Genomic DNA, 72,089 nt, shown 5'->3' with positions numbered 1-72,089 from the left:
GATAACATAGTAGATAAATTAATAGAAGACATAGATAATTTGAGTGAAGAACAATACTTAGAAAAATATAAAACTTATGAATTAGGATTACATAGACTAAATGATGAGGAACTGAAGCAATTAATATTAAAAATAGGATTAGAACATATTTTAGGAGAAAAAGAATATAACAATATGTTAATAGAAGTAGAATGTATGCCTGTAGAAGAAACTAGTTCAACAGGAACTTCAGGAATCCATACTGAACCAAGAGTAGGTAGAACCGATCAACAAAATATAAGACCAACTAGAGAACATTATGCAGAAAATAGTAGAACTTATGATTATGAAGAAACTAGACCTAGAAGAAATAGAATACCTTATTCAGGAATAGAACATGTAAACTTAGCAGGAAATATATTAAACATAGATCATGTAGACCCACAAGATTGGGAAAAAACAATAGAAAGATGTGATCTTAAAAATCCATTTCTAAGAAAGTCTTGTGCTTCCTCTTCACTAGGATATATATGTCCTTACCATCACATGGAGTTTGTCTCCTTCATGTTTGCTTTATGTCCAAAATGAACATCATATAGAGTCATTCTCCTATCACCCTAAGTATGCCATATCTCATTATCTTAAGCAATGGGGAAGTATAGGATTAGGTTATAGTACAGGATGTGTACATGCGGCAATCATGTTAGATTTTAGTAATACAACTGATATGTTAGATTATTTTGAACATACTTTAGATGGAATGGTATTTGATTTCTTTCAAGCATGGAAAGTAAAAAATCCACAACAACATCAAGCAGCAAAAGAAACTTTTAATATAGATACTTTTGTTAAACTTATTAAGTATGAGTTTCTAGATCATAATAGGTTAGATGGTAGAAACGAACAAGAACAAATTAGAGCAATAAGAAATTTAGAGCAATTACAAATTTGTGATTTGCAATACATAGGAGAATATACTACAGATTTCTTTAAATATTTAGGAAGAACAGGTAGGATTAATGACATAAATTTATTAAATACATATATGACTAAAATTAAAGGACCAATAGGAGAAAAAATATGGAGAGAATGGCAAAACCACCCTAGAAAAGATGATATAGCAATAGGACCTAGAACACAACATGTGTATGATATATTAAGAGAAGAATGTAGACAACTAAAAGCAAAGAGACAAATTAGAAAACAATTTTACATGAGCTGTAAGAATATAGATTTACCTAAGCAATATGGTTGTCATAGGAAAGATAAGTATAATAAGAAAATTAAACCATATAGAAAGAGCTATAGGAAGAAGTATAGATCATATAAGCAACATAAGACCTTTGACATACAACCTTCAAGAACCTTTAGGAAGAGAAAATACATTCCTAAGCACTTTAGGCAAAGAACCAATAAACCTTGGATTAGAAAATACAAAGCACCAAAAGATAAGAGTACTTGTAAATGTTATTTTTGTGGTGAAGTAGGACACATTAGACCTAAATGTCCTAAGTTAGGAAAACAACCTAGAGAAAAAGTACAATTAATTGAGCAATTTAAATTAGAAGAAGATGAAGACTTAGAGTCAATATATAGCTTAGACAACTTAAGTGATAGTGAAAGCATTTATAGCATAAATAGCATAGATATGTTATCCGAATCAGAATTAGAGTCAGATTACTCTAATAATTCAGATAGTGAACTAGATGCAAATATATGTATGTTTGAGGAAGAACAAGAAGAATTTCAATATGTTAATTTAGGTTGGCCTCAAGAATGTAGTAAATGTAAGAAAGTAGTAGCTGAAAAATATTATACAAGCAAGATAATATTTTGTAAACCTTGTTATACTAATGAAACATTAGAGCTAGATTCAATAGAGGACGAAGAAATTAATATGCAAAACATTGGAGAAAATCAGAAAACTAGTTCTTTAATAACTATTAATTGTGAGTTAGAACTATCTAAAGAACATAAGATTCAAACAGTAGGTATGATAGATACAGGTAGCACTAAGAGTGTCATAAAGGAAGAGTTAGTACCAACACAATTTAGGCAAAAACTAGTTAAACCAGTTAGAGTATCACAATTCGATACTAGAACTGTATACTTAACACATTGTATGACTAATATACCTATAAAGATAGAAAGACAATTATTTACCTTACCTTTAACATTTATATCACCTGTAGGATCTTATCAATTTATCTTAGGATTAAACTTTCTTAAAAGCTTACAAGGATTTTTGTATATACCTCCGGATATAACTTTCTTTAAGAAAGGTATAACTACAACTGATCAAAGTAATTTGATAGAAGCTTATAATAGCATTAGCATAGAAGAGTCAAGAGAAAATAGCTTTAGAGAAGAAGAAAATCTAGATAACAATGTCGATGAGCAGAATAGTATAGAATATGATGAATCAATCTTTGAACTTGAGTATCCAAACATAGGAGAAGTAGCTCTAGTAGAACTGAAACAAATAGGTAGACCTAAAACATTAGAAGAATTATTACAATTAGCAGAACATACTCGAATCATAGGAGAAGATCCCCAACTACATTGGAATAAAAATAAGATTTTAGCAAAATTAGATATAATTAACCCAGATTTAACTATTAAAACAGCAGATATGCCTTGTAATTTATTGGATAAACAAGAATTTGAGCAGCAAATAAAAGAGTTATTAAACCTTAAAGTAATTAGACCTTCTAAATCTAGACATAGGTCAGCAGCCTTTGTAGTTCGAAAGCATTCCGAACTAAAAAGAGGTAAAGCTAGAATAGTTTATAATTATAGGAGACTCAATGACAATACTTATGAAGATAGTTATAAATTACCTAATAAAGATGAGTTAATAAATAAGATTCAAGAGAGTAAATACTTTAGTAAATTTGATTGTAAATCAGGTTTTTGGCAAATTAGATTAGCTGAAGAATCAATAGAATGGACAGCCTTCACTTGTCCAGAAGGACACTTTGAATGGTTAGTCATGCCATTTGGATTGAAAAATGCACCTTCTATTTTTCAAAGAAAAATGGATCAACTTTTGAAGAAGTATGATAGTTTTTGTAGTGTATATGTAGATGATATACTTATACATAGCAAAAATAGAAATGAACATAGAAAACACTTAGAAATAATTTTGCAAGAGTTTATAGATAATGGTATCATTATTAGTAAAAATAAAATAGACTTAGAAAAACAAGATATAGAGTTTTTAGGAATATATATTAAGTCAGGAACTATTCAATTGCAGGAACATATAGCTAAGAAGGTTACAGAATTTCCAGATCGATTAGAGGATAAAAAGCAGTTACAAGCATTTTTAGGATTATTAAATTATGCTAGAAGTTTCATCCCAGATTTAGGAAGAAAAATAGCAGTTTTACATAGTAAGACTAGCAAAACGGGTCAGAAATACTTTAATACAGAAGATATTAAGTTAGTTCAACAAATTAAACAAGAAATTACACAACTTAAACCTTTAGCACTACCATTAGATAGTAGTTACAAAATAGTAGAAACAGATGCATCAGCATTAGGTTGGGCAGGAATTTTATATCAGAAAAAGTTTAAAGAATTACCAAAGTCTGATGAGCAAATTTGTAGATATGCATCAGGTAAATTTAGTGACATACAATCTCGATTACCAGCCACAGATTTAGAAATATTAGGCATAATTAATTCTTTAGAAGCATTTTCTTTATTCTTACATAATGAAATATTTACAATTAGAACTGATTGTCAAAATATTGTTTCTCATTATAATAAAATCACTACTAATAAACAAGCAGCTAGAAGATGGGTCAATTTTATAGATTGTATTACAGGAAATGGATTTAGGCCACAATTTGAGCATATAAAAGGAGCTGATAATACACTTGCAGATATCTTATCTCGGCTTCTTCTTTGACAGGTATGGACTTTTTCAGGCCTTCATCTTCTAGTACTCAAAGAGCAGAAAGTGGTGTGCCACCTCAAAGTGGTAATACACTAAGCATGACAGCAAGATCAGCAAATATTAGTTACAACTTTAATGGCTACACTGTGCAAGAAATTAGAAATCCACTCTTTAGATATAAAAGTACAGCATCATTATCGACTAGACAACAAGTTCTATTAGATAATTTTTGGAATATTAGAATAAATGCTATGGACATGAGAAGAGGTCAAGAAAAATTAATTAGAGCACTTGAGCAGGAATTTTCAGCCAATAATTGTGATCTTGCTAGATATCAAGAAGAGTATCCTAAGTCAAGAGCACAATATGCTAGACTTCAGACACAATATAATCACCTTAAAGCACAGCATGATAATTTGAATGCATTGTATTATAATTTGCAAAATGAGCATGATACAGTAGTTGATCATTTTCGTACACTGAATATAAATTATCAGAAAACAGTTGAGTTTATTAAGCAAGAAGAAGAAAGTAGTTGGCCTGCATCTCTGTTAGAAAGAGAAACAAAAAATCCCTACTTTTTACAAGCCCTAGCAAAAGAAAGGTTTTCGTATTTACCTCATGATTGTAAAGATAAAATCTTCAAGTTACAGCATGATAAGCATCTTTCCCTTCAAGTAGCTATCCAGAATTGTCTCTTTAATCTTATATCTCATCCTCAACCTGGTATAGGAGTCATTTGTCATGATACATTTTCTCACCCTGAAGAAAAAGCACGATTTTATATTCTATTAGCTACTATTAATATGAGAGACTTTGGTGAAATGTACATTGAGCATGATAATCGTAGAGTTAGAGTTACTCCAGGTTTTCTAATGGAACATGGAGTGTTAAAAAGTCTTTATGTCCAAAATGAACATCATATAGAGTCATTCTCCTATCACCCTAAGTATGCCATATCTCATTATCTTAAGCAATGGGGAAGTATAGGATTAGGTTATAGTACTATCCGATTAGAAATAATTAGCATTCCTTCATATCCCCGTAGAACCAGTCTATATCATGATAAAGCCAGACACCTAGTCATCATATCACTTCGTAATTATATAGAGCCACCTCCTTTACCAACAATTGATGTGGCACCAACAGTGGAGGATATTCACAAATTTCGTGCAGCCCAGCTTGTAGTAGATGATTTCTTTGATGATACAAATCTGCAATTAATCTACCAAGCCAATGCTTTAAATATCTACACCAGAGAACACCTGGATGGAGTACCACGACCAGGAGAGCTGTACACTGTTGATATGAGCACAACCACTAAAGAAGTGTATGATTTATTGTATAAAGAAGAGCAGGAGAGCCAACAAGTGAGAGAAAGTGATGCTGATTATTGGGATAATCTCGATGATGAAGAACTCCACAACATTGAAAACATGATGGAAGCTTGACGATCATCTCACTACATCAATAGAAGATAAGATTCAAGCATGAAGATATAGCTTTACACTTTTCAAGAAGTTCATTTCTCAAGCAAGAAGATCAAGATGAACAGCTCAACATAGTTTTCTCAGCAACTGGCAAGAAGAAACGAAGCAGCCATCCAAGAGGCAAGAGGCAAGAAAAAGCCAAAATAACATTCAGCTTGAGACAAGCAAGGAATTCCTCAAAAAGATAAGGACATCGATGTCTTTTCACAGCAAAGAGTTGTGTAACCGGGCAACTTTCGCTCGTACTGGGGCAAATGGGAAATATCCCTATATTGAAATAGGGAGAGGCTGTAATGAGAACCAAGTTGCCGAAATGGAAACTACCGAAATAGAAATAGCCCAAAGTAGGCCAAGTAGTAGCCTAAATGGCTAAATGTAATAATATACGACAACAGAAAACGAAGTGGTTGAGGTTTGTTTGGAGTGTTGGATTACTTGGGAGGTAATGCACGTCTGATTGGTTTAACTGAAGATCAAAGATACGGTGTGTGTGCGTCAAACAGGTCAGAAAGGGACGCATGGAAGAAGACCAAGACCAGGACGATGACGATGACGTCTCACTAAGATTTTTCTAGCAACTGATTCTTAATATTGGAAACCTCTCAAAGCATTGAAAGCAAAGCCTAGACAATGGTTCATGCTCTTTTACAAACAGCTCCACTTCTCCTCGAGTGTTCTCCTCATGTCTCTTCCTGTAGGTACATATCTCACTGCCATTGATATTTCAGTCTATGATTTCTTCAAATGTTGCCTCAATTTGTTTCACATTTTCTTTTAAATTTCCTGAAAAGAAACTGATATTTTTGCTAAATTATTCTCATTTGCTTTGCTGGGTGTGTTTTTCACTTATGAATTATGATCTTATTGCAATTTCTCATAAATGACTTGGGTTTTCATGGAATTTCGTTATGCTCCACTTCCTGGTGCTTGAAGGTAATTCAATGAAAGTGGGAAATAAGAAGTGATTTTCTGGGTTTTGGGTATTAGATACATATGGGGTTTGTTAGAAATGATAAGGACTGTAATGGATATACTGTTTTTGCTTTTATCTATTTGTACATTGTAAAATGCAAATGGTGGAGGAGCAAACTACAGTTGATATCTGAGTGAACCAACTTTGAAATGTTTAAGACGCTAACTTTAGAGTTAGATGTACACGATAGCTAAAATACAATTTGCATATGATACTTGGTGCAAACCTTACCATTGCAGATGACATTGTGCTTCTATGTAATTCGAAAATAGTGGATCTCTGTGCTGTCAGATTCATAAGAAAGTACCAATTAAATATGGTCTGGTTTAGTGCAGTTTACAAAATAGTGTTGTTCATTTTCTTTTGTTGGCCTGCTTTACAGGGGAAAGCCTGGGAAAATAGTGATGAAGTGCTGTGCAGAGCAATCTATGAGCAACAAGCCAGTGACCAAACATGTATTATCTGGGTTTGCCGCATCTTTAGTACTTCTCTCTCAAATAAACCAGGTAAGTAGAATCGATCTCTCCTAGTGTTATTAAAGGGTGCTAGATTTGGATGTAAATATTCTGACACACAGGATTCTCCTTTAGCAATTAACCCAAAAAAAAAGAAAAAGAAAGCAGTATTCTGTTCTGGAAGTGAAAGAAGATTTATATTGGTTGCATGTTATAAGCTCCCAGACAGAAGTATTCTTTTAAAAATTTGGTAAATTACTAAATTTGATTGCATTCCTTTATGTAAAAAGCTTAAAATGAGTTGTATGATCATTTCCTTGGGTTCCATATAATAAGCTCCCAGCCAGAAGTACATAGAATCGTGGCCGTTAAGTCTGGCTAAACTTACACCAGGAATAACTGTGTACAGTAGATTTAGCTGTGGATTCATGGATGGAGTTTTTGAAATTAGTCCACATTAGATTCCTGTACGGTAGTGATAAAAAAAGATTAGATACTTGTTCCATTGCAGGAGCTAGAGGGTACCTAATGCCTTTTACTGCTTTTGAGCAGGCTGTTGCATCAGAAGTTTACTTTCAAAGAAATACTTATGAGCTTGCAAATGCTGCTGAGAAGACAGTGACTCTTCCTCTTGATAAGGATTCTGATGAAGGAGCTGGGAGGCTAATGATGATGAGAGGCATGACAGCAAACAATTTTGACCCCATTAGATATTCTGGTAGGTGGTATGAAGTTGCTTCACTTAAACGTGGATTTGCTGGGAAAGGTCAGGAAGACTGTCATTGCACCCAGGTAAATGGAAATGGTATGTCTAGTTGTGAACTGAGAAATGTGATGTTGAAATCTTGTTTTTGGAAATAATTTTGATATGCAGAGGAATTTACATTCTCCTGTTTTTTGTACCGGACATGACTGCAGTTCCAATTCGTTCAACTCACCTATGAGTAGACCTTCAAGTTGCGAGAATCTCTTTCTTATCTTATTCTTATGGGTTATTATCACAAATGGTACCTGAACTTATCCTCTATTTTATCGATGGTACCTGAACTTCAATTTTGATCACAACCAGTACCTGAATTTTTCGATTTCATTTTAAATGGTACCTAAGGCCACCTTCGATCACTATTCCGGCCAAAAAAGCCAAATCTAAAAAAACAAAAAACAAAAAAACAAGTTCAAGGCAAGTCTATTACCAAAAAATCATTACTATATATGATTGCTGATACGCTTAAAGTAAGCATATAATTTAACCCTACAAAATGTAGTTGTCAGTATAGAATAAGTAGGGATCGTTCTAGCCGGGGATTGAGGGTACACTTGTAATTGCAAAAACAAATAACGAATTAATAAAAGTATAAAGTATAATATTTACAAAAATAAAACAAAGAATAGAAATATATACAAGTAAATACAAATAAGGGGGGTTTAGGATTATAAAATCAAAAACAAAAATAAATAAAATAAAGAAAGTGTAAAAACATATATACAAGGGTGGAAACCAAGGAATAAAGATCAAAACCACAATCATATGCAAGAAATCCAATCACAATTCTTATAGTTGATTTTCTATGTCATGAGAAAGAAGTTGACCATGTGAAACGTTAGAAAGCAAACGATTTCCCATATTTTACTTTCCTTGAATAATTAATCTAAGTGAAAGCACCTAAATCAATCTTATTGAACATGCAATCATAGTTTAGAAAGCTAGCTAATCAATAACACATTCAACGCATTAAGAACAAAGAAAATATGTCAACCAAAGTGCACAACCTAGTTATGAATAAGTTCACCTATTTGCAATCCTCCTTAATTGATTTCTACTTTTGTCCAAAGCCTTTACTACTTAAATCTAGCTCCAATTACATGCATATATCCTAAGTTGGCCACCAAAGAACACAAACATGCAAAAGTTTTCTGTAATCCAAAATCAATCAAGCAATCTCACATAAGCAACATATAAATCAACATATAAAAATCACAATTTTATTTCAAAACATATAAACTGGCTTTAAACTTTGCCCTTAACGTCATGTTAACTAGAATTCATAACTCTACAAATCAAACAAAGGAAAACAAAAGAAAATAAGAAATACACCGTGAAAGATGGATGACATGGCCTTGAGACGAAGAACTCGAAGATCCTTGAAAGCAAGCATTCTTCTTGGGACGACACAAGGATGGATGGTGGCTAGGATCTTGATGTATGGCATGACTTCTCCTCCTCCTTGGTTGAGACGCAGAGCTTCTGAAGACTAGAGAATGGAGAGAATTTTTCTAATGTTTATTTTCTAATGGAGAGAGATGTGTTGTGTTGTGGTGGTGGTGTTGGTTGTGTTGATGGTGTAAAACGTCTAGAGAGGAGGCTATATATAAGGGAAGGCAAGGCTTCATGAATTTAATTTTCAAAGAATTTTCTGGTTGCACCACACTGCTTCGACCAATCACGTAGCGCCACGTCAGCTCTGTTGTGTCATCCAACCAATCAAAAAGCTCCAAAATCAATCCCTAATATATTGTTGCCAAATTTCCCATGATTTAATCTGATTTTATTCACAATTTTCGGCCAAATATCTAGGCATGAACCTAGACAATGTATCTGGACTCATTTTGGACATTTTCTCCCTTAAATCTCTCCATGGCTTTATCCTTAACATCCTCCCCTTGATTTTCTCTTGATTTTCACATTAAAATTGCAGATTTTATTCTCTAATTTCAGCCAACATATCTTGAGGGAATTAAGGAATGAATCTGGACTTGTTTTGAGCCTTTTCTTGTTGCACAATCCCTTGATATTCTCAACGTAATCTCCTTGATTTTCACATTATCTCCATCATTTCCCATGCAAAAATCAGATTTAATCTCCCATAATATCTCCCACGTCATCTTCAAGCCATGTGGTCTCCTAATGCCTTCAGGTTTCCTAGCCTCATCAGGATTCCTGCGTTGACTGGGATTCCTAGTTGGACCAGGAAAACTCCATTTGTTCATTTCAGCTCCATTCCCTCCATGAGACCTAAAAATAGAAACATTTATTAAAATTCCTAAAAATAGAAACTTTCCTAACCAAGAAGGATTTATTAAAGGAAATAACTAAGTAAATATGAGGAAATAATAGTTAAAACGTCGCATTAAAATGCTCATATCAATTGCAACCCTCGAAATCATCAAAAATCATCACTATGATCACCTCCCATGCCGTTTTTAGTTGGAATAGTGATCGGAGGTGGCTCTAGGTACCATTTAAAATGAAATCGAAAAGTTCGGGTACTGGTTGTGATCAAAATTGAAGTTCAGGTACCATCGATAATATTGAGGTATAGTTCAGGTACCATTTGTGATAATAACCCTATTCTTATTGTTTAAATACATGCTCTTTCAGTCACCTTAACCACTTACTTCTAACTATAAAAACATTTCAACTTATGACAAAAAGAACATGTAATTAAAAATATGATTAAATACTGTTTAGTCATTGACCTTTTGTCCAAAAAACACTTCAGTCCCTGGCCTTCTAATTTCACACGTTTAGTCCATGTACTTCAAAATTTCGGACCAATAGGTCCTTTCTGTTAACCATCCGTTAAAAGTTGCCGTTAACTGGCTGACATGGCGTTTCTATCCATGCCAACTCAACTTTTGGCATCCAAGTCACTGGTAATATGCCCAAAGTAACCCTTGCCTTCATTATCCCCCAGTTGCAGCTTAAATTCACTCCAAATTCATTCATATATTCCCTCAAAATTACCTACTCCAAATTTTGAAGAAATCTAGTAATCTGCCACAATATCACAATATCACAAAAAGAATCCTAAAAAAAGAATCAGAATCTGCAGCAAGCCAATGAACAAGTACAATAATCTGCCATTTCATTCAAATCAATCCATAGAATCTGCAGGTTGCCAATGAAGAAGCTCTAATTTACAAAAAAACAAAAACTAGAGCATTACATCCTCAAGAACTGTTCTATAAGCTCGTAGTTTAGCTCTAATCATCTTATCAAAAGATTAGAGCTAGCAACCAAGTGCGACAACACAAGGTTGCACCAAAAAAGGATGTCTAAACTTCACTTGCTTGGTAGCCTAATACTTGATAAATTTGCAGACCTATTTTCCCTCTCCCTTACCAGAATTTTCTCTGATCCTTTGGGATGATCTTGTTGGTGTTGCAACTTGCTTGGTTGATGCCCTAGGAGCTTGTGGAGGCCTTGAGGTAATGGTGGTTGAGGTAGCTTGAACATGCCTTGAGGCAGTTGGGGCAGATGTGGCTTGTCTAGGCCTCCCTCTTGTTGGGGCACACCTGTTTTCTGCCAAGCTTGCTACCTTTTGTGCAACCCACTTTTTCTGGATACACATGAACAAGTGAGAGTTAATTGAAGTTGAAAATGGCACTTTTGAGTCAAGTAGAGAGTAAAAATGGCAGGGAACATACCCTTTGATACTCAGCTCTTTCCTTCACTTTCTGCCTCAACTCATTGGCAGTCATAGGACCCTTTTTTCCTCTCTTGGACTGCAGCAAACAATAGCCAAATGAAATAGTAGCTTGTCACACAATTAACTTATAAACTATGCAATTGAAACTACAAAAAAAGTGCACCTAATATGTTGTATACCTGATTTCCAGAACCTTGACCAGCTTCATTATTTTCCTTCCTCTTCTTAGAAACAACTGAAGTCTTCTTCTCTTTTGGAGGCAAATGCCTCTGACAAGTTTTGACATTATGTCCTACTTGGTTGTAGTTGCCACACTTGAATGACCTTTGCACCCTTCCAAGTTTACCAACACTATCTTGAAGCTTTTCAGAAGGATCCTTGATTCTCTTAGTCTTTGGCCTACCTGGTTGCCTTGAGTATTGAGGAGGTAAGATTGTTGGTTCTTCACTTCTTGACCACATATCCATGCTATTAACAGGCATGAACAAGTTTGAGTAGATAGTCATATATGTGCTCTTGAGGTAGCAATCTGCCACATAGTGATCAACATCCTCCCTCTTCCCAAATATTGCAGAAATGGCGTGCTTGCATGGGATTCCAGTCAAATCCCACCTCCGGCAGCTGCATGTCCTTGCAGCAAGGTCAACAACATTCTTGGAGCCCTCAATGTTCTCCACTTCTGCTTGGTCCCCACCATTGAATATTGAAATGCAATCTTCAGCAGCCTTTACCTTATTCTTCTCAATCACATTTCTGGCCTTTGGGCAGATATTTCCATGATATGTTGCCATCTTGTCCTTCCTAATTTGAATCCTCCTCATTAACTTCATCCTTATCTCTTCAAACATAGTGATAGGAGGCTTACCCCTTGCCTCTAGAATAAGGGCATTAAAGCTCTCACACATGTTGTTAATGAGGATGTCACAATTGTTGCATGTTCTGAAATATACCCTGGACCAATGTTTGGGTGGCCTCTCGGGTGCTGCAAATAAAGAAACTCCATAAGTAAATATTAGCAACAGTCCATAAACTTCAAACAGAAACTTAAATGGAGACTAAGTACCTGTCAACCAATTATAAGCATCAACATCAAGGGACTTCATCTCCTCCATTTCCTTGAGAAAGTAAGGCAAGGTTGTTGACTTTGCTGCTTTCCACATCTGGTCCTTCATAACCTTTCCCGGAAACAACTTAGTGAAGTTTGTCCATAAATGTCTTGCACAAAATCTGATGCTAGCAGATGGAACAACATCCTCAAAGGCAGGTTTCAACCCTTTCTGTTTATCACTAATAAAAGTCCAGCCTGCACCATCATTCTCAATACTCAAATCCTTCACCAACAGTTCAAGAAACCAAATCCAGCTATCCTTTGTCTCCAGCTCCACCATTGCATATGCCACAACCCAAGAAGTGTTGTTGGCATCAATCCCCACAGCTGTTAGAAGCTGACCCCCAAAGCAGCTCTTAAGATGTGCTCCATCCAGCCCAATCACTGCTCTACACCCAGCCTTGAACCCATTCTTTAAGGCTCCTAAGCAAATGTACATTCTTTTGAAAATGGGTAGCTTCTTTTTGTTGTTGAAGTCACACTTTATGTCGATGGATGTTGCTGGATCAACTCTCTGCAGCTCCATCCCATAATCCCTCAACCTATCATACTGCTCTCTAATGGATCCCTCAACCTCCAATAGGGCAATTCTTTTAGCTCTATAAGCCATTGACCTTGAAACCCTAGCTCTAATGCTAGCTGACATGGTCTTCGCTAGAGAATCTGCAAAAACAAACAAATTCATTAAGTTTCAAAACACATCAGAATTAATGCCATAGGTAGTTAGAAACAAATCAGAACACTTAGACCTGGAGTTATCTCTTGGTTCAGAGCAATCTGGTCCTTGAACCTTGCAGTGAGGTACCTCATCCTTACTATGCTATTGTTAAACTTCCTTGTGCACTTGTGTTCAAGAACATACTCCTTCATCTGAATAGTGCTTTCATGTTGCATCTTCGAGGCAAACAGAAAAAATGGGCAGTTATCCTCCTTGCACACCACCCTTAACCTTGTCTTATCATTCTTGATATAGACATATTCCCATCCACCCTGAATTGCCATCTCTCTTCAGGCATCCCTCAATACCTTCACATCAGCAAACTTCATTCCCAAGCAAAACTTGGGTTTTTTCATATCAGTAATGGGGTTGAATTCAATCCCCACATCCTCTAATTCTCCATCAGAATCAATGGCATATTGCAGCCTCTCATCATCTGAACCATCCTCCCTAAACATATCCTCATCATCAGAAAAGTGCCCCACTTCCTCCTCTACATTTGACTCTTGACCCTTTGATCCCAGCCTTGCAGTTTTGCCTTTTGCAGCTGCCTCCATCACTGCTTCTTCCAGCCAATCATCATCATCAGTTCCATAGTGGTCATAATCCTCATCATCAAATTGAGGATCATAATCATAATCCTCATCCTCACTTAAACCTGCCTCCTCGCTGCCTCCTTCATAAAATCCCCCATTAGCCTCACCACCACCAAAGGACTGAAGATAGTCTAGCACATTTATATCATGTAGACCGGAACCCTCACACTCTACACCAATTGTCCCCCGCACCACACCTGACCCTTGCACACCACTTGTTGAACCAATACCACTGCTGCCTTGTCCTATACTTGACTGCCCCCAACCACTTGATGCTTGTTGGTCACCTTTGGAAGTTTTTTTCCCACTAGAGTGGTACTCTATAAGCTTCTGCTTTCCCTTATCTTTTGGATCCAAACCTCCAGCTTGGCTTGCTTGAGTTGGTAAATGGTTTTCCACATCTCTAATCACAACTCCTTTGCTTGGCTGTGTTATAGGCTCATCCAACTCTGTTATAACAACACTTGGCTTCTTTCTTGGCGAGTCAGGAAGCTCTTCTATAACAACACCGCTCTTACCACCTTCACTGAAGAACAAATCTTCGTACATGAAAACATCATCATCTGAATCCCCAAACACTTCATGAAGCTCTACATGGTCCAAGTACAATATGATAAGCCTCCAAGTAGGTATTGCACTACACATGAATACCACATCCTGATCTGTTTCCAGCTTCATAAGTGAATCTTTCTCATCACCTATCCTATACCAATAATCGATTCTTTGCGATGCATAAGCCGGATTAAGTTGCATCACCATGTTATCAACCTCCACCAATGACATCCTATCTTTATCTACATTATCATAGTAGTCAACTTTCCCTCCAACATAGGACTCCCTCTGTAAGCAGCCACCATGGTACACTTTGACAGTGAAATAATCGGGGTGGGCTGCATAAGGATTATAAAAACATTAGTCCCTAAATCCTAAAGCAAGAAAACACAAATAAACTTGCAAATTAACTATCTAGCCACTGTGCACGCAAGAACCAAAACAGAAATGTACAAATATATGCCTCCATAAAGAGGTAAAAGACAAACAAACCCACTTTCAAACATTGTTTAAGACCAGCAATGCCATTCTTCCCACATAGGAGACAGAGACAAAAAATACATTCTTTACTGCCTGTAATTGACCACTTTCAGCACTTTCAGTACCATAATAAAAGCAAAAGCAGAAAGCTCAACCACAACTCGGACAATATTAAAAGCCATACCCAGCCTTCTAAACAACCACTCGAGCTATTTGAAGCACTAAAATACAATACACACTGAACCTGAAGTAAGCAAGTGCACAAAATCTGCAAACCCAAAATAGTTTGAAAATCCCTAAACTAGAAACCCAGAAACCCATAACACCCAATTTCGATTTTCAAACCCTAGAACTCGAAATTCCATTCGAACACAAAACTCTTTACCAAAACATCGGAAACAACATAGAACCCACCCTAAAAACAATCCACAAACCACCCATAAAGAAACCCCCAATTTTTGTTGAAAACCCTAAAACTCGAAACCATCCAAAATAGTCCGCCAATATGTTCGATTCATCATCATGTGGTTCAAAACAGAAATATAACTCACCATATTCAGGGATCTCCACTTTCTCAGCGTCTTCAGCTCTCGGAACCCAAACATCTCCGTCGTTCCCAGCCATGTCGCCACCTCTATATCCAGCTTCTCAGATTGCTTCGAAACAACTGGGATTGAGGTTCAGTTCCCCGATTCAGAAGATTTTCCCCTCTTCTTTAGTTCTAGGGTTTTCGATTTTGTGGGTTAGGCACAATTAGGAGAGCTCGATAGATGAATTTGAAATTTAGGGCTGTTTTGGGGGAAATGGGTTAGGGATCGGGTCCTAATCGAGGGTAAAGACACCAGGGGCATAATGGAGAATTCACCAGCCCAATCGCTTACTCCGCGCGTAATTGGCGTCCATGTGTGTGCCAGGTCACCACTTAACCGATAGATTGGACGAAGTGGACCTATTGGTCTGAAATTTTGAAGTACATGGACTAAACGTGTGAAATTAGAAGGCCAGGGATTGAAGTGTTTTTTGGACAAAAGGTCAAGGACTAAACAGTATTTAATCCTTAAAAATATAATTTATATTCATTTTTGTTCAATAAAATGTGTAAAATATTTAAAAAAATGCAAAAAACTTGTATAGTTCGTGTATAATATTTTTTGACTTCAAAAGTACGGGAAATTTGACGAGTCCCTTTCAAAAATATTTTACAAAGTAAGAAAGTATATTAGAAAAAAATGTAAATACGTATTTCATTTGCATATAATACGAAAAATTACTAATTATGACAAGTATACAAAAGAAGAGGAAGAGGAGGGCAGGTGTATGCTCAATCATTTTGGGTTGTATGAGTATTTGACGTCTAACCTCTGCCTTATATAGTGCACGACATAGCATGGATGATTAATCCTTCTCTACTTCCTTTAGTAATTCTAGGAATTAATCAATTGGTCCACATAATACAAACCAATCAAATAAATCCACGTCACATCTTCTGCGTCATTTAACCAATGAAAAGCCTTCAAAAGTAATTAGAAAGCAACCATGAATCTAGGAAGATTATTGCCGAAATATTGTTGAATATTTTTTTATATTTATCTCCATATTTCGGCCAAAAGAGATGTAAATTCTTATCAAGAATCCAAATCGGATTTTTATTCAAGTTTTCTTGGTGCATACAAGTTGTAATTGCTTCCCAATTTGATCTTGACGTCAATTGTAGAATCTTCTTTTGCGGCACATGTACAATATTATTTGGAATATGAAGCACAAACTCATCCATGGGATTTCTGATGTAATTTGGGCCTCAAAACAGAAATTCCAATCAAAAGTCAAATTCACGCGCAGCTTGACCTTGCTGTACTAAATTGGCCATAACTTCTTCTAGAAAAAATGATATTAACAAACTGTAAAAAGCTCTAGAAACTAGACATCCAAGGGTTTCAACATATAAGGATCATCTTTTGTACTGAGTTTCTCTCATTGCTCTGTCAAAGTTGACTGATCTGCATAGGCAGATTTCCTGAATTTGCCTTTCATGCGTCTTTTCTCCTTTTCTTTGAAAATACACCTAAAATAATAAAATAAAGTTTAAAACTATATAAAAAAGAAAATAACTGAGAAAAATGTAGAGAGATTAACATTCTGAACATAGCATTTCATGCTCCTATAAGGAGCCACCGCATGGGAGCAACGAAAGAAAAACTTGAAAACCCAAAGTTTGATGAATCCCTATGAGATCCGAAAAGGACGGAGAGTTCTTGTGGTTCCTTCTTTGTCATTTGGTTCTTTGGTTATAAAAGTGGGAGATTTCCTATTTTTGAATGTATGATTTTGTAGAACATGCTTCGCTGATCATATCAACGGTTACATTGATAAGAGATTTCCCTATTATAATCGGCCATACCACAAGTAACATTTGTACATGCTAATACATACTTGACACAAGGTTTGGTACTATCACCAAACCCTGCAAGACCCCGCAGTACCATATTTGGGGCCAGGTCTAACATCCACCATGGTGGTATTCACAAGGGATGGCACATTGGTGGACAAAGGCCTCGAACCTGCCCTGTAGAGCTCCCCAAGATACACACCAGAGCCTGTTATAACTGCAAAGGGATGAAATGCATCCCACATCGAAGAAATGGGAAATACCTTTCCCATGATGAAGTATATAAGTCAGACTCAACCACCTTCAAGAGGGTATTAACTTCTCCTTCATTATTGTTACTCTATCAAATTAGTAATAGAACCTGACTTCAGCATCGGAGAGGCATAAACCGTCCGGTAGGGTTTATACCTCTGACGTTGTGTATTCACTTTGATAGGGTCCCGGAGTTATATTGGTACCCGCTAGAGGGTATAACATTCTGCCTGACGTACCCGGAGAAATAACCAGAAACAACATTGGTGGAAGATTAAGCTCTATTGGATGTAAGGTTTGTGTGAAATTTTTATGGTTGGTCACGTTATTTGTTACATTGATGGAAGAATGCTCTACTATGGTCAATCATATCATCAATAAATTTTTACATATCCCGACTTATATTAGATGCTTCTTTAGATGAGTATTTGCATCCATTCGTATTCTTGTTATGTTTAATTATCACTGCGTTATAGCATCTCGTATTATTTTTTTTTTTTTTTTTTTTAACAAAGCATAATATTATTATTAGGAGAACACTCCATAAACATACAAGAACTACAAGTGTGCATATACTGGCCTCATTAAACCTATCCTAGGTAAATCACGTCAGAAAAATCTTAGGCATGAGAAGAGTACCACACACCCTAAAATACATTAAATTACATGAGAATCATACATAAGTAAATCCATAAGCCATGGATGGGCCTTCTTCTGAAGTCTAGAGAATGGAATAGAACTTTGGTGTGCGAAAGAATGAAAGAATGGATGATTGAGACGTCTCAAGGGCGCATCTATATATAGGGGACGTCCATGCCTTCTGGACCATTCTTTTAATTTTCAGGAATTATCTATTTGGTCCACACAACTTAAACCAATCAAATAATTCCATGTTAGCATTCCTGCATCATCCGACCAATGAGAATCCTTTAAAATTAAGTAAAATTACACCTTGATTTTAGAGAGATAATCCTTGCCGAATTTAAATGAATATTTTTTTTATTTTTTATCTCTTTATTTTGGCCAAAGAAGCTTTAATGCAATCAGGAATGTATCTGGACTTGATTTCATCTTTTCTGAATGTAAACTCCTTAAAACTTTCCTTCATTATCTCTAGGAGTCTCCCTTTGACCACAATCATGCATTTAGGATTTAATTGAGATGTCATTATTGAAATTTGTAGTCTGTGTCTAATACAGACTCCAAATCTGATTTTTATCCATCTTTTCTTGTCAAAAACGACTCCCAATCCATATCACCTTTGTATAGGACTTTTTGGACTTCTTCTAGATGCTTCTTGAATGTTCTTGGGCTCTCCTAGTCCAATAAGGTATCTTAGTGTCATTAGGACTCGTTATGCAATTAAGTTTCCTAGTCCAATCAGGACTCCTCATGTCATCAGGACTCTTTGATCGAGATGTTTTCTGGTAGTGTCTGGGACCTTACTGGGACTCCTTGTCTCATTAGGATTCCTTTTCATGTCAGGAGTAGGTTTCCTAGTCCAACTAGGACTCTTCATTTTTCCTCATTTCTCCTAGCTTATTTCCTATTTGAATCAGGATTCCTACTTTAACTGGGATTCCTTTTCCTAGTTGGATCAAGAATACTTCATTTCTTCATTTCTGTGTCCCTTGTGCCTTCTACTTGTCATTTCCAACGTCTCACATGCTTCTCATATGCCTTTAAGCTCATTTCCTTGTCGTGTGCTCCAATGTACCTAGAACTTTATTGTCATTCTTCCTCATGTACCTTTAGAACCATATTTGACTAAAGAGCTTACTACAAGTGTTACAATGATAGAGATATTTTGTTACTTATGAGAGGAGTACTTTGTTTCTGGTTTTACACTGAACTTAATTATCTTGCATATAACATTACAAAATGAGGAGATGCATTAACTAATTCGAGTGTAATAGAAAGGTAAATAGCTGGGTTGAAATGCTAATACATGTTGTCCAACAAATCTCATTAAGCTATTTTGTTTATCTCAATCTCATCATGTTCAATTGTTTATCTGCTTCAAAATTTTCTTTTAGTCAAGCAAAAATGTAGGAGTTGAATTCTCTTTTGATGCTATGCAACATGCAAATTAGAAAAACCCTTCAAAGTAACAATCCATGAATTTAGAATCTGTTTAAATTCATATGGAATAAATACAATCCGTGAATTCTACAAAATCCATGACAATCCACGGATTATAAAAAATCAAACAGAATCATTTAAAATCTAGATTGAATACACCCCCTAAGTAAATGAAATAACTTAGCGAAATATGAGGAGTTAACTATTAAAACTTCGCATTACTATGCTTCTATCACATAGTAGGATTCGGGGCATAGCATCTGCTGCTGTTGTATTTGATATTGTAGGTTACTTATTTAACCTACTTGTATCTTGATTTATTGTTTTTTCATTATAATGCTCTGATAACCTGTGGGATTAATGTTATTCAGTTGAGACTTGTATTTGTATAATTGGAGATGTTGTGATTTAAGGAGCAGAGTGGTTCCAGGAGTAGAGGATGATGTTTATTATTAGAAGTGTAAAATGTGTTTTTCTCAGGTTTTGGGTAGTCCATCTTTAAGGGTGATTTTGCAGAATTTTCAGTAGAGTTATTCCTAAGGTGGGCCTCGCAAGGCCATCTCAGATTTCAGGGTGAAATTTGGGACAGGTTCTGTCACCATCCCAATATAGAGTTTTCTTAAATCAATTGTTATTTAATAAATTTGTATGGTAATTAAGAGCAAAGTCCTCGAGCTAAGTCCTCCGGCTGCCTTCAATTTTTGAGTTGGTTTCCTTTATTTTATTCTATAAATTGAATATGTTTTCTTCTATCGAGCCTCTTTCTTTATAATCTATAATATAAGAGTTCAGTTCTTTCTTCAATATATATCAAACAAATTAACTATAAATTAGACGTAGAAAAAACGATAAAAATTTTCGTAATTAAAAATACATGTTGTCGACAAATTAAATCCAAACAAAAACACAAGGGCAGATAATAAAAAGGCGCTAGGAATTATTTTGATAACCAAAGATCCGGTAGGCCTTGAGTGTGCAGCAGTTGAGCGCTTTACGAAAATGGGCTTCGGCCAAATTCGATTCGGCCTCAGCAATTTTGTATGCCTTCCACTTGTTCTCCAAGTCCTCGAGATCTTGCTCCTCAGCCCACCTGTGATCAAAGTGCTCTATCTGAAAATGGTCTCTCAAACCACGACGAAGAAATCCACTAATCTTTGGCTTGCTCTGGTCATCATCATCAATCATCTTCTCATCGTCCGCCACCTTCACTTTTATTGTTTCCTCCTCCTTTTCCTCCTCCTCCTCATTCTCCTCCTCCTCATCGTCAGCCACCTGCACTAGTATTGTTTCCTCCTTCTCCTTGTTTAATTTGTCATCATCAGCAGCATCAAACTTACCCTGCTAATTAATTAACAAACAAGTATTAGTTAATGTATCATCGACAAGATATGATAATTAAGTATGACGTACGTACCCAATAAATTTTGGACAAGTTGAACACCTTCATCTCTTGGTAACGCCCCTTCTGGAAAGTTTCTAAGAACGTCTGATTCTGCATCCCCATATATTTTCTCTTAAGGGATTTTACTTTGTCCCTTACTTGGTTCAAATCTCCCTGGCTGAGGCGACTCTTTATGTATTCATAAAATTCCTTGCTTTTATACTCTCTCTCGTCTCCCTGAAACGAGATCAGGCCGCCCAAAATAACAATCTCATCGTCTTTGCTCCATGTTATTCCAGCACAAGACGATTTGGTGTTGGACTTGTTCTCTTCTGGAGCCGGTGAAGCTGCTACTTTCACCCTCTTGTTTTTCGGGTCTTGTTCCTCATCAACAGATTGATTTTCTTTTTCAGGTCCGTTGATGTCGACTTGCTTCGTCTCCTCTGCAAGCCTTGCCTTCTTCTTCTTCTTCTTCCTCTTCTTTTTTGTCTGCTCGGTGGTCTTGTTGGACATGATAACGTCCTTGGAATTAGCTTCGTTCATGTCATAAGCATCTTTGACTTGGTCTGGCGAATCTGGTACGATAAAGGGTGAGAACGCCATTAGAGGGATGGGTGAATCACACATGATTATATGATAGCGTATTAGAGTCCTACTTGTACCAATTGCAGAGGAGAGACATGTGTTATATACAAGTAGTTTGGCCAAGATGTAGGGATATATAAATCTAGAATTGTGAATTCCTCGGTTTAGTACTGATTTCATTAATTTTCCCCGGCAACTTCCTTTTTCTTTTGAAAAAATAATTTATTTTAGGAAAAGGTATCCTAATTAAATTTCATTTTATGAATCGAGTTTAAAGATAATGAAAAGCTATGATCATAAACAAAAACACGGCACCTAAATTTTCATTGACAACAAACCTTGAAACGTTAATAGTGCCTTTTGTTTCCATATTCCTTTTTTTTTTCGTTTATTTTCTTTCCTTTTGAAAGAAGGAATCAAATTGTTTAGGGAAACCGATATATCATATACCTCTCTTTTTCATTTCTCTTCTTTCTTTTTGGAAAAAGAAATCAAATTATTCAGGAAATCCGATAAGTCAAACCTTTAAATGGTCAATATCATTGTAAGTTTCCTTTTCCTCCCCCCATAAATTAATTGATTTTACGTAGAGGGACGAAAATCAGCGTAAATGAACTCATTAATGTACGTAATCTCTCCAACTTCCTTCTTCTTCCTTTTTATCTCTTGATTCTGCTTTTAATTTTGTAATGTGTTAAATGTTACTGTAAAGCTACCAACTTTGATTTAGCGCTAAGTAATTTGAATCGAGAACCCAAAGTTCTAAATTTTTAGAATATCTATAGTAGGCTCCGAAGTTTATGAATCAACTGAGGCCAATAAGTCTTTGCAACGTAATCTACAAGATTGGCTCAAAAGTGTTGGCCAATCGACTGAAGCCTCTTCTTAGGTGTGATGCCCCGGAAATTCGTAATTATTTTCCGAGGAATTTCCGGAATCTAATTTATGGTTGTTGGACGGTTTCGTGGCTCGTGGATGGAGCGGAAGCGTTTCGGACGAATTTATATTTGAAAAGCGTGACTTTAGGGGTGCCGCAAAGGTTGACTTTTTATTCGTTGGGATTCTCCGAAAACTTCCTTCACGAAAGTTGTAGAGCGCGTCGATACGAGTTCGTGGACATATGGAACGCGAGAATCGGAGTTCGTATGAAGAAGTTAAGGTTATGGGAAGAATTTTCCATTTTAGTATAAATAGAGGAAAATCAGAAATTATTTTCATTTTCTCACTTTCCATTTCCGGAAAGATTTTTCTCTCTCTCTTCTCTCTCGGCTGCTACCTTCAGAAACGAAATTTTCCTTCTGACCCGACCCGAACCCGGGCGATTTGACCCGGTCGGAACTCGCAGCTCCAGCGACCTCTTCCGGTGAAACGAGCCCAGATCAGTTCGCCTCCTTGCTCCGGTCGTCTCTGTGGTGGTCTCTAGTGGCGATTCTCCTTCACGGCGGCGCTGCAAGACGGCACAGGTTGAGGAAATCGGACCCGACCGGAAAACGCAGCTCCGGCGACGGCACGGCTTCAAGTTTCCTTCCTTGGCTTCGTGGGGGTCGTTTGAGTCGATCCATGGTGTTTGTTTTGATCGGTTTACGTGGAAATCGGTTCAACTCAGTTTGGATTACTGTTCACGGCTTGTGAGGTAGTTTTCGACCCTTTATGCTTGTTTTCTGACTTCGAGCTAGTTAGGAAAGTTCACAAGCATGTTTAGATGAAGAACTTTGATGTTGGGAGTTTTGTGAAATATTGAGTTTTGGCCGGCGGCGGTGCGCCTCCGTCTGTGGTGGTGTTCCGGCGGTGTTCCGGCCACTTAAGGAACTGTTTTTGGTATTATATATGTTCTACTCGTTGATACGAGTGTTTCGATATATAATATGCAAATTTTGGAGTTCGTATGGAATTGTTATGATTTTTGCAGTTTCATACCGATCGATTATTCTATCCGTGAGGATTTGAGCGTCCGATCGACTTGTGATTTGGTCACATCGATCGTGGACATATTCCGGAGACTTTGGGAGGTCTCGGATGTGGTTTCGCCTCGATTGGCGCCACTTTGGGGGATTTTAGTTCAAAACAAGGGTTTCGGACTTAAATCATTTGTGAATCGTTACTGATTTGAGATCATTGGTGATTAGGTGCTTCGAAAGGTGAATTGGACGAGTGGTTGGTGATAGTGTTAGTTCGGTTCTGTATAGAAGACGCAGCGGGATTCTGAGATGAGTAATCTCACGAAGTTCATTCACGAACGGGAATACCTTATTGTTTTGAGAGTTATTAGTTAACTGCAAACTATAGTTGGTATTAGTGGTATTTTTGAGTAGATGACTATGTGTGTATATATATATATTATGGAATGTATATATATATACATACGTATTCATGTATTAGTAGATATATATATTTGCGTGATATATATATATGTTTTGGGTGGTTTGTGGATTTATGAAAACAATATGCATGAAATGATGCTTTTTATTGTTTAGGGGTGTGGCTTTTGGAAAACAAATGATTTGTGGAAATGATTGATTTCGATTTGTTTTGAAAAGCGTTGAGATTTGAGAAAAGCGTTGAGATTTGGGTATGAAAACAATAGGCATGAATTGATGCCTTTTATTGTTTTGTGTTATGGCTTTTTCGGAAAACAATGATTATGGAAATGTTGATTTCGATTGTTTTCAAAAGCGTTGCGATTTGTGTAACATTTTGGGTCCAATGCGACTCCTTTAATGATTTTCTCCAAGGGACAGTGCGGCCCGAGGATCGAAGGTCTAAGACCTTGGGCAGAATCTCAGGTGACCACGTCTTTGGCCGGACGAGTGGTTACGTTTTCAGTTAGAGCTCTAATCTGTCTGCCATATAGGTAATTCATGGGTAACGGGAATTGGTTATTTACAACTCATGACATTACGTATTTTTAGGGAACAAGGTGTGAGTTGCTTCCTTATTAATGGTTTTTAAGGGGACAAGGTGTGAGTTGTTTTCCTTATTAACGTTTTGATATAAATCAAGGTGTGAGTTGCTTTCTATGGTACGATTATAGTACATTTGATAGGAAACAAGGTGTGAGTTGTTTTCTATGTTTTACTGATAGAAATCAAGGAGTGAGTTGCTTTCTATGTTTTACTGATAGAAATCAAGAAGTGAGTTGCTTTCTATGTTTTACTGATAGAAATCAAGGTGTGAGTTGCTTTCTATGGTACGCTTATGGTACAACTGATAGAATTCAAGGTGTGAGTTGTTTTCTATGTTTTATTGATAGAATTCAAGTGTGGGTTGTTTTCTATGTTTCGTTTTAAAAGGAAACAAGGTGTGAGTTGCTTTCTTTTATTTCGATTTGAAAGGAAATTAAAGTGTGAGTTATTCTCCTTTATTTCGTGTTTTAGGAATGCAAAGCGTGAGTTGTTTTCCTTATTTTGGCGTGAGTTGTGCATGTGTGTTTGAGTTACTCATACGGGCTTGCAAAAGCTTACCGGGTTTATTGTGTGGCAACCCGGTACACTATTCAAACGGTGTAGGGGTTAATCCTGCAGGTTAGGATAATCGGGGCTGAAGCTGAGGTAGCGCCTTTGCAGCTTTACGGTAGGAAGCCATTTTTGTAACTTTACCGTCGATAAGGACTTCCGTTGTATAGTTAACTCTGAGCTGCATTTATGTTTTATTTTGTTGTTGACAATTTAATTCGTATGCTTGTGTAATATATAACTCTATGGACGAGTGTATATTAACTTTGAGGGTTCAGGGCATCAATATCTGTGTAAGTTAAAGGGAAAAAGATTCCAGGTATTTTGTATTGATGATTGGACGTTCACGCATATATAATTATGGGGTTATATATATCGATTTTCATGTGTGTAAAATCAGGGGCGTGACATTAGGGATATCATTTCCCCATTTCAGAGTGCTTTTGTGCCGGGGAGACTGATATCCGACAACTCTCTGATAGCTTTTGAAATCTCTCACTTCTTGAAACGGAGGAGAAGGGGACATAAGGGTTTTGGAGCCTTAAAGCTTGACATGAGCAAGGCATATGATAGGGTCGAATGGAGCTTCTTGGAGGGTGTTATGCTTAAGTTTGGTTTCAGTCCTACATGGGTTCAATGGATAATGTGCTGTATTACAACGGTGTCTTACTCCTTTGTGCTTAAAGGGGACCCAAGAGGGAATCTCATTCCGGCTAGGGGCTTGAGGCGGGGGTGACTCCATATCACCATACATGTTTTTACTTTGTGCGAAAGTCCTCTCTTTACTTATTATTCAGGCTAGGTCTATTCAAGGTGTTGCAATTTGCACAGGTGCGCAATGCATTTCGCATTTATTTTTTGCTGATGATTCATTTATTTTTTTCAAAGCTGAGTTGGAAGATACAATTATTTTGAAGGAAATTCTTGAAGCTTATGAGAAGATGTCAGGGCAGCCTATTAATTATTAGAAGAGTAGTATAAGTTTCAGCAAGAATGTTCAACGTCTGTATCAGAATGCTATAGCCTCTGCTCTTCAGATGGTAAGAGTTGAGTAGCATGATAAATATCTCGGCTTGCCCATTGAACTCAGCTATTTAAAGACTGAAGCATTCAATTTCTTAACTGAACGTGTTAAGAAGCGGACAGAAGGTTGGCGTGAAAAAACACTGACCAATGCTGGAAAAGAGGTGCTCATTAAAGCCGTGGCACAATCAATCCCGACATATATGATGAGCTGCTTTGAGCTCCCTATTCATCTTTGCAATGAGATGCATGGTTTAATGGCGAAGTTTTGGTGGGGTTCTATTGAAGAGACAAAGAAGATTCACTGGCTTTCTTGGGAGAGATTGTGTTTGCCTAAATCAGAGGGTGGCTGACAAGACCCACCCCGAATTCCACCCTGGAATCCGATGTGGCCCTGCGGGACCCACCTTTAAAGGAGATTTACCAAAAATTTCGGCATAACCTCCCCTTAAAAATGGATAACCCAAAATCCTGCGGAAAACAAAATTCACTTCTAATAATCCAACCACAACTCCTGGAGCCACCCTGCTCCCAAATTCCACCAATCCCATCTCAAAGCTAACAACATTAAACATAATCTCCAAAAGGTACAAGTTACTACAATCACCAAAGTTAGGTCATAGACCTCAAATATAATTCATACAAGTTTGGGTCACACATCCCTTAGTAATCAGAGCATTCTAGGAATATAAGTTTAACATAGAGTACAGTAGGCTAAATAAATAACCTATAAAATATGATGACCGAAGCGGATGCGGTCACTATGGCTCACTTCAGAACGCCGAGCAGCAACACTGAAAACTGGGCATTTGAAACCAAAGGGCCCAGGGGGAAGTACATAAAAACGTTAGCGTGAGTGGACAAAAATAAAAGATTTTTAAACCAAATGGATTTTATACTTTCCCATATTTATTTCTTTAAAATTCCTGATGCATGCAATGATTAAGGAAAATAAAACAAAAGGAGTCCCACTCATGAAAGCCGACTAGCCCCGCTAGTCACAAACGAATAAAAGAAAAGGTTGAAACTCCGATACTCAAAGAAATAGAACCAGCCCCGCTGGCTAAAATAAATCGGACCCCCGCTAGTCGAAAATAGTATAAAGAGTAGGGGAAGATGATAGCCATACGAGTGAGCCACCCAGGCTCGGGTGATAGCCTCCCAGGCTAAAGTACTCCCATTACTCCCGTAATATACCCTTACGCCACTATGTGTAGCGATAGGATACTGGGCTTTAGAATTACTGTCACAAAGACAATAACCAGCGCCACAAAGGCGGAGGGCTTCGGTGATCCCATCACCTCGCCACAAAGGCGGAAGATCAATACTAGCAATGATAGTAGTCACCCTAAGTATGGCATAAGAAACCCGAAAACCAAGTAAAACCACAAATACATAAAGCTTCCCCATATCCCGTAAAAGAATTTCCCATGACGTGTCCCACACGCCAAGATAATCTAAAGTTCGAAATAAATAGGAGATAAATAAGTATAAAGATTTACTCCATCGAAATCTCATTAAAAAATCACAAATCACCGAGTATAAATAAAATATAAATAGTATAAATCCGGAAATCCCATCGGAGATAAATAAATAAAGGAAAATAAGCATAATCCAATGACGTGACCCCGCACGCCATAAAACCTTCAAATATTCAAATAACCAAACCCTTCCTGAAATTAACCATATACTCGGGAAATTAATACTATAAACAAATTATAAGCCCGGAATCAATTAAATAAATGCATGCATCATTCTTTGAAAAATAAAAGTCCACTCACAATATATGCTCAATCCTGACGTCGCTCGGTATTTTCCTCGTACGAAGACCCCTCTCGTCCTGTATGAATAGCACTCGTAAAAATACATTTATAGGACGACAATTAACTTTACGATAATTAGAAATTGAAATTCATAACGTCCCCCCCTTCAAAATCCAACTCCTTAATTCACAAAAAATCCATCCACAATATTCCATCAATATTCATTCATCGATAAATAAATTCTAGAGTGAATTCGAAAGAATTCCGGCGATCGAATTCACGTAAATCGTTAATTAATCAATTAAACTCAATTCGTAATTCCTCCGATTTCCACCAAACTTCATGTATAAACTTCTACAATCGTTAAGGGATTTATGGAGCCAAAATAGAAAATAAATTGCATCTCCACGCGCCACCACGCGCCACCCACAGTGGCCGCGCGTGGGGCCCACGAGCTACCGGCCAACCACCACCAATAGCCACCAAATTTTGGCAGCACCTCCTACTCAACATGCCTAATCTCTTTCTCAACTATAACAAGTGCCAATTTTACCTGGAAGAGCTCCAATTAAGCCGGTGAAAATTTTCCAGAAAAATTCAAGAACCCTAGGATCGGGTTCGATCGATTCGACCTCCACACTGAAAATTGAGAAGCAAGACCTTAGGGGAAATCATCTCCAGCAAAAACCCGACCTTCGACGCCGGTCTGGTGACCGGAGAAGGCCTGAATCGCCGAAAATCGGCAAAAATAGCAGACTGAAACCATTACCTTCCCAGCGCGAAATCAAGCTTCTCTGGCCAAATCTTCACAAAACACCACCGCCAATGTGTCAAGGGGGAGGAGACGAGCCTGGGGGTAGCCGGATTCCGTCGTGGGTCGGCCGGAGGAGGGAGAAATCGGAGGTAAACCAGTTCGGGCCGAAAGGGGAAGGGGTTGGGGGAGAAGAGAGAGGGAGAGTTACCGGGTTTCTGAAAATGGAAACCTACAATGGTAACTTTCCATATTTATATTTTTGTTACCATGAACAGTAACTTTCACATTTTAAGCTATAACTTTCACATACGAACTCCGATTTTTACGTACCACATATGCACGCGCTCGGTTTAACGTCCTCTACAACTTTCATGAAGGAAATTTTCTCAAATTATTAACTCATAAAAAGTCAATTTTTAACCACCCCCTAAACGTTAAAATTATAACCGCGAACGGTAACCATAAAGAATTTCATGTAACTCAGTAAAAAGGGTATATCATATGTGGGGTGTAACAGTGGCTTGGGTTTTCGCAACATGCACCATTTTAACCTGGCATTACTCGCTAAGCAGGGATGAAGGCTTATCCAAAACCCGCAGTCTTTGTTTGCTCGCTTATTGAAGGCTAGATACTATCCGGATACGGATTTCATGAAGGCCACCATTCGGGGTGATGTGTCCTTTACTTGGCGGAGCATTGTGAGAGGGCAGGAGGTGTTAAAGAGGGGGCTACATTACAAAGTGGGTGATGGTGCCTCGATCAGGGTCTGGGATGACCCATGGCTGCCTTTACCGTACAATTTCAAGCCTTTCACTTGCCCTATGGAGGGGTTTGATAATCTAATGGTACAGGACCTGATTGACAATGAAGAGGAGGAATGGGTTCTACCCATGATCGAAGAGTTATTTACTGAAACAGAGGTGGATCTTATTGCCAGTATCCCGTTGAGTCTTCTTGCTTCTACAGATAAGTGGGTGTGGCACTTTGATAACAAGGGTCTTTATAGTGTGAGAAGTGGGTACCATGTCTATAGCATGACAGAAAGTCTAGCAAGTGTGGCTTCTACGTCTTCTAGAAGCTCAAGAGGCACTGCATGCATGCTTTGGAAGGGTATTTGGGGTGCATGTGTTCCTCCAAAGGTTCGGTCTTTTATTTGGAGGTTGAACAGAGGTATAATTCCCACGAAAGCTGCTTTGATTAAGAAGTGTCCAATTCCGGATGTCAGATGTGTATGTTGTTGTGATTACTTAGAAGATGACATGCATGTGTTTATGGGATGTAAGAGAGTGGTGGACTATTGGCTGCATGGACCTTTAAATCTAAAGGTATGTAGTCAGAATGGTGGTAGTATTAATGATTGGCTATTATTTATGCATGACTCTTTGTCTCCCACTAAGAGAGACTTATTCCTTATGTTACTGTGGGCCTTATGGGTCGAAAGGAATAATGTCCTATGGAAGGGAAGTCTTTTCCAACCACTTAATACTACAGCTTGGGTGTCCAAAATGCTTGAGGACTACCAATCTTTGCACCCCGTGACGGTGAAGAAAAAGACTAGGCTAAAGACTAAATGACAGCTTCCCCCAAGTGGAAGACTCAAGCTGAACACAGACGGGGCTTTCTTAGAGGCTACAGGACAAGGTGGAATTGGGGCTGTCATCAGAGATGAGTATGGTGTGTGTCTAGCTAGCAGCAATTGCACGCCCCTTTTCTCGGGTTAGATCTGCATTCCATATGGAGTGCGAGGCTATGAGAGTAGGACTCCTATTACTTATTCACCAAGGTATGGTTGATGTCGTCATTGAGACTGATTGTGCTGCGGTGATTACTGCCTTAAATGGAAGCATGGAGGACTTCTCTGAGGTAGGGTGTATAGTTGAAGATTCCAAGGCATATTTAAGTTCTATTACTTCTTTTTCTTTACAACCTATTTTTCGTGAAGCAAATGGTGTGGCCCATAGATTGGCACATCTTGCTAGTGTCTCTTACTTAGATGATTATTGGTTAGATGAGACTCCTGTGATTATCCAGGATGTACTCTATGAGGATTCTTGTACTAGTACTCGAGGTGTAGGTAACATGTCCCCCTCACTGTACAATCATCCCTCTTAAAGGTCATTACATTCCCGCCTGTTGTCACATAACAATTGACAATAAAAGAATTCGTGGAGGAGTAGTGGTACATAGGATAGACCAACTATATTTGAACTTATCTCACTCACTTATTTAAAGCGAGACTATAACTATGTTAATTTTTTTTACATAGCGTATAGGCCTAAAACATGAAAGAAAGAACCTATATCTTCTCATTGCCCTTCAAGCTAAGGTTAGGATGTACGTTTACCTGAAAACAGCACACTCAGAACTTCTTCAACAAGAACTTACTTTGCTTTAGAGGGGTTTTTATTTTTGGACCCCAAAAGCTGGCCTCTTTTCTTCTTTGCACCTGGAAGCTCAACTTGTACAGGTTTTGGCACCAACATACCACCCGATGCCTCCACTAGTCCCAGAGATTTGGCAATAAATTTAGTAGCGAATTTCGGCATTTTTACCTTCTTGGAGGGAGCAACAGGACTTATTTTTCCTTCTAGTAAGTCGGACAACAGAAATTTCAGCTTTTTTTGGGAAGGGAAAGGCCTATCCCACTTAGATTGATGCTCGGTTTCCATGGTACTAGAGCTAATGAGTCATCCTCACTAGCTGGTCTTTTGTCTGCACTATGAATCACAATAGGTTTGTGTACCTCGCTTGTCTCAGCTCCACCAAATAGAGATCTTCCAACTGGTGGGAGAATGGGAGTGGTAATACCTTGAAAATGAAAAGTTCCATAATTGAACTGATTCCCCTGAAAACCCAAAAAAGATCCATTGAGTTCCAATTTTCGTGCCTCAGGTTGTGTTGCTACTGTCTCTACCGGTGTTGCAGACTCCAGGTTACAGGCCTCTGCATCATGGTACACTCTATGGCATGTTTGCATTTTCCCACCAGGTTTTCAAAAAAGAAGTGAACCTCTTGCTCAATCCCTTTAGCAAACTTTTGGGTTTTTCTGCATGAAAAAAGGTTTTGGAACTACATGGGAAACCCTAACCCTAATTTCCGCAGTCGCATCAAAAAGCTTATGATCAAGATTAAGAAACTCGCTTGCTTTAGAAGCAACATCTGTAATGGTCTTTCTCTATTCATACGTCGGTGACATACTTGTGATGCGACCCTGAAAGCACAAGTCTTGTATCTCCACAGATTGTAGAGACGAATCCCCATCATAAGGTTGCAGCACCACCAAGGCACGATTGAAGCTCCATGGACCACCTATTAACACCTTGTTTCCATCTTCTCAAAGATCAAAAGAACATAGAAAACAAATTGCCAAACCCTAAATCTGAATACACAACCTTGAAACACTTTCTGCCTTCGCTGCACACCTAGAAGCCCTCAACCTTAGGAGTTCAGAACCGGCAGAAAAATCACCAAATCGGCCCCTTGAAATAGAAATAGATCCTCCACCGGTTAGCCGCCTTCCAGATCTCCGATTGCCTTAAAATTTCGTCACCAAAAGCGTCTTGACCTGAGGATTCCAAAACCTGTCAAACATTCTAATAACCGATCGAAAAAGCACTAAACTGGCCACCTGAACGCTTAAACCGCCTACGCGCTGAAATCAGTTTTTGGCCAGTTTCAGACTACCACCTGCCAGCACCGACCAAGACGCATTTTTTCCCAGCTAAACTCCAGCCAAAAGATCCTTCGACCCCAATTTACCCTTTTCCAGGTAAATTTTTTTAAAAGTTCCTGCTTTTGTGTACTTTTCATTCTTTTCTTTTCTTCGGGGACTTGCAACCTCCCTTCTTCTACCCCACTTTCTTCTTCATAGGGGAGACCTAAGCTGAACTGTGGGGCATGCTATCTCCAAGCTTGGAGTTTGTTGAGATCTCCAAACTTAGATTTTGTTGAGAATATATGATCGACCACACACATCGTTGTTTTGATCTAATCCAATACCTCTTGGAATTAAATTTCTTGGGAGCAATTACGCTGAGAAATTCCTATTGTTTTCATGGTAGCTTTTTCCGCTCCGAAACTAACCCCTTTTTCTTATTCACTTTCAAGATGAGTACCTGAATGAACTGGACTTTACTCCATTAGGAACAGCTGGCTCTGGATATCACAAGTGCGTTCATGATGTCCGCCAGCATCTCAAGGCCCAAGTAATCCTGGATAATGTTCTTGAGCCTAACCAGGACGTGCTAACTATTGAGCAAGCTCAAGCTTTGGAAGCAAATAGAGCATCTTTGGCGGCAAATAAGGCAAAAGCCGTCATCTTAATGACTCGTCATATGGATGATTCGCTCCAGTATGATCATGAATGAAGAAGACCCCAGAAGGCTGTGGGTCTCACTCGAAGAACGCTTTGGCAACTTTCGTGACTCCCTGCTTCCTGACTTAGAAGTGAGATGATATAATCTCCGCTTCTGTGATTTTAAGACAGTTCTTGATTATAACTCGGAAGCACTTGGCATTAAAATCCTTAATGGAATTATGTGGAAAAGAGATCACATATGCGATGATTGAGAGGACTTTGTATAGCTTCCCCATCTTTACTTTGATGGTTGCTAAGAACTACCGTATAGATGTAACTGCAGGACATATCACAAAGTTTCATGGGCTAACTAGAGCCATGAATGTCGCTGAAAAACATGATCACATCCTTGTGAAGTTTATAATTTGAGACCCGTGGGAACTATGTCTATTCTGGAGTCCAATTATAGTCACGCCCCTAAGAGCCTAGGGATACTTCTTGATGTTCAGGTCCATACAATCGCTCTACTTGAGAAGGAAACCACCAAAATAGGCAGACACGGGATCGAAGAGGTCAACGTGGAAAGAGAGAGGGAGGCTACGCCTCTGGCCATGTTAGTGGCGCCAACAACACTAAGAGCCATTCTTATGACACTTTCAAAGCGCCTCAATCAAAGGAGTATGAGCACAAATATGTATGTTCTCAATGTGGAGCATCCAGTCATTAGGCACTCATTTTTCACAGCCTACAAAGCATATTGTGAAGCAAGAAAAGCTCACTATGTGGAACAAGAATATCAAGAAGGTGATCTAGAGTGAAGGGTTGAAGACTTCAAATCTGGCTGGGATAAATAGATTGCCAATGTTTAAGTATTTATTTTTCCAAAAGATGTAATAAGACAATTGTCACAGTATTATTAGTAGATGCCATTGGTTTAGTTTTTCTTCAATTAAGACACATATTAGCTTTGTCATGACAAGATAGACATCCTAGTCATGATATGATGATCAGTCTACTAAAGACTTCACATGGACATCCATTCTTTCAAGCGAAATGAAGCACGAATCAAAAGTTGATTCTTAGACTAAGTATGACCGCGACTGCTGACTCTAGCACCATCGCCGTCCATCGCTAGCCAGCCTAGGGCTAGCGCAGTCCATATCCATGATGCCATGAATGGCGTCCATCATGGTGATGGCACTCTAGGTGATGCTGCAATCAACAACATTGCTTCCAATAGCGTTTCAGACGCTCAGGCCCAATCAAAATCCTCATTAGTTGCTTCTAAGACCTCTCGCTCTTTCTAAAAAGCCTGTTCCTTAGGGACATTAGGACTGAAATTTTCCTACGCAGAGGATATGAAAATACTTATTCTATTCTCACATATAATCCAATTTGCGGACGTTTAAATATTTCATGATGTTGATTGACACGCAAACACGCTCGTCAAGTGTCGTGCCATTGTCCATTTGTAATGTTGCTCATACTACACTCCTAGCACTGATTATATGATGATGGGCTCACTCCCTGGATCATCCTATTTTGTCAATTCAACCTAACAATACTAGAGAGTTTACATTGAAGACTCGATGATTATTGCATTGGGACTGATGTTGGACACCATATTCCCATGTACATACCCAAATAGTCTCACGAAAACAACTACGATGGTAGCCCGAACACTGGTAATGCGCACCAATCTCCTTATATCTGCTTGGGGTGAGGCAATATCGCATGCAGTTATGCTAATTTGTCTACGATCCACCGTCACTCAATCTATCTATGCGTTATAGCTAGTGATTGGGTACAAGTATCTCATACTTACGCATATTTGAGTGTGCTATTTCTGTGCCTCTTGCGCCGCCACAACGCCCTAAGATAGGTCCTTGCAGACAAATGGATGAATATGTTGGATATGAGACTCTAACAGTCGTCCCCCACTCAATACCCTTGTTAGGCGATCTTTTTACCGCATGTCTTGCATATTGTTACTTTGATGAGACAGTCTTCTCGTTGTTAGGGGGAGATAAGAACACAGATGTTCAACATGAACGACAAGAATTGTCATGGTCTGTCCCCACTATGTCTCATCTCGATCCCAGTTAAAGTGACGAGATCACACATATCTGCTGTAAACATACCTGCAAGAATGGACGTATCTGTGAGAGGACGTAGCACCACCATACACGGAGGTAGGCATGGCGCCAATGCCATAGAGAGTGGCACTCTGGAGCCCAGCTAGGATGCTCAAGAGGCCAGTGGATTCAAAGGATACTTTGACACAACTCAATCCTTCGATTATCGACACTCAAAATTCGTCGCATGAGAATCCTCCAGATTATGGTTATCATTAGGGGACGCTTCAACGTCAGAACCTTTCTGAGAATATATAGCTCTTTGAAAATTACATTAGTGTACATGAGACGTGGGATAAAAACCTCATCATGATTGATGATGTAGTCGTGCATTTCATTGCGTATGAGTTTATTGAGTCCGATGATATTGAACCACGCTTCGTAGATGAATGAATTTCAGCGTAGAGAAAATTGGCATACATGGAAAAATACGATCCAGGTTAAGGTAGATTCTCTAACTATCAGACCCCGAATTTTGAATAATAAATTCAAAATCCAAAACTAGCACAAGAAAATACATAGAAAATTTTTCATTTAAATTAAGCAACTAAACAAACTGAGCTCACAATGTCAATACCGACTCGTTCTTTAGAGTCACATATTACATTACAGATAGTTTACAAATTAAACTGAATGAAAATTCAATAAGTAAACACACCCACCACAACTCATTACATAGCAGAAGACTTAAAACTAAGAGTACCCTTCGACATCCACGCTACTGAACATACACCTCAGCCTCAACGACGATCACTGGATATTCTAACCTGCACAATAACCCCTACACCATGGAATAGTGCACCGGGTTGAAACAACAAACCCGGTAAGTTTTTGCAAACTCGTATGAGTAAACCTAAATAACCACAAAACACCCATCCGACCCAAGGACAACAAATCCACACAATGATTAATTCCAACATATAAAGCCTTTTCTTTTTCTTTTTAAGGACCACACATGTCACAACCGTGACAAATCAAATCATTCTAATGAAAACAAGTAATCCCTGCATAAAATTTTAGTCCAGGAAATCACCAAAAGTATACAAACCAAAACCATAGTAATCCCTGTGTATAGTTTAGTTCAGGAGATTACATTTAAATCAATCATTAGAATGAAAAGGAAAATCAATAAGGAAGTTAAACATCTCACACCAAAGTAGATGATCACCCATCAACTCCAAACTAAAGTCGATGATCACCCATCAACTCCCAATAAATCATCTTATCTCAACTCACCCATAATATGAAAATCAAGTCCCACTTGGACAATAAAAGAGAGAAACCACTTGAAACTCTCCTTTAAAATTATATACCCTTGGGCATGCGATAACTCAAGAATTATCCCCCAAGCAGTATATTGTACTCAAAGGCACACGATAACACAAGGTTATCCCCTAAGCAGTACAATAGTAGACATGCTAGAGCTCTAACTGAATCGTAACCTGTCACCTCGGCCGAGGTTTAGGCTTACGATAATAATTGCCTCGATCACCAATGTGACAAAAGGTCCTTAGACCGAACATATGACAGTTCACTTGACTCAAATACTTTCCTCAAGCAAAACACACTCTTACACAATAATCAATACATCATGATAATTGTATGCTCGTAAGAGAAATTCTCGAAATAACAATTTAATCAACTCTCAATCATTACTTCACCCAAGGTTACACCATCCAATTTATATATATATATATATATATATTTATATATATATATATATATATATATATATTTATATATATAGCCCTTCTAGTGAGGGATCCCTTTTTTTAGTCTTTTTAGGGATAGGGCATTAAACTAACTTTTCGATCACATTTCGGCATCTTAAGCATTCAGTTTTAGTTCCTAATGTGTAGATCACTTCAGCAAATTTTCAGCCAAATTGATTATCTTTAAGGAATTCCAAACGGCGACTTAAGATATAAGTATGAACGGTTCAAGTTTGACAGATTTGGCTCGTTCATTGATTTATTCTAGTTTGATATCTTAACAATCACCGATTTGGTTGAAAATTTGCATAAGTGATCTACACATTAGGTGCTAAAAACTGAACGGTTGAGATGCAGAAATGTGATAGAAATAAATATATATATACAGGGCCCTTCTAGTGAGGGATCCATTTTTTGGGTCTTTTATAGGGATAGGCATTATACCAACTTTTCGATCATATTTTCACATCTTAACCTTTCAGTTTTTAGATCCTAATGTATAGATCACTTCTGCAAATTTTCAGCCAATTTGATGATCGTTAAGGCATCCAAAACTGCAATTTACCATTATAAACACGAACGGTTCCGGTTCGACAGATTCGGTCCGTTCGTGTAAATTGCAGTTTTGAATGTCTTAACGATCACCAATTTGGCTGACTATATATATATATATATATATATACACACACACACACACATACATACACACACGTAGTCATTAACGCAGGAATGACTACTAATATCAACTATAGTTTATATGTAATAAAACCAAGAAATTCATTTTATACTTAAATTCATTTTTTTACCTGTGAGCCATAGCCCTATGAACCGTAGTCGATCGAGTTCATATTATTTCAAACAAATCTTTTTTTTTGAAAACGATTTACAATTATCAATCAATTCCGACAATTAAATAACTCGGTTTGTAAATAAACCATGCACGTGAGATTTACTCACTTCAAAATCCTGCTGCGTCTTCTCTTACTGCAGAGATAAGGGATCGACTAGTCTCCGTCAATCACCTAAGGAATGTACGTCACAACCTAGTACACGAATAAAAAACAATTAAGTGTCAAACCCTCCCTTTGCACTAAAATCTAGAAAGTAATGCCAATCAAGGCGAAACTTCATCCGAGACCACCCGAGGTCTCCGGAATACTTGTACGATCAATTCATCAAAATTACAAGTTAATCGAAAGGCCGAATCCCCACGGATTGTAAACTGATCAAACCAAAAACCCTAAAACTTTGAAAATTCATAACTTGCTCATACGATTTCCAAAAATTACAAACTATATATTGAAATGATCATATCGATGTGTAGATTAAAAAGAGGAATAGAAACTGTTCCTGGGGTGGCCGGAACTGGACGGAAAACACCACCACAGTGGCGGCGCCGCCGCCAATCCAAAGTCAGAATTTGGCCAAACTTCCTAAACAAAAGTTCTTCATCTAAACTCGAATTACAACTTTTCCAACTACATCAAAGTCAAATTATAAGCCAATCGATCGAATTTTAACTTAGAACAAATCGGGCCAATTGAAACTCTAGATCTTCAAAGCTTCGATTCGTCCTCCACACGTGAAATCGTTGCAAGCTACCTTGGGAGAATCCTTCCCCAGCCTCTTGGCAACAAAACCCCTCAAGAAATTCCACCTATAGTGGCCGGAATCTTCAACTCTGACCAAGGTAATTTGCAGATCGGTCGCCTTACTTCTCGGCCTTGCAGCGCCTTCCACAGCTCGTTTCTTGCTCCAATTCTTCCACAGACCTCTAGAGAGGATTGAGGTGAGCAAAACCCACTTTGAATCGCATCCTATGGTGGCCGGAGGAGGGAGAACGACGCCAGTGAAGGGGAGAGGCGAAACCGGGGTCAGGAGAGAGGAGAGAGAAAGAGTTTCCGTTTTTGGATTTTAAGATATTTTTTTTCGGATTTTTCCTATATATCCCAAAATGAGAACTTTTTTCTGATGGCCATAACTTCTTCATACAAACTCTGATTCTCACATTTCGCATGTTCACAGACTCGTATTGACGCACTCTACAACTTTCATGAAGGAAGTTTTCACATAATCCTAACATATAAAAAGTCAACCCTTGAGATGAAGCATTTCAAGCGAATAATTGTTTGAAATAATTTCCGCTCCACCCTTGAACTACGAAATAGCTCTAACGAACACTTTATTAATTCCCGGAAACCATTAGGAATTAATAATGAATTTTCGGGGTCTTACACTAACGAAGAGGAAGGTTTTTCGAGCCGGTGATGCCAACAACTCCTAACATAAAATCTATTGACTAATGGGTCTTCGTTAGAAATTGTGATGACAAAAGGAGATGGTAATCTCGCCTTAAGGAGCAAACTTCTCACAAAATGCCCTGAAATCGACTACGTGGAGACATATTCTCCCGTAATGGATGTCATTGCATTCCACTACCCTGTCAATTTGGTGGTTTCTGAATGATTGAACATGCAACTTACTAATGTGGTCACTAAGTATCTTTATGAGGATCTAGATATGGAATATACATGAAGGTTCATGGTGAACTTTATTTACCCAAGTCAAGTGGTTCTAGACCACAGAGCGCGTTTACAAAGAGATTGAAACGCTCACTAAAATAACTACTTGATTGGGAAGGGATATGCAAATGCCAGCGCGTTTCTATGACAAGTTTCAGATTCTATCGCGGTTTGTGTTGGTGACATGATCTTTATTGGAAACCCTTAAAGAGTTAAGGGAAACAGTTGAACATTTGAAATCTGAGTTTGAGATGAAGGATCTTGGGAGAACACGATTATGTCTTGATTTGGAACTTGAGCATCGTATTGATGGATGCTTAGGCATTTTTACAAGGTCAAGCCTTCAAGCACACCCATGATCATTCGTAGACTTGATCTTCAAAAGGATCCTCTTCGTCTGAAGGATGGTGACGAAGATGTGCTGAAGGCAGAAGTGCCCTACTTGAGTACAATAGGCGCATTATTGTACTTAGCTCAATACACAAGACCGGACATCTCATTTGCAGTGAACTTGTTAGCTAGGTATAATTTTGCGCCAACGCGTCACCATTAGACTAGTATAAAAGATATCTTTTGATACTTAAGGTGTACGATTGATATGGGCTTGTTCTATCTCTACAGAGAGATAATGGATTCGGACTCATCACACACCAGGAATGCCGCTAACCTTGGCCTGCGTCCTCTATCCCCATCCCAAAACAACATTAGTGTTTTGGAAGGTTTTGCTGATTTTTGGTATCTCTCTGACCGACACAAAGGTCATTCCCAAACTGGTTATGTGTTCACCATGGGTAAGACCGCAATATCTTGAAAGTTTACAAAACAATACCAAACGGCCCCTAAATGTTCATAGGTTTGGGTTGTCTCTTTTTAAATGTCTGACTCTAGTTATCCAAACAAAAAGAAATATACCAATGTTGGTTGGTTTAATTGGTATGGGTGTGCTTGTGGTCGGGTCCCAATGCAAGTTCGATCTCCATTGTCAGCAGTCCTATGTTGGGTCATGTGATATGTAAATATCCTGTGGAAATCCATACCTAGGGACTGTGGAGATAGGTACGTACGTGACCCATGTCAATCCTTCAAAGGTTGTGGAGATAGGTAGGTGTCTCACGTCAGTATTTTAGAGTTGAGGTTGTAGGTTTGCCATGATGCGGAGATATACGATAACATTCCTCAAAGAAAAAGAAAAAAAAGAATATAGAGTGATTTATTATTTGTTTAAAAAAAGGAATATAGAGTGATTTATTATTTGTTTTGTCTGAAGAAAAAGAAATAGAGTGAGTAGGCAAGCTGGTAAAGCAAGGGGGAAAGAAAACAAAAATCAGGATCTTGAGAGTAGAGAGAGTTGGAAGGAGGATTCTTCCTTTCCCATAATTTATTGGGATTTGGATTTGTTACTTTATTATAGAGAGACAGTCTAGAGTGTTTGATTTGATCTTGCTGCTGCTCCCTTTCCCTTTGCCATCTATCTGGGATTTGCGGGTGAATTTGATTTAGGGTTTAGTTGGGATTGGGACTGGGGATGTGATGGTCGGCGAAGATGGTGTTCAAATCGAAGATAAAATGGGTGGCTCTTTTGTGCTGCTTTTATCCTTGGCATCGTTGCTTCGGCACCTCTCTATAGCCAAGTATCCGACTGTGGATTTAGTCCAGTATAGTGCACTGACCGCATTTCATAACGATTTCGATTCTTTCTTAGGAACACAAAGACAGGTAGGTAGATGATTGATTGATACTTTCGCTTTCTTGGGAATTCATTTCCGTTTCTAATGAAGATTTGTTGCAGAGAATTCCCAATAGGAGGCTCTGGGCGGCTGTCAAGCCCTTGCAGTCTCTGCAGCCTTATGCCAACCCTCGAAGCAACTATCCTGGTGCGAATCATTTCTCATTCTCTCTCTCTCTCTCTCTCTCTCGGCTCATTCATTCATTCATTCATTGCTCTTATTCTCTCTCTACAGCTCCAAATGAACACACCACTCGCTTTATTTACGCTAAAATATTCGGTGGATTTGCCAAGATAAGATCTTCGGTACGATTTCTCAAATGCATTCAGCTCATTCTAATCCTTATCTGTATTCAACTCATTCGGTGTTCACGAATCTCTGTTAATTTTTTAGATCTGTGATCTGGTCACCATATCCAGGCTTCTAAATGCTACTCTTGTCATTCCAGAGATTCAAGAAAGCACTCGCTCAAAGGGCATCAGGTTAATCCTACTTTAATCTTCATTGCCTACTTTTCTAGCCTCCATTGCTTCTTACCAATGTGTATCTTTTTTTTTTTTTTTTGTTCCTTTCTTTCTCAGTACTCGTTTTAAGAGTTTCTCATATCTCTATGACGAGGAGCAATTTATTGCATCTCTCAAAAATGACATAATCGTTGTGAAGAGCCTGCCCGATAATCTCAAGGCTGCAAGGAAAAGGAATGAATTCAAAACTTTTAGACCCAAGAATTCAGCTTCTCCTTCTTATTATATCAAAGAAGTCCTCCCATCGCTGAAGAAATCCAAGGTTGTTGGCTTGATTCTTGCTGATGGTGGATGTCTGCAGGTAGCTGCTGCTTCACTCTTACCAATATACACATAACAATTACAAAATCATCTCTTTCATAGAACATCAGTATTCTATTTGCATAAGTCTCCAATCTTTTTTTTTTTTTTTGTGCACTACCAAGAAATCATTTAGAATGATGAAAAAATTGATGCAAAATCAGTTACCTAGATCTGCTATAGATCTGATATGTAGCTAATGTTGCATTACACTACTTCATATAAAATTAACTAACAGAACAACATGGCTTACTTACATATTCTTTCTTGCTAATAACATTTTTTATAATCTATAGTATAGGTTAGTTTGCCTTGCCTTGCCTTACCCTGCCAACTTCAGAACTAAGGTGTTCAGACGCTGTTAACAAAATTTGTGTTTTTTAGGGGGTGATCTGTTTGTTTACCTCTATTGGCTAGAGGGAAACATATCCGCTGCTTTGCTTGTGTCAACAGGATCTATTCATTTCTATCTCTCAAGGTCATCCATTTATATATTGTTTTATAACATCAATAAAGCCCCCAAACTTGTTTTGTGGACATGAGCTTGAAACTGAAGCCTCCTGCGACCCTGTCATATAGTTTAAATTCATAATAGTCGTGTCAGCAGTTGGTGTGGTTGGAGTTGAAATTGGAGTATACGTGCCTTTATTTTAACTCTATATATAATTTTTTTTTTGTTTTTTGTTGCTTTAACTAAATTTTGCATTCTAGCCATGCATATACATGCATGCATGACTCTTAAACTATTCATCTTCCTGAAGCAATTTGAATTCTCTTTTCAGTCAATCCTTCCGCCAAGCATGGCTGAGTTTCAAAGGCTTAGATGCAGGGTTGCGTTCCATTCACTCCAATTTAGGCAAGAAATTAAAATTCTTGGACAGCGGATGGTGGAGAGGTATGAATCTGTGAAGCCTTTTTTTTTTTATTGGATTTCAATCATTTGAGCAATAATGTTGTTTGGACACCTAATTAGTGCAAGATCTTTTCCATTCAGCAAAATGAATTCTGTAGCTGAATTTTGAAGGATTAGGCACAGTTACAGTTAATTGGTAGGATAAGGTTTAAGGTATGTGTTTAAGGAGTTTTTACTTGTTGATGTAGGTCTAGTTTTCTGGAAAATCAGATCTAGGTATGTGAGAACAATACATTTTGACGGAAACACATAAACCTAGGTTTGAAAGCAGTCAAACTTGAGAGAAAGGTGATCATATTCTCTCAAAGAGACTTATTCTATAATAATCATTTTCCGTTTCTCATAAAATGCTTGAATATATTAACCGAGCATGTAGTGTTGTGTAGGCTTCTGGAACTCAGTGGTCCAATTTGTTGACGTATATCCCTGTGGTAGTTAATAAACTTGATAAACTGAGTGGTAGGCTTGATTTGCTGTAGAATCAAAAGGGAAGGACTAAAGGTATATATTTAGGTGAAAAGGTAAGAGTTGTAGGTAATCAAAGTGCTAAAAGGAACAATGCTGTAGAAATAATAAATTTATAAAGAAGAAATTCACATGAAGAAGTACTTTAGTAGTATTTAGGCTACTTCTAGTTGAGAGCACAGCCTCACACCTCTTTCAAATTGTGATTCAACTCTTCAGAAGAGATTGCTCTAAAAATAAAATTCACTTCATCAAACAAGACATGCATGATCTATATTGATGTTCAACTGTACTTTTAGTCTCCTATGCTACAGGAAAAGTCATCCCTTTTATATTATTTGTATGTCCTTGATTGCTTCTGGTTTGTGAAGCATGTCACTCTTAGTTAATTTCCAAATACATGATTCTTAGAATTAACTCAAACTTCTTGAAAACTACGACTCTTTTTATTTATTTATTTTTATTGAAATAATATCCAATTATGATTTTGAGCCATGTCCCAACTTTTAACCATGGCCACTCTACCTTAATTGCACAAGATTAAAGTACTGGGCTTGACCATAAAGGAAAAATACTAAATAAAGGGCCGTCATTAAGTCTCTTCTTTGTCTACTTATACACTTCAATGAAAGCCTGATTGCTGTAAGTCTCATCTCGCTTGGGCATCAGTAGGATTTCCACTATAAGTTCTTCAAGTAGCCATTACGAACCTGAAGGTTTAATAGTGATTCCTCTGGATTTGCCTCAACATTATATTCGACTGAATTCCCAAAGCTGGACAGTAATTATTGTTGACTTTAGTGATATGGTTTTCAGTGAGTAGCTACCTTTATGAGTCATACTGCATGCCATTGTCTGGTTCCAGGCTCTTTGCCCATTTTGTCAAATTATCTTTAAATCCTCCAGATTCAAAGAGTTGAAAGGGAAATGGATGAATTGTTAAAGAAGGGTTTTATTCCCGAAAATCTTGGTCAATGTGCTTTGTTGATTTTATTAACTTCAGGAAAGGATGGTATATAGAGGATGTGTCCAATAGAATTACCATCATATACCGTTTTCTATTCCACAACTAGATGATACGATGGACATGATGGTTTTTTTCAAAGATCATCTTTTAAGTGGATATAATCAAATACAGAATTCGTTTTTTTTTTCTTTCAAAGATCATCTTTTAAGTGGATATAATCAAATAGAGAAGGCATCCTGTATGCCTTTCGCACTGCTGTGATATAGGTGAGCAGAGTGGATTTTATTTCTCCATTGTCCTTTTTCTCTACAGTTGTGATGGAGACTGTTTAGGGAAGTTGTTGCAAGGGGTGTTTTGCTTTGTTGTGTTTCAAGGCTTTGGGAATGGGTGGAAAGCTAAAACTTTGTTTGTTGTTTGTTGTTAGCTGTCATTTTGGGTTATCTGGATGGAGCTTAATAGGAGAATATTTGAGAATTACAGAGGGGTGGAAGAACTTTCGCATTGAGTTAAAAGTTGGTCAACTTTTTGGTCTTCGCTAAGTGCAGGGATTTCTCTTCCAGATATTTAAAAGGATTTGCTAGCTTTGGTGGTGTGAATGTAGGTGTTAGCTTGCCTTTTTTTGTCTTTTGTGTGTTTTTTTATATTTTGGATATGGATTGCTCGTCAGTAGTTTGTACCAACTTCAAAAATAAAAAAAATAAAAATCATGCTTGAGTGGCTCTAGTTGGTTGTAAGAGTGTCTCTTTGTCCTTTTTGTCTGAAATGTGGGGAGGTCTACTCCATGTCATTCTGTACTAATGAAATGATGAGGGTACTCCAAGTCATTCTGTTATTGGGAGTGGTGGAAGAAGAGACAATCAGTTGGGGAGGAGTTGAGGGGTTGAGCCCCATTAACAAAATGTGATGAGGGTATTATTGGAACTTGCTAGAATAAACTTAAAAGTAAAATTAAATACTGCAGGATGACTTTTTGGGAGTGCCAATAACGGCTCCGATTGGCACCTGCTACTCTTGCTTTTTCACCTGATTAACCTTCTGTTGTACATGAAAATTACCAAAGATCACATGCTTCTGATAATGCAACTTTTACCAGTAATGTTAACCACGGAATGTTTTTGAACGGCTCACATCTGGAAATTTCTATCAATTAGTTGACTATTGATTTCAATATGAAAACAAAGAAATCATGGGTGGAATTAATATCTTGTATGCATTTCAGTTACTTTGTCTAGAATGATTACCAGCAATTGATTAGTGTGGGTTTTGTACCCTCTTCACACAGGTTACATGCATGGGGCCAACCTTTCCTAGCATTTAATCCTGGTTTATTGAGAGAAACCTTGGCATATCATGGTTGCGGTGAACTTTTTCAGGTAAGATGAATTAAATTTAAAGTTGGATTCAGCAAAGGTTCAATGTGAACTCTTGGAACTTTTTTGTAGGATGTTCACACTGAACTCATACAATATCGAAGGGCTCAAATGATTAAGCGGGGAGTTGTTAAGGAAGAACTAAGTGTAGATTCACACTTCCGCAGAGAAAATGGTTCTTGCCCGCTTATGCCTGAAGAGGTATGCTCAATTTCATATCCGTATTATGTCAATTTCTATCCTCACTGCTGTTTTTTCCCCCTCTGATTGTATTGAAATTTTCACTCTGGTATTATAGAAATGCAAATATTGATATTGAACTACTTTGCTGCTTATCATTGTAAGTTGTCTAGAGATTCCATATTCGAATTGATTACAGGAGTTTAGCAAAAGCCTCACTCTGCTTTTAAAGTTTGGAATAAGGTTGTTGCTACAAAAGTTTAGGGTGAATTTTTCTTTATTAAGTAGTTATTAGAATGATTTAGGATTTAGGGCTCAGGATGGAATGAATTTTTTTGTTTATTGTACCTTCATATTAATTTCACCCACTTTGAGGCATTCGCATAAAAAAAATGGATTGTATTACTCTGAATCTGTAACTACCTAGTTCGCTGACCCTAGTTGGGTCACGATCTATGGAAAATGGATAATGAACCAATAAAATAAAGGAATAGGGCTCCTACCGGCTAATGAAATGCGCTGTTTCCATTATTCATATGAATTTGCTTTAACTTGGGACTGAGCAAACAAGGTTGTTCTTAATTGAAGAGGCTTCACTTGAAAACAGCCTGCTATATCTTTGTATATCTATGAAGCCAGCTCAGACCCCTATCACTTGGCTTGGCTGATATAAACGAGCTGAGCTCCAGGATTTTATTATACCCATGAAATCTCAGTTTAAATGTATGCAATAATGAACTTGTGGTACCTATATATTGGGGTGTGTGCACAAAAGAGATACATGTATAAAACAGAATCCAAGTTTCTTGTACGCATCGATCGTTGGACCAGAACTATGATTTTTGTAGTCATATCATTTTATATGTGCACTTGATGGTTTGACCTTCTACTTGCTAGGGGAATAAATTGGCATAAATCTATCACCTAGTATTTTAAGACTTGCTTAAGGGTTTGTTTTTAAATACATTAAGGAAACCAATTCCACTTAATGGTTAAACATTTAAAGACCCTCAAAATGCCCTCTTTAAATATAAACCAAAAGAACACAATCAAATATACTCAAAAGTACAAGAAGACAAATGCCCATGTTTTTCTCCCCAATCTTACACCCTCTCCACCTATCCAACTTCTTCAACTGCACAGCTTTATGATATTATTTTTGGTACTTTGGTGTATTTTTTTTTTTGTTTGTTTGTTTGCTCGTTACATATTTGAAGCAAGGACATAATTATTTTACAATTAAAAAAAGCCTCTTGGTGCACCTGTAGCGCATGTCTAGAGGGTAGTGACAATAAAACTATCTACATAGATTAAGCAGGTGTATGAAGCTCGAAACTTGGTAGTTACTTGATAGGAGCTAAAAAGAAGTGAAATAAAGACATTTTGGTGTTAAAAACCTCTCAACCAACTCTGAATGTCAAGTTTCTGCTCAATAATCTTCAGCTTGGCACAAGATCTCAATCTTCAACATTTGATAATTGTCTTGACTTGGCTTGATAGTAGTGTATTGTTATTGCTTGAAACTTCTTTGGGACTTTCTGGAATACTGCCATCAGGTGTCAAGTTTTCATAATTTCTAATGGTGGTTCATTACCTAGCTTATGTGTTGAGACTTTCACAGGTTGGTATTCTACTTCGTGCAATGGGATATCCTCCTAAAACAATCATATATCTGACTGGTTCTGAAACATTTGGGGGTCAACGTATTCTAGTTCCTCTGCGTGCCATGTTTGCCAACTTAGTAGATCGCACTTCTTTGTGCACAAATAAAGAACTCTCTGATTTACTAGGGCCTGAAACACCTCTTCCTCTTAATCCTTATCAACCACCTCCAGCAAAAAGTGAGGAGCAGCTTAAAGAAGAATGGAAGAGAGCCGGTCCTAGGCCTCGTCCTCTTCCTCCACCTCCAAGTAGACCTATCTATCAGCATGAAAAAGAAGGTTGGTATGGTTGGATTACTGAGAATGACACTGAACCAGAGCCTTCAAAGGTGGAGCGAAGGATGCAAGCACATAGACTACTTTGGGATGCTCTTGATTATATTGTTGCAGTGGAATCAGATGCATTCTTTCCTGGTTTTCACAATGATGGCAGTGGGTGGCCCGATTTTTCAAGCTTGGTCATGGGACACCGTTTATATGAGATTGCTTCTTCGAGAACATACCGACCAGACAGGTAAGATATTCGTTAAAATACTGTTATGAAGTGGACAAGGCAGCTTACAAAATGAACTATCTGAACTTGAGTTATATAAATTATTTTGAATCGCACCTGAAGATTTGAAGATTTGAAGGTTAATGATTAGTACTTTTGCATACATGGTATTTCCACTCTTCTTAAAACCCTCTTTGTATGATTATCCTTTGAAATCAAAATTCATGTTCTTGTCTAATATTATGTATTAATGGGATATATTTAAATGCTCAATTTTGTGGATGGACACTTTATTGATATTTGTGGGTTTCAGCTTTCTAGTGCTTTTTTGCAAAATCTAATTTTTATGTTCTAATTTTATTTCAATAGCTGGTTCTCCTACTTTATAGTGCCCAGACAGTTTAATTAACCCCTGGTTTATGTAGGTGCCCTTTTTTCTTCCCTTTTTGAAAAGAATCATGGATTTATTGAGTAGGAGCATTGTGCCTGCAATTGAAAGTCAATCAACCAAAAGAGAGAAAAAAAATGAAGAATAGAAAGTAACTTAAGTGGTTGGCGGTTGCACAGTCAGTATGATGATCGTTTAGTTATCTATTTTCTGGGGCTGATGAGAAAACAATTTGTTTTAGACATCCATCATGTAGTTGTATAATTTATTGCTTTTGGAAAAGCCTTCGTGAACATGTTTTTTTTTTTTTTTTTTTTTTTTTTTACTTGACCTGCATGATAAATAATTATTATTTCACTTTTCTGCTCTTTTCGAACAGGAAAGTTGTAGCAGAACTTTTCAACATGACCAGGGACAATATGTACCACCACAAGCATAATTGGATACTCTCGGTACAGGAACATCTTAACAAAAGCTTGGGTGAGGAGGGCCTAATTAGGCAATCGCTTTTCTCAAAACCAACATCATTCATTTCACACCCACTCCCGGAATGCTCTTGTAGAATATCTTCTGCTGAGTCTTCAGTTCATTTAAAAGGTAATGATGGCCGAGTTGTATATGGAGGGGAAGAAGAGTGCCCCAAATGGATGCAGCATGGTCAAGAAGTTCCAGCCCAGTCAACTGGGGAAGAAGTGGGTAAATCAGATGACAATGAATCATCAGACTACAATATTGTGGTTGAAGAACCAGAATCAAATGATGACAGAACTAATGTGACTCTAGTTTTTGATCAGGATGATGAAATGGATCCAAATGACTAAATTTTGTAGTTACAGATGATACAGCTTCCATCATATGACGATAAAGAAGAATTCAGTTTGCAACATTTTCTGAAATGGGGAGTTTTGGAGATAGAGGATAACATCATGGTTCCTTCTTTTCCATTTAAGAGACATTGGTATTCATATATATTCTTTGGGTCAATTCTTGGGTTTTTTTATAGCAACAGAAATGAGTTACCTTCATACAAATGAGTGGGAAAAAGATCAACGCACTTTGGCTAGCTGATCAGAGTATGTACATCTTTACTCTTTTACCGGTTTTTATGTTTTTGTTTTTCAGTCATAGGAAAAGTCCCTACTAGATCAGCCACCACTGTAATTTTTTATACAGAACAAGTGAGAACTACACTGAATCAGTCATTGCGAATTTTTTTGGTCATTACTTTGTTCAACTTTTATTATTTACCAATAATATTATTTGTTGATATTGATTTGTTTTGGATTTCTTGCATTACTTTTGATTAAGAAAACTGAAAAGAAAAGGAGGGAAGAAAAAAGGAATAAAGATGCTTCAGTTGGGTGTAAGATAAATTGTAAAAGAGGTTCCTGTTGAAAAGTCTTCTGTCTGACCATGTTTTTATCTGGTTTGTGACTTGAACTCTTAAGTTATGAATTGTGAATTTTGAGTTGGTTTATATAGTTTCGAAGCATCAAATGGGTAGTGATAATAGAGAAACTGGCATGGTGGCAAGAGCCCTTTTGCAAAGAATGGGTGGTATCGTTTTTTTGACAGTAGTGTTTCACAGGGAGCCCTTCTAATAAGGACGAATTGAGGACTTTTGTGTTGGACTCACTTTTAGATCACATTTTTGCAAATCAACCATTAGATATGTAGATATTTATGTATAGATCATTCATGCAATTTTTTACTCAAATTGAAAATCATTGAGACATTCATAATCATGATTTATCAATTATGAACATCAATTGTTTATGTTTGACAGATTTGGTTTATCCATTAATTTGATCTAGTTTGGTTCCTTAACGATTAACAATTTGGATAAGGATTTTCAGAAGTGATATACTCATGCATACATCAACATCTAATGGTTGATTGATCGTTAATTAAAAAGTACTGTCAATGGGTCAACTGTCAAAAGTACTGTCAACCGTTAATTAAAAAGTACTTAACTAGTCCTTATTTTAGTGGTCCTCATTAGAAGGGCTTCCGGTGTTCACAAGAGAGATAATTTTTTGAGGGATTGTGAGTAGGGCTGTCAATGGGTCGTGTTGGGTTGGGTTCGTGTCAGGTTAAGGTATTTGTCATGTCGCAAGATACAAACTCAAACCCAATCCATTTAATAATCGTGTCAAAAATTTAAATCCAAATCCAACCTATTTATTAAATGGGTTACCTGTTTCCATCCCGCTTAACCTATTTAACAAATAGGTCGTGTCGTGTTAGAGAAAATGATTTATTTAAGAGTTAATAATGTGACCCATTTAACTAAAAAAAATGCATAAATTGATTAAATTCACTAAAAACTCCACAAGACGAAGAATATAAATAATTTTACATATTCATAAATAATTAAATCCAATAATTATAAAGCAAAATATTTCAAATTATCTAATCCTATGATCAAATACTCCCAACGTCTAAAATTTTAAGTATAAGTATAGTATCATCGGGTTATACGGGTTCACTTTGTGTTGGCGGGTTGACCCGTGGCCGACCCATTTATTAAATGGGTCATGGCTGGTTGACCCACAATCGACCAGCCTTTTAATCGTGCGGGTTCATTTCGTGCTAGTTTCGAGTCGTGTCGGAATTGACAGCCCTAATTGTGAGGGATAAGTATATTTATTAATATAACTGTTGAAATTTAAATAATTTAAGGATGTTGTTATTAACACACTTTAAATCTCTATTCACACCCTTTCTCATTTTTATTCTTTAAATTTACAATTTATTTTGGTAAAATCTCTTCACTAACATTATTTTGCAATTTTCTTTCTTATTCTCTATACAAATTCAACTGCCCGGTTCTTTCTTCACACCAAAATTCATCAAATCTAGAAGACATGCAATGCTATCGCATTTGATCATTTTTATTTTTGGTCAATCACTTATTCATTTTTTATTCTACTCTAATCCTTTTACAACAAAACTTGATCAATTTTTTATAAATCATGGATTGGTTGACGAAGAGAATGAGTTTGTGGAGAAACTACAAGAAGCACTAATGGAGGTTGAGGTTCAACTTGAAGCCATAGATTTAGACAATAATTGATCAAAATTTGTTGAAGCAAAATGGCTAGGCTAGAATAGAAAATGAACAAGTGAGTTACAAAAAAAAAAAAGAACAGGGATTTTAGTGTGCAGATAGAACGGGACAATTGAATTTGTATTAGATAATGAGAAATAAAATTGCAAAGAAGGTTGGTTAAGACATTTTTCCAAAATAAATATGAATTAGAGAATAAAAAATGAAAAAAGGTGTGCAAATAGAGATTTAAGGTGTGCTAATAACAATACCCTAATTTAAAATCATGTGTTTAATTTTCATTATTAGATTCACTCGTCCTTCATGGATCTTAAGACTGTATCTCGTGCAAGATTTTATTTGGATTAAATCTAAATAAATTAAATCTTATGGGACCTAATAAAGGGTTAAGTACTCAAGTCCAAGAAAATATAGCCAGTCTACATGTGGATGACACTCCATGCATGGATATATATATATATATATATATATATATATATATATATATATACACAGATCCTATCCAGAGCGGAGCTCCGCTTTGAAATTAATGTGTGAAGTTTGAGTTTTGAGTCACTTTTCGGTCGCATATCCACATCTCGACCGTTCAATTTTTAGGTACTAGTGTATAGATCATCTCTGCAAATTTTCAGCCAAATTGATGATTGTTAAGATATCTAACTCTCTTAAACCAATGGACGGATTGATTCTGTCAACCTGAACCGTACTAGCTTTAAGGCAGTAATCAATGCCTTAACGATCATCATTTTGGTTGAAAATTTGCAGAGATGATCTATACACTAGTACCTAAAAACTGAACGGTCGAGATGTGGATATGCGACCTAAAAGTGACCCAAAACTCGAACTTCACACGTTAATTTTCAAAGCGGAGTTCCGCTCTGGATAGGATCTGTATATATATATATATATATATATATATATATATATATATATATATATATAGAGAGAGAGAGAGAGAGAGAGAGAGAGAGAGAGAGAGAGAGAGAGAGAGAGAGAGAGAGAGAGAGAGAGAGAGAGAGATTCCACTAAGTGATCATTTTTTTTGTTGTTATTTTAAAGATATCTTGTGGGACTCACTTTTCGATTATATATCGACATCTCAAATGTTCAATTTTTTGTCTCCATGAGTAAACAGCTTCAGTGAGCTTTTAGTCAAATTGATGATTGTTAATGTGTTTATAATCATGATTTACCATTATGAAAATTATTTTATTTAAAAAAAGGGGATTTGTCCATTAACACTAATTTTATAGATTTTTTCCCCCTTACACGACTCATTTTTTCGTGCTTATCCATAAAGACTTTTATAAGTTGTTCCCTAATACCCAATTAAGTTTTTTTTTTAAATTTATTTTTGAGACTATTTTGCTCTCATCCCTTTGTCACATAGAGAGACAAAACTATAGAAGACTTCGTCGGAGGACGCGGGAATCCGAATCAGGTCGTCGGACTTAGTCAGAAACATCACCAGAGGTCACTAGAGATCCCCAAAGAGGTTGTCGGTGCTCTCATAGGTCGCTGAAGACTTTTATTACCCCTATAATCTTTTAATGCCCCCCAGTAAAAACTTTTTATTGGGGGCAATAAATGTTTATTGGGAGGAAGGGGAACTAATCTCCCTAAAATTAAACAAATAAAATTTTGATTAAGGAAAAAGATGAGAAAATTACATCAATTCAAAACTTTTATTGAGGGCGATAAAATGTTGAGAAATGTTTTATTACCCCCTCCCAGAGTAAATGATTTATTCAGAGACAATAAAACGTTTTTGTCTATTTTCTTTCTTTCTGGGCCTTCGGCCCCCATTTTACCAAAAAAGAAAAAAAGAAAGAGAGGGTAGGCATTTGGTTGTAGCTGAAGGACATTTTTTTTTTCCAATACAGCTGAAGGGCATCATGGGTTGCACTTGATGGGACTGCTTAGTTGCTTGGATTGTCAAAGTCGATGAGGAACACGATGCGTTGTTGTTCATCTTTTCAGAAATGAAGGCCGGATGAGATTGTCGTCATGAGTCATCTTGACGGCGAGGATGTAGGCGAAAGACGTGTTGTGGCTGATAATTTCAACGTAGATGAAGCGGGTGATGTACTCCTTCATCTTGCGCTTGGGGATGTCAGGCTTAGAAAGGCGTTGTTTTAGGGTTTCGATCTTGTGGAGGACGATGCGTTCCTCTTTGACTTTGCCGATGGACTTAAAGAGGTAGAGGAACTCCTTGGATTGGCCGAAGGCGCCTTAGGAGCCTATGGCGAGCTTCCGGCCGATGGTCTTGAACTGCTTCATTAGGGAATTTGGGGCATCAAGGAGTGTGAATTGTGAAGAGAGAAGAGGGGGTTTTGGGTCTCTCTGAGGGCAGATCTGAAATGTTGGGGGGGGGGGGGGGGGGGGGGGGGGGGGGGAGAGAGAGAGAGAGAGAGAGAGAGAGAGAGAGAGAGAGAGAGATGGCATGAGGTAGTCTATTAATTTGGTTGAGAGTAAAATTGTCATTTTACTTTAAGTTGGGTTAGTGTGAATAAAATTTTGTTGCTGGAATAAGCGGGTAAATTTTAGCCCATTTTAGTGTTTTGGGTCAAGGTCCCTTTTAAAAATTAAGTAATACTAGATATTCATTTATTTGGTTGATACAGGTTTGGATTTGACTTTTAAATTTTAATGATTCGTTGTATTATCAAATCCAGTCGGATTGAACTTTTATTTGTAACTTAAAGTATTTGGGTTTAGGTCAAATCTGCTCCGAATCTTTTCCATTGATATGTCTAGTTGGGAGGGGCTAAGTCAAACTATAACTGGTTATTAAGCTGTTCGAGCTTGTTAAAGTTTATTAAGCTGAAGCCTGGACAACTATATGGACTTTGTGAAATCTAAAAGTACTAATCTCATTGAGAACCTATATCCTTTTTTTTGGAAGTAATATCATGTCAACATATTAATACTCAAGCTAGAAAAGACCATTACATATCCCTCTACCATGTATGGGTAGCTAAAGAGTTTGTGGTTAGAACCACAACGATACATAGATTAAGTCCAACCAATAATTTGACGGCACCCATGCGCTGACAAAGCCTAGAAACTATGTAACCTAAGACAAGTTAATAGGCTAAACTCAAAGAAAAATAAAGGTAAATTTTTCTCCTTGCCCTTCACACTAGGGCTAGGAGTTTTTCCGGGCAAAGCACACTTAGCACTTCTTGGTTTTTTGGGGGTTTCTTGTTCTTCGACCCCAGGGTGTTAGATCAAATATGGACTTAACACATATCATCATAAAGTAATTGATGATTGGCTAAATGTCAAACCTAGTTTAACATGGATACAAACTATAAATCAATACTTGTAACTTAATGAAAGAGTGTATCAATTCATTAAGATAAGTAATCCAGTTCTTGGTCTGCAAGAAAGACTACAATGAAGTGTTACATTAAGAATCTAACTAGGAAACCTAATCTGATAAGTAGTGCTTTAATGGGAAGCTTCTTGAGGGTTAAGTCACCTATAGAAATAAGATGAATTGGTCCTTGATTACTACCACGACTATTGCATAAGTTCTGTCCATTGAGAAGCAAGTTGGTAAGTAACAGAAGACTATATTCAGTGATCAGAGTTTAGCAGCTGCGTAAGATGGAATCCATGCCTGTGATTGCTGAAGGTAAGTTCTAGTTCCTTTGTGATTGTTGTTAAGCTTGTATGCATATGTTGTGAGCATGTATATGGTTCTAACAATTGGTATCAGAGCATAGGCTCACAATATGAATTAAGTTTTTGCTTGGCATCAAAATCGTTTTAGGGTTTTGCAAAACAAACACACAAAAAAAAAAAAAGAAAAAAAAAAGGGGGTTTTTGCTTTACTGACCAAGTGACTGGTCATGTACCTGATCAAAGTAAGTTACTTAAGTCGATTGCTGCATCTGGTTAATTATCAAATTCACGCTTCCGCTGTGATTTTTTAGCAGCAAATTGGGGAAAAAGCAAAAACAGGTTTTTCTGTGAAAATTGTTTTCGATTCATACCATAATAATTAAGTTTTTGATTATGCTCAAGAACCCTAGTTGCATTCCCGGCATGCGTTAGGTTAGAGTAGATGGTGACCGGATGAAATTTATAATTTCTTGATTGTTCTGTGGTTTCTTGGAATCGAAACAATTTTGATTGTGCTTGAATATGCATGATGAATTGATTGATGATATGGTCTTGTATCTGTGATTGTGTAAAATTGAATGAAGAACAAAAATCTCCCAGAAATTGTTTACACATTATTAAAGTTGACAGATACAAGAGCTTAATTTTCTTACAAGGATGAATCTGGGTAGAATATAAAGTTAAAAGCTCATGAGTTTTGTGGTTTTCTGTTGGCATAAGTGATTATGATGCACAAAGCATTCTTCGTTGATGTTGGCAGAAAACACTGATCAGGTAACTGACCATGTAACTGGTCAGGTAACTGACCAAGTACCTGATCGAGTAACAAAACTGAAATTGTGTTTTGTGTTTTAAAACTATGCTTCAGTTTTATCTTCCAAAGAAGTGGTCAAGTATGGTTTTAGAATACAAAACAGCAATATGCATGCTTGATGAAAATAAATACGGATACTTAGAAATTTTTCTTCTGTCTAAAGATATGGATAAATTTCTTTGGATAAATTGTTTTCATTGAACGTGGTATATTGATAAAGAACTCCAGGATGTTATGCTTCTGCTCAAAAGTATTGCTTAACATTGTTTTTGTTATGGACTGACGTGAATGCAAGTATGGATTGTTTAGGTTTTCTGTATGTTCTTGTTTTGGTTGCTTAAAGCTAAATAAAACACAGAAAAATTAAAGTTATTTTCTTTACAAATTGAGAACTCACATGAATTTTTTTTTTGCTCCTTAGGTAACTCTTACATGAACTTGAACAGTGTCTTGATGTTAACTGGAACCAACTATAGAGCTTGGCTAGATTCTGTAGAGAACTATATGGGAATGCATGAGAATATAGACTATTGCTTTACTGAGGAAAAACCTGAAGAGTTGAATGAAAAGAGCACCAAGAAAGAAACTGACCTTTACAAGAAGTGGCATAGATCCAATAGAATGGCTAAGAACCTCATTCGTACCTCTATGTCCAAGACTGTCAGGGGAAGTATAGAAGAACCTGAGCTAGCATCAGATTTTCTGGAACTCATAGGTGCTAAGTTTAAAGAAAGTGAAAAAGCAGAAGCAGCTAGGCTAACCAAGGAGTTTCATGATTTGAAGTACATGGGTTCAGGGGGAGTTAGAGAGCATATTATGAAGATGATCAATATAAATGGTAGACTCAGGGAGCTCTTGATGGGAGTTAGGGATGAGCAGGTAGTGCACTATGCACTACATTCCTTACCTAACAGTTTTAGTCATCTTAGGACCAGTTACAACTCTCAAAAGGGAAACTGGACTCTAGATGAACTTATATCCATCTGTGTGGATGAAGAATCTAGGATCAAGGAAGAAAAGGAACCTGCTATAACCATTAACCTCATTGAGAAGCCTAAAAGGAAAAAGCCCCAGAATAAGCTCAAGCCTATCAAAGCCATAACTAAGAGTTCAACAGCTGCAGTGGCCAATGAAAACAGGCCATTTAGGTTCAAGTGCTACTTTTGCAAAAGAGTAGGACACATGAAAAAGGACTGCACTGGCTATAAAAATTGGTTAGCCAAAAAGGGTAAGATTTTTTCTAATACAGTTTTTTCTTTAGAAATTAATCTTATAAATGTTGAACCACAGTCTTGGTGGATAGATTCAGGCTCACCTTTTCATATTACTAATTCTTTGCAGGGATTCATAAGGAGGAGAATCCCAAAAAGTGATGAAGTGAACCTGTGTGTAGGCAATGGCATGAGAGTGGCAGTCAAGGCTATTGGAACTTTAAAGCTCGATTTAGGATTAGGAAAATTGTTAGTTTTGGACAATGTTTTTTATGTACCTTCCATGAGAAGGAATTTGGTTTTAGTTTCTCTTTTAGTAAAATCTGGTTGTAGACTTGTTATGGATAGTATTGGAATTCTTATTTCTAAAAATTCTGTTCAAATTGGTTCTGGTGTTATTATGAATGATTATTTACAGTTAAATTGTTCAATGGCTCAACAAGAAATTTTACTTGTTGAAAATAACACAAACAGTACTAGCACTTTAACAGGTGTTAAAAGAACCAAACTAAATGAAAAGTCTGCATTTTTATGGCATAAGACTCGGCCATGTCTCAAAAGAGAGATTGAAAATTTTGGTGAAAAACAACATCCTAAATGAACTTGATTTTTCTGATCTAACAGACTGTGTTGAATGCTTTAAGGGAAAAATAACTAATACTAGAAAGAAGACTGCATATAGAAGCCAAAATTTATTAGAACTCATACACACTGATATATGTGGACCATTTAGGCATCAAACTATCTGTGGGAATGTGTATTTTATCACATTCATTGATGACTTTTCTAGATATAGTTATATTTATCTACTTTTAGAAAAGCCACAAGCATTGAAAGCCTTTCAAATCTTTAAGTCTGAGGTAGAAAATCAACTAAAAAAGAAAATCAAAACAGTGAGGTCAGATAGAGGGGGAGAGTTCTATGGAAAGTACACTGAATCCGGCCAACAAAAGGGTCCATTTGCCTTGTTTTTGCAAGACAATGGAATTAAAGCTCAATACACAATACCCTATAATCCACAACAGAATGGTGTTGCAGAGAGAAAGAATAGGACTCTTAAAGAAAAACAGAGAGAATAGAAGAAAGCTAAGCATGAAAAACTTGTGAATTGTATTGATTAATCATTCTGTTATGTACACAGCTATTTATACATGGATGATTGTTAATTTAGCTCCTAAACTTCAGGGAGGGAATAACCAACTGATTCTACATTCTTCTAGATTTCGTTACAGCAGATATGAACATGCTTTCATTGTGTAAGAGAGTCTTGATCTGGTGTGGCAACTTGAGCGTCCTTTGATGGGGTTTGATTGTCTACAGCAAGGTTATGCTCAATATCCCCCCTCAAGCTAAAGGGAGTGGCACGAACTGGAAGCTTGGAGCATAAGAAATGGAAACGTTCCTTGGTAAGAGACTTGGTGAAGAGATCAGCAGGTTGATGTAGGGTGGACAGATAAGAGACATGGATGAACTTGCTGAGAACCATTTCACGGATGTAGTGGTAGTCCATATCAATATGCTTTGTTCTAGCATGGTTGACTGGATTGGAGGCTAAGGCGAGAGCACTGACGTTATCACACCAAAGTCATGGAGGCTTTGCGAGAACAAAGTGATAGTCACGAAGCAGTTTGCAGATCCAGACAACTTCATCAGCGGCTTGAGCCAAGGCACGATATTCTGACTCCGTAGAAGATCGAGAGACAGTGTGTTGTTTCTTGGAGGACGAAGAGATGAAATTGGAGCCGAGGAAGATACAATAACCAGTGATGGAACGTCGATCAATAGGGCAGCCTGCCCAATCAGCATCAGAGTAACCATGTAGAACAAGGTCTCCTTTGGAAAATTGAAGACTATGATGTAGTGTACCCTTGAGATATCGGAGAACCCGCTTAGCAGCTTGTAGGTGAATGTCGTGAGGGGCGTGCATGAACTGACAAAGTTGGCCAACAACAAAAGAAATATCTGGCCTAGTCCAAGTTAAGTATTGTAAAGCACCAACTAATGATCGATACTCGGTAGGATTAGAAAGAGGAGTACCAGAGAGATCCAGCTTGGAAGATGAAGATGGAGTTGTGCAAGGCTTGGCACCAATCATGTTATATTTGTGTAATAAGTCAAAAGTGTATTTGGTTTGGGATAGGAACAGCTTATCAGTAGTACGATGGACTTCAAGTCCCAAAAAATAGTAAACTGGGGTAGGTGGCTTGATAGGAAACTTAGACTTGAGTTGCAAAATAATAGAATCACAGAGAGATGAAGAGGAACCGGTGAGTAAGATGTCATCGACGTAAACAAGCATGAAGGCAATGTGATTATCAGCAACATAGTAGAACAGAGAGGTATCATTTGGGGAAGGTGTAAATCCAAAATCAAGGAGAGAGTTGTAAAGTTCATCGTACCATGCTCGAGGAGCCTGTTTAAGACCATAGAGAGATCGTTGAAGTTTGCAGACCATAGGTGTGGAGGATGGTGTTTTGAAACCAGAAGGTTGCTCCATATAGACTTCCTCCAAGAGATGGCCATGAAGAAAGGCATTGTTGACATCAATTTGCAAGATAGGCCATGAAAACTGAACCGCAAAGGTAAAGAGCAATCTGATGGTGTTGGGTTTGGCCACAGGAGAGAATGTCTCAACATAATCGATACCTTCTTGTTGATGATACCCTTTAGCCACAAGACGAGCTTTAAATCTGTCAATAGAGCCATCTGGTTTGTGTTTGATCCGGTAAACCCACTTGCAACCACCGACATTCATATTGGGATGGTGAGGAACCAAAGTCCATGTGTTGGTGTGTTGTAAAGCAGAAATCTCTTTTTTCATAGCAGCAGTCCACGCAGGATACTTCGAGGCTTGAGAGTAAGATGTAGGGGTGATGGGGCAGGAGGCAAAAAGAGCAGTAGCTTTGGGTAATGGGTGGTTAGTGGCCAAAAAAACTTTAGGTTTGCTGTGACCAGTTTTGGAACGAGTGAGCATGTTGTGAGGTGATGGGGCAGGTGTGGAACGTCTAAGTATGTGGCGAGAGGTGTTAGGGAGTGGTGGTTGATTAGGTGGAAGTGGGGCTGGAATAGGTGGTGGGGAAGGGACTGAAGTGGGAATGGCAGGTAAGGGATTAGAGTGAGGTGATGGAATAAGAGTAGGTGAAGTTGACGTAGAATGGTGAGTGGGAGAGGATGTGTATGGAGTAGGTATAGAGGGAAATGATTGTGAAGAAAGAGGGGATGTAGTAGGTATGGGTGGTGAGTAGGGTTGCAAAAAGATTGGAAGGTCAGAATGAGTAGAAGAGGAGGTATGGGCAGTGTGTGTTTTAAATGGAAAAGAGGTTTCATCAAACTGAACATGGCGAGAAGTGTAGATGCGGCCAGATATGGGATCAAGACAATCATATCCCTTATGGTCATGACTGTAACCAATGAAAATACAAGGGCTGTTGCGTGGTGCAAACTTGTGAGTGGTGTAAGGACGCAGCCAAGGGAAGCAGAGGCAACCAAAAGGTTTGAGAAACTGATAATCAGGTGCCTTGTTGTATAAAATTTCAAAAGGAGACTTAGAGGTCATAGTAGGAAGTCTGTTGATGGTAAAAGTCGCTGTGAGACATGCACGAAGCCAATAGGAATAAGGTAATTGAGATTGTGCAAGAATAGTACGTGCCATTTCAATAATGTGCCTATGTTTGCGTTCCACAACACCGTTTTGTTGTGGAGTGTGAGGACAGCTTAATTGTTGTTGAATACCATGCTGAGTAAGATAAAGTTTGAAGCTATTGCTGGTAAATTCACCACCACCATCACTACGCAAATTTTTAATTGAAGTAGAGAGCAAATTTTCAACACGTAATTTGAATATATGGAAAGCCAGAGGTACATCAGATTTCTTGAACAATGGTATAATCCAACAAAACTTGGACCAGTCATCAACCAAGCTTAGAAAATACCTATGCCCTACTGTAGAAGAAATCGAAGCAGGGCCCCAAACATCAGCATGTAGAAGCTGTAGAGGTCCAGAGCAGATACTACTTGAAGGAGAGAAAGGAAGCCCGTGAGCCTTGCCTTGCATACAGTAGACACACAGAGAGTGTTTTGAAGTAGCAGCTGGAACCTTGATGGCCTGCAGTACCTTATTAACAACCTGACAATTGGCATGACCAAGACGAGCATGCCATACATCACTAGAAAGTAAAGAAGCAGATTGAACTTGAGGTGACTGTGGTGAAGGGGTGGAGTGAAGCAAGGATGAAGATGAATTAAAGTGGATGGGGTAAACACCATCACGCATTGGTCCTTGAGAAAGAGTTCTCCTGAGTCCCAAATCCTTGATCATTAAACCAGAGGGAGTGAGTACAAAAGCACAATTGTTATCAGATACAAATCGATTTACTGATAGCAGATTCTGTGTGATTTTCGGAACATGTAAAACATTATTCATGTGGAAAGAAGCAGATGGTGTGTGCATAATGGTCGAGCCAATGTGAGCAATGCGCAAATGTTGACCATTACCAACAGTAAGTTTAGTGTTACCATAGTAAGGTGCGGCCTCGGAGAGTTGAGAAAGATCAGGAGTCACATGTTGACTAGCACCGGAATCAGCAAGCCAAGTGGAGTTGGCCACCGGAGCAGGAAAGAAGGAGAAACCTGGATAGGTTGGAGAGTATGGAGGATGCACAGGAACTGTTTGTGAAAATGACGGTGTAGGAAGAACAGAGGAAGACCGAGCTGCGAAGGCGACCGGAGCTTCAACCGGAGTAGTCGGAGCAGCAAACAGTGCGGTGAGTTTCGCCGGTGGAATGCGGCCAACATATGCATGATTCATTCGGTTGTAACAGTCAATCGCGCAGTGACCTTGACGCTCACAAATCTGGCACTGAATGCGAGGACGAGAAGGAACAGAGTTGAAGGAGCCACGAGAATTACCTCGATAGGAGGAGGTGCGACCGCGATGTTGAAAACCACGAGTACCGCCATGAGAGGAGGAAGGTGGAGTGGGCGTGGCTGCAAAAGCAGAGGCAGGAGCAGAAAGCTCAAGGTTGAGCTGCTTGCGGTCCTCAATGATGATCTCTTCAGAGAGAAGGAGGTTATGGAGTTCAGCAGCGGTGACCGGAAAAACTCCCATTCTGGTGCGCAGAGCAGTGGCGAAAGCAGCATATTCATCGGAGAGGCCTTGAAGGCAGTAGGCAACCAGATCGGAGTCGCTCACCGGAGCTCTGAGAGCAGCAAGACTATCGGCGTAGCCTTTAAGCAATTGCAGGTAAGCAGTCATAGAAAGAGTACCTTTCTTGGCCGATTGAAGCTTAGATTTCAGATGGAGAAGATGAGCCTGAGAACGTTCGGCGAAACGAGCTTCGAGGTTGAGCCAGAGATCACGAGCATGAGTGTAGCCGATGATGTAAGGCAAGATGGAATCGGAGAGTGTGGAGTTGATCCAGATGAGGAGCTGCTGGTCACGCTCAAACCAAGAGATGAAAGCATCGTTCGGAACGAGATCGCCGGAGGAAGAAAGAACCTTCTCTGGTGGACATGCTTCAGAGCCGTCGACGATGGAGAGGAGACGATACTTGTGAAGCACTGGAAGAAATACTGATTTCCAGAGCAAATAGTTAGTCTCGGTGAGACGAACAGGAATGACCGGACCGAGATTTTGGACTTGCATCGACGACGAAGAAGCCTGAACCAGAGGGAAGGTCGAACTAGGAGAGGATGATGTAGAGGTCGCCATGGTTAGGGTTTGGAGAAAGAGGAAGGTGGAAGACGAAGGGATTAGGCGATGAAGCAAATGGCCTCTGATACCATAAAGAAAAACAGAGAGAATAGAAGAAAGCTAAGCATGAAAAAATTGTGAATTGTATTGATTAATCATTCTGTTATGTACACAGCTATTTATACATGGATGATTGTTAATTTAGCTCCTAAACTTCAGGGAGGGAATAACCAACTGATTCTACATTCTTCTAGATTTCGTTACAGCAGATATGAACATGCTTTCATTGTGTAAGAGAGTCTTGATCTGGTGTGGCAACTTGAGCATCCTTTGATGGGGTTTGATTGTCTACAGCAAGGCTATGCTCAATAACTCTTTTGAACATGGTTAGATGTATGATGTGTACAACTGGTTTGCCTAAATTTCTGTGGGGTGAGGCTTTAAAAACTGCAAATTATATTTGCAACAGGACACCTAGCAAAGCCATAGAAAATACTGCTTTTGAGCTTTGGTGTGGCAGGAAACCTAGTCTTCATCACTGCCATGTTTGGGGATGTCATGCAGAAGCTAGGATTTATAATCCAAGCTTGAATAAACTTGACCCCAAAACTGTTAGTTGCTATTTTATAGGTTATCCAAATAAATCTAAAGGCTATAAATTATATTCTGCTCATCATTCACCTAGAATTTTTGAAACACATCAAGTAAAGTTTCTAAGTGAAAAAGTTCACAATACAAACCTTGAGGATTTAACCTCAGATTTTGAGGAAATTGTGCCAGATGAGAATATAAGTGTAGCATTGCCTTTAGAACAAGATATAACTGATCAAGTAACTGGTCACGTAACTGACCAAGTACATGTCCCTGATCAAGTAACTGGTCACGTAACTGACCATGTCACTAACTAAGTAACTGTACCTGGTTGAGTAACTGGCCAAGTAACTGACCATGTCACTGACCAAGTAACTGACCATGTAACTGACCAAGTAACTGTACCTGGTCAAGTAACTGGCCACTTAACTGGTCAAGTAACTGAACCTCAAAATCCTCTAGTAGCTCAGCCTAGAAGATCACAGAGAGCAAGAAAACCAACTTATGGGGGGGGGGGGGGGAAGAGAGTGACTACATTGTTTATCTGCAAGAAGTAGAAATTGAAATGGACTGTGCAGAGGACAATGATCCAACTACATTTAATCAGGGCATTGAAAGTAGTGAATCTCATCAAAGGCAGCAAGCAATGGAAGCAGAAATTAATTCCATGAGTCAAAATGCAGTTTGGGAATTAGTTGAACCTGACCCCAACCAGAAGCCTATAGGTTGTAAATGGGTTTTCAAAACTAAAAGAGATGCAAATGGCAACGTAGAGAGACATAAAGCAAGATTAGTTGCCAAGGGTTTTACACAGAAGGAGGGCATTGACTTTACTGAGACTTTTTCTCCAGTTTCTACAAAAGACTCGTTTAGGATAATCATGGCTTTAGTGGCTCATTTTGATCTGGAGCTGCACCAGATGGATGTTAAAACAGCTTTCTTGAATGGTGAACTAGATGAAGTGATTTATATGAGGCAGCCAGAAGGGTTTGTACAAGCTGGAAGTGAAAACTTAGTGTGTATGTTAAGAAAATCAATTTATGGCCTTAAACAAGCTCCTAGACAGTGGTACAAGAAATTTGATTATGTGATTTCTACTTTTGGATTTACAGAAAATCTTGTTGATGAGTGTGTTTATTTGAAGACAGTTGGGAACAATTTTATTTTTCTGGTACTGTATGTGGATGATATACTTTTGGCTAGCAGTAACATTAAATTGCTTAAAGATACCAAGAGTTTTCTGTCAAGGAATTTTGACATGAGAGACTTAGGAGAAGCATCCTATGTACTAGGTATTGAGATTAAAAGAGATAGGGCACAGAGACTACTTGGTTTGTCTCAACAGAATTATGTTACCAAAATTATAAAGAGATTTGGTATGGAGAAGTGTGCAGCTGGAGAAGTCCCCATGTCCAAAGGAGATAAGCTAACTAAGAAGCAAAGTCCCAAAAGTGATGTTGAGAAAGAAAATAGGGAGTCAAAGCCTTTTGCTAGACTTCTAGGAAGTCTCATGTATGCACAAGTCTGCACTAGGCCAGACTTGTCTTTTGCAGTAGGGATTTTGTCAAGATTCCAGTCTAATCCAGGCCATGAGCTTCGGGTAGCTGGAAAGAAAGTGTTTAGATACCTACAGAGAACTAAAAGCCACATGCTAGTTTATAGGCAAGTGGAGGATCTGAAACTCATTGGATTCTCAGACTCGGATTTTGCAGGGAATTATCCAGACTCCAAGAAGTCGACTTGTGGATATGTATTCATGCTTGTAGGAGGTGCTATTGCTTGGAAAACTATGAAGCAAACTCTTGTTTCAACTTCTACTATGCAAGTCGAATTTATTGTAGTATATGAAACTGTGTGTGAAGGACTTTGGATTAGGCATTTTCTCATGCAAACCAAAGTATTGAGTCACATTGTGGCTGACACACTTGTGATTTATTGTGACAATGAGGCTACAGTTTTCTTTAGCAAGAACAGTAAAAGGTCAAATAATTCCAAGCATATTGATCTAAAGTATTACAGTGTTAGAGAAAGAGTAAAGCATGGTGAAATAGCTGTTTTGAGTATTGACACAAATTCACAGCTAGCAGATCCTTTCACCAAGGCATTGTCAGTAGCAGCATTCCAGAAACATACAGCAAGCATTGGAATTTTAGCTAATTTAGATGCTTAGGTTCAGTAGAGAGTTAGTCCAGTTGGAGCATTTAAAATTCTAAGGTTTTTTGAGTTCTTGTGTTTTAGTTGTGATCTTTTATTTTTGTTTATCACAACTTGTTTGTAATGACAGATTTTATTATTAATAAATTTTGAGGTATTTTCAGATTTTGGTTATTGCTGCAGCTTTCATTGAATGTTTTGGAAATTATCATCTTGTTTTTTGAATATCATACTTGCTATCAGATGGCTTAAATCATGTATAGCATGATGTTAAGGTTCAAGCAATAATTTTAAGCCATCAGTGTTCAGGAAAATTGCTTGAGTTTCTGGTTTTAGAAACATGCAGTAGGACCTAATATATGTTTACTTGTTGATACACATTAACATATATTGTATCACTTCTGGTTTTCACATATGTGGATTGCAGGAGCTTGTGTTTGTGGTTTTGAAACTCTACATTTTTGTTAAAATGCATACTGTTTCTTGCTCTGCATAAGTGACTGTGATCTGACCATGTTGGAATGGATTTTCGATTTGAGTTTGTCATCTGGCGCGCACTTCTGTAAGTTAAGTAGGTTTTGATGTTCTCTGATGCAAATCATCGAGTATGATATGTGTGAGTCCAAAGGGGAGATTGTTAGATCAAATATAGACCTAACACATATCATCATAAAGTAATTGATGATTGGCTAAATGTCAAACTTAGTTTAATATGGATACAAACTATAAATCAATACTTGTAACTTAATGAAAGAGTGTATCAATTCATTAAGGTAAGTAATCCAGTTCTTGGTCTGCAAGAAAGACTAGAATGAAGTGTTACATTAAGAATCTAACTAGGAAACCTAATCCAACAAGTAATGCTTTAATGGGAAGCTTCTTGAGGGTTAAGTCACCTATATAAATAAGATGAATTGGTCCCTGATTACTACCACGACTATTGCATAAGTTCTGTCCATTGAGAAGCAAGTTGGTAAGTAACAAAAGACCATATTCAGTGATCAGAGTTTAGCAGCTGCGTAAGATGGAATCTGTGCCTGTGATTGCTGAAGGTAAGTTCTAGTTCCTTTGTGATTGTTGTTAAGCTTGTATGCATATGTTGTGAGCATGTATATGTTTCTAACACAGGGGACGACCCCTTTCTTCTTGTTATCACTCTTTGCAGCTTGCCCTCCATTTTTGGGCATCATGACCTCTGCTGGCACTAGCATACTGCTAGGAGTTTCAACTAAACCAAGTGATTTGACAGTGAATGGGAGAGCAGGAACTTTTACCTTCTTCATAGGCGCATCATTATCGTTGAACTCTTCCAACAGAAACTTTAATTTCATTGGTGAAGAGAATGGTGAAGGAGGACGGCTTCTCTTCAGTGGTTCCGGTGGCAGATCATCAGCCGTGATCAAAGCTAGGGTTTGATCAGTGTAACTTGCACCCTCCATCTATGTGTTCCGTATGAGAACCGGCTTGTGCTGTTTGATTGTGTCTTTTGTGCCAAACAGATTGCCAGAAATGGGGGTTAAGATTGGGGTCTTCACCCCTTAAAGTGAAAGACACCATTGCTAGAGATATCTACAGAGTTTCGAAATGGATTGCGTAGCCCAATTCGTTTATCACCGGTCCCAGTGGCTTGTTGCTGCTGCTACCGTTGGTTTGCCATCTTGTAGCTTCCATCTTCATGGTAAATCAGGTGGCATGTATTACACTTACCCACCAGGTTCTCAAAAAAGAACGATATTTCTTCCACCACATTTGGAGACAGTTTTAGGGTTTTTTTTTCAAGAAAAAGGGCTTAGAGATATCATGAGAAACTCTTACCCTGATCTTGCCGGTATTGTCAAATAGCTTCATGTCTTGGTCCTAAAATTTCCCTGCAACATAGGCCACATTGATGATGGTGGTCTTGACTTCCAATGCCGGAGGAATATTGTCGATCTTGACCCAGAAGAAAATAGAATTCATTTTCACCGCAATGGGATTTGTAAGGCCATCATACGCCTGAATGATCATTGGAGCCCGATTGATATACCATGGTCCCCCCTACAACACTTTGTTTTGATCCTTCTTAAGATCGAATGCAAACACCAACTATCCTTGCGTGCGTTCCTGGACCTTAAACTCACTATTAAGGATCCAAATTCTTCGAAAATATGTGTAGATCCATGGCTGCAACCGGTTTGGTCATCAGCGGTCGAGCGAGCAGGAAAGCTTGAGAATTACACGGCGCTGCAACGTCTCCCAAACACGAAACGTCAATGATGTCGCTTCCAGCCAGAGCCAGTGAAGCTGCAAAGCTCGCTGTGACATCATCAATGCTGGAGGAAGAGGAGGGGGGGAGCAAGATTGATGAGAAGCGCCGTGCTAGGGTTAGAGTTTTTCTGATTTGTGAGCTTCAGTGCGGCGCTCTAGGGTTTTTTGGTGACTTGAGAACATATATCCTTGAGTATGGGGTAGAGCATCTCCAACAGTGTTTGTTATAAACATAGCTAAAAATTGCTAAAAGCTAAATATAGCTATTCAACTAGAGAGTTGTCCTCCAGCAAGGATATCTATTCCTGAGTTAATTTAAATTAAAAAAAAAAAAACAGATAACTAAAACAACGGCTACCTATAGTTTGTTCTATATATAAAAAAAAAGACGTATGTTCATGTTCAACCACCTTCTAATTCTCACCCATTAGATTATGACTGAGATAATTGACGATATTCTATTCCTTTTTTAATTCTAAAATACAAAATCAAATAATAATCCATTAATATTTCCTCTCTCTCTTTCCTTATTAAAATTAATTTATCATATTGATTTATTACAAACACAAAATCCAAAACTTTCTGATAAAAAAAAATCCAAAATTTAACTATATTTATGTTCTTGATTCCTCTCTCTCTCTCTCTCTCTCTCACACACACACACATCTTTTGCAAAAGAAATTTGACATTTTTGATGGTCTCGAAACCGTAATCTAAAATAAATTTCTCTTGGGATATATTATGCCTCTTTCTCACCTATTACTCCAAATTTGTACAGTAAGTGTTGAATGATGAAATTTCGTGTGTTAAACTTACAGAAAAAGAAAAAGAAGATGGTGAATTTATTCTAAATCGAATCAAGATTTTGTTTGCAATAAATAAATTTGATGGAGAAGGAAAGAGAAGAAAAAAATCAAATAATGATTTCATATTCCAAAATTAAAAAGGAAAAAAATGTATAATCTGAACCATTAAGCACTCTCATCTCTAACTAAACTTCTTCTTCAACCATATAGCAACTTGCGACTAACATGCATATAGATATTTTTTGACTTCTTTTCTAGTCATATATACTAATAAAATTCTCTTCTACTTTGAGTCATATGATCATGTATGGGGGTGAAGAAGGTTTCTCTTTGTTTTTGCATTTGGGAGAAAGCAAGTCCAGTTTTGATCTTGAGAAAGTAGTATGCAACCATGGTTTCTTCATGATGGCTCCAAACCGTTGGATTTCGTCTTCGAAAACCCTACAACGGCCCTTGAGACTCGCAGACTCAACCAAGTCAGTGATGGTTTCCATCTTAAAGCCATGTGTTTCTATTCATAAGAACTCTCTCATAGTTCGACTCCACAAAGTTAGTCCTAGCGACATATCAAAAAAAGATGAGGTTGCTATACTAGAACAAGTGCGTCGAATGCTTAGGATTTCCCATAAAGATGAAGAAAATGTAAAAGAGTATCATAAAAAGCTCTTCCAGCTCAAGGACAAGGACAACTACGACCATTACAAAGTCTGTTCTGGTAGAATGTTTCGTTCTCCTTCTCTCTTTGAAGATCTTGTCAAATGCCTTCTGTTATGTAACTGCAAGTATACACATCTACAACTCTTCTTCTGTTTTTTTTTGGTCACTTGTTCATATTCATTTAGTTTTCATTCATTTGTCTTCTTATTATATATAATGATTGATATTAGGTGGTCGAATTCATTGAAAATGGCTCGAGCTCTTTGTGAGCTTCAATTTGAGCCAAGCAGCAATGCTTCGATGAGATCAAACGGACAAAAGAGGCAGAGAGAAGAATTAAAGATTGATCGAAGTGATTATGATGGTAAAGAAAAATTAGGTAATTTTCCAAGCTCACGAGAACTTGCTAGATTGGATGGGAAGACTTTAAAAAAGCTTACCAATAATATTCTTGGCTACCGGGCAAAATACATTCTAAGTCTTGCTAAAGGTGTGGAGAGTGGAAAGATAGGACTTGCTGAATTTGAAGGGCTTGATCAGGAGAAAGATGATGTGTTTCAGAAATTCATGCAAATAAAAGGTTTTGGTTCCTTTGCATGCGCCAATGCTATGATGTGCATTGGATATTATCACAAAGTTCCAGTAGATACTGAAACTATAAGGCATTTGCAGCAGGTACCCATTACTTCACTTTAAATCAAGCTTTAATTAATTATACTACAATGCTTAATCTATATAATTGTAGGTTCATGGGAGGAAAAATTGCAACAAAAATACTGTCATGGAAGATGTGGAAGAAATCTATAAGAAGTATGCCCCATTTCAGTGCTTGGCATATTGGTAGGTAATTACATTATGCTGATAAGATATTTAGATAGATGTATTTTTTCTTTTCTTTTTTTTTTTCTTTCCTGAGCATTGCATCTGTTGCTTTTATTTTTAAGGTCGGAGCTCTTGGACTCGTATGAATGCAAATTTGGGAAGCTTAGTGAATTACCGGACTCTGCCTATCATACAATAAGTGGGAGGCTTGAATCTTTTGACACCATTTGAACATGATTAGCGGAATAAGTAGCTGAGAGGAATAAATTGCATTACATTGATTTTTCCTCAATTGATCAAGTTATGAAGACTTCTTTTTATGTAAGGATACTTATACTATTTGTTTTTGATACTCAAAAGCTTGCATGCTTTTTTGAGAAGTTTGTTTGAATCTAATTTTATTTTCTATCTTTTAGTCTCATACTAAAGTGGTCCAAATATCAATTAAGAGGTCTAAATGAAACACTCTAATTGGTTTTAGGTAAATCTTTTCTCAACGCCATTAATATAATAATAACAAAATATTTCAAGGCCATAAACCTCATAAACCTACTCTAATATTTTGTTTCGACACACCTTTTTTCTTTTTTTGCTTTTTGGAACAAGGGATTGACACCTTTAATTGGGACTAGATCGAACATCCCATATAATGAGCTAAACTAAATTGCAAACTTACCCTTTATAATTAATTTTTCTTCTGGTAAGTCACCTATTCAATGTGCTTTAAATGACTTGTAATCGATCACATACAAAAAAAAAAAAAAAAATTACTAGACTAGACTATACTAGACACCTATTCAATGTGCTTTAAATAGGTGATTTTCCTATTTAATACATGCTGAGAGTTGAGACTGAAAATATCACAAGGTGAGATACTCTCCAATTGATTCTCCGAAAAATCAAACTACATTCTAATGTAGTGGTTTTGGAAGAGTTGGATTCGCTAGTAATTTAGGCCTTCCTAATCTTGGAAATGAAGGAAGGGTTTCATTTAATACTACTAATTTCCGTTAGAATATTTTTGTCTCAAGATTTTGTATGAAGATTTTGTGGTCCTGATGTTACGTACCTTTTCTTTGCTGCATTTAAAAAGAAAATTAAGACTAAAATTATAGTATACTGCTCAGTTCATCTTTACTAGCCTTCATGCACGCGCGAGTGCGGTGCTTGCACACCCATCTTCATTCTGACTTTTAAATAACGACTGAATGAACTTGTAGTTGTTGCATATATATATATGTAATGAAGCACAATATGCTGGTACTAATACAAATTTTTTTAAAATCAATATAGGCACACATGAACTTTATTTGAAAGAGCACTGATGGACCAAGCATTTTCTTCATTTTACTTGTTTTTTGGGGAGGAGTGGGAAGTTATGCAGAAATGAGAAAAGATTAAATCATTCAAAGTCATTCCCTAATCCAATTAACAAACAGATAATGTTTGATATCGAACAACAAACAAAGATAGCAAAAACCAAGTGAGCTAGCTGCACTTAAACTTAAAGTACGTAACAACATAATTTTAAACTATCAGAAGAGTTGCAGTACGGTAATGTGGCGAATGACATTATCAGAATAGTCACATTTGATGAAGGGGTTGTAATTGCCATTGTCTTGCAAAAGAGAAAAGGTCGAGACTTCACTACCAACCAATAGTAAGAAAGCAATGGAAAGATCATCACCAAAATTCTTTGGACAACTAAAAATGTAATTAGCCTCGATGAGTATTAAAGGTGCTCTATGCTTGGTTAATTTTCAAATATGCATTGCAATGTGCATATCATCTAAAGATCATTGACAAAAGGAGCAAAGTGGCAAAACATGGTCTACATTCAGGCTAGGGGTTTCATTATAGAATAAGAAGGGCATACAAAGAAGCCAATAATAAGAAAACAATAGGATGATAGACAAACCGTGCATATCATCTTTTACAAATCCAAATCAGTACAGACCAAGTTGCTTGGTGAGGCTAGATCTTTGCCTTAGTTCACCAAAAAACAAAACCAAAAGAGAGTATGAACAGGCATTACTAAGATGAAGTAATGGAATCCACAAAAACAAAAAATCAAAGACAAAACTCTGTATCAAAATTTGACTCACAATTCTGCGGAGGTTAGGCTCCAAAATTGAGGCAAGTCCTTGCAAGCTAACCACCTTCAGGGATTCCACAATCACACAGCATATAAATGAAGCATACATATAAACAATAGACTCATAACATGGGGTTAATTGTAAGTAAAACCCTAGTTTGAGCCATCAACTCTCTCTCTCTCAAAAAACATAGAGTTAGGGTTTCGGTTTCAGTGTTTCTCCTTGTCAACGAGATGTCCTCTATTGATGCAATGGCTGCTAGACTAGCCTCCTCTCTTGCTA

At 37.7% G+C, this 72,089-nt stretch overlaps 5 protein-coding genes across 7 annotated transcripts; 3 read left to right on the top strand and 2 right to left on the bottom strand.

Moving 5' to 3' along the window:
• Window positions 1-5,920: 5,920 nt before the first annotated feature.
• LOC112194856 (chloroplastic lipocalin) lies at window positions 5,921-7,780 on the top strand. Of its 2 annotated transcripts, none has more exons than XM_024335097.2 (3): window positions 5,921-6,071; window positions 6,729-6,852; window positions 7,354-7,780. In XM_024335097.2, the coding sequence occupies exons 1-3, from the start codon at window positions 6,004-6,006 to the stop codon at window positions 7,660-7,662; spliced, it is 501 nt and encodes a 166-aa protein (XP_024190865.1). In that variant the 5' UTR covers window positions 5,921-6,003; the 3' UTR covers window positions 7,663-7,780. The 2 variants fall into 2 exon arrangements, with proteins under 2 accessions (XP_024190865.1, XP_024190867.1); XM_024335099.2 differs by having other exon boundaries at window positions 5,972-6,067.
• A 3,124-nt stretch (window positions 7,781-10,904) lies between these two features.
• LOC112194674 lies at window positions 10,905-13,341 on the bottom strand. The gene is made up of 5 exons (XM_024334892.1): window positions 13,089-13,341; window positions 12,295-13,002; window positions 11,411-12,213; window positions 11,230-11,307; window positions 10,905-11,141 (listed from the first exon to the last, which is right to left on the bottom strand). The coding sequence occupies exons 1-5, from the start codon at window positions 13,339-13,341 to the stop codon at window positions 10,905-10,907; spliced, it is 2,079 nt and encodes a 692-aa protein (XP_024190660.1).
• Window positions 13,342-20,177: 6,836 nt separating this feature from the next.
• Window positions 20,178-21,430, bottom strand: LOC112194754 (probable transcription factor At2g01370). 2 transcript variants are annotated; one of them, XM_040515822.1, is made up of 2 exons: window positions 20,820-21,430; window positions 20,178-20,746 (listed from the first exon to the last, which is right to left on the bottom strand). In XM_040515822.1, the coding sequence occupies exons 1-2, from the start codon at window positions 21,411-21,413 to the stop codon at window positions 20,336-20,338; spliced, it is 1,005 nt and encodes a 334-aa protein (XP_040371756.1). In that variant the 5' UTR covers window positions 21,414-21,430; the 3' UTR covers window positions 20,178-20,335. The 2 variants fall into 2 exon arrangements, with proteins under 2 accessions (XP_040371756.1, XP_024190751.1); XM_024334983.2 differs by having other exon boundaries at window positions 20,178-20,743.
• Window positions 21,431-40,197: 18,767 nt separating this feature from the next.
• LOC112192670 (protein EMBRYO SAC DEVELOPMENT ARREST 30) lies at window positions 40,198-49,286 on the top strand. The gene is given in 11 exon segments (XM_024332508.2): window positions 40,198-40,603; window positions 40,606-40,745; window positions 40,819-40,903; window positions 40,991-41,061; window positions 41,150-41,238; window positions 41,338-41,581; window positions 42,363-42,475; window positions 45,208-45,298; window positions 45,368-45,496; window positions 47,097-47,650; window positions 48,397-49,286. Coding segments are annotated over 11 exon segments (1,989 nt in total). The 5' UTR covers window positions 40,198-40,572; the 3' UTR covers window positions 48,839-49,286.
• Window positions 49,287-69,138: 19,852 nt separating this feature from the next.
• On the top strand, window positions 69,139-69,942 carry LOC112194673. Its single transcript, XM_024334891.1, has 3 exons — window positions 69,139-69,564; window positions 69,635-69,729; window positions 69,834-69,942. Exons 1-3 carry the CDS (start codon window positions 69,139-69,141, stop codon window positions 69,940-69,942), a joined length of 630 nt encoding a protein of 209 aa, XP_024190659.1.
• Window positions 69,943-72,089: the final 2,147 nt, after the last annotated feature.

Source organism: Rosa chinensis, chromosome 3, assembly GCF_002994745.2.
Source record: "Rosa chinensis cultivar Old Blush chromosome 3, RchiOBHm-V2, whole genome shotgun sequence".
Classification (NCBI taxonomy): domain Eukaryota; kingdom Viridiplantae; phylum Streptophyta; class Magnoliopsida; order Rosales; family Rosaceae; genus Rosa; species Rosa chinensis.
This window is presented reverse-complemented; position numbering and strand designations above follow the sequence as displayed.

Coding starts and splice junctions, on each gene's coding strand:
- LOC112194856 (XM_024335097.2), top strand. CDS start 6,004: ATGGTTCATGCTCTTTTACAAACAGCTCCACTTCTCCTCGAGTGTTCT. Junction 6,072..6,728: donor CCTCATGTCTCTTCCTGTAG/GTACATATCTCA, acceptor CCTGCTTTACAG/GGGAAAGCCTGGGAAAATAG. Junction 6,853..7,353: donor TTCTCTCTCAAATAAACCAG/GTAAGTAGAATC, acceptor GCTTTTGAGCAG/GCTGTTGCATCAGAAGTTTA.
- LOC112194674 (XM_024334892.1), bottom strand. CDS start 13,341: ATGGCAATTCAGGGTGGATGGGAATATGTCTATATCAAGAATGATAAG. Junction 12,214..12,294: donor TGCTTATAATTGGTTGACAG/GTACTTAGTCTC, acceptor CTTTATTTGCAG/CACCCGAGAGGCCACCCAAA. Junction 11,142..11,229: donor AAAGAGCTGAGTATCAAAGG/GTATGTTCCCTG, acceptor ATGTGTATCCAG/AAAAAGTGGGTTGCACAAAA.
- LOC112194754 (XM_040515822.1), bottom strand. CDS start 21,413: ATGTGTGATTCACCCATCCCTCTAATGGCGTTCTCACCCTTTATCGTA. Junction 20,747..20,819: donor ACTTGTCCAAAATTTATTGG/GTACGTACGTCA, acceptor TTAATTAATTAG/CAGGGTAAGTTTGATGCTGC.
- LOC112194673 (XM_024334891.1), top strand. CDS start 69,139: ATGGCTCGAGCTCTTTGTGAGCTTCAATTTGAGCCAAGCAGCAATGCT. Junction 69,565..69,634: donor CTATAAGGCATTTGCAGCAG/GTACCCATTACT, acceptor ATATAATTGTAG/GTTCATGGGAGGAAAAATTG. Junction 69,730..69,833: donor TTTCAGTGCTTGGCATATTG/GTAGGTAATTAC, acceptor TTTATTTTTAAG/GTCGGAGCTCTTGGACTCGT.